Source organism: Onychomys torridus, chromosome 3 (assembly GCF_903995425.1).
Source record: "Onychomys torridus chromosome 3, mOncTor1.1, whole genome shotgun sequence".
Classification (NCBI taxonomy): domain Eukaryota; kingdom Metazoa; phylum Chordata; class Mammalia; order Rodentia; family Cricetidae; genus Onychomys; species Onychomys torridus.
The window spans coordinates 109,230,599-109,300,644 of NC_050445.1; the positions used below are offsets into that span (position 1 = coordinate 109,230,599).

The 70,046-nt window shown below is 54.2% G+C and overlaps 1 protein-coding gene across 1 annotated transcript; it reads left to right on the top strand.

The window, feature by feature from the left end:
* Nucleotides 1-401: 401 nt before the first annotated feature.
* Nucleotides 402-46,916, top strand: Plxna1 (plexin A1). Its single transcript, XM_036180471.1, has 32 exons — nucleotides 402-613; nucleotides 5,375-6,635; nucleotides 8,295-8,477; nucleotides 18,882-19,022; nucleotides 19,912-20,012; nucleotides 20,268-20,391; nucleotides 20,484-20,637; nucleotides 21,036-21,135; nucleotides 22,328-22,442; nucleotides 25,597-25,797; nucleotides 27,529-27,625; nucleotides 27,698-27,894; nucleotides 28,019-28,170; nucleotides 28,253-28,373; nucleotides 28,636-28,772; nucleotides 29,885-30,052; nucleotides 30,302-30,395; nucleotides 30,745-30,984; nucleotides 31,093-31,236; nucleotides 31,623-31,857; nucleotides 32,181-32,323; nucleotides 32,782-33,038; nucleotides 33,151-33,217; nucleotides 38,341-38,487; nucleotides 38,600-38,759; nucleotides 39,286-39,389; nucleotides 39,653-39,749; nucleotides 40,096-40,286; nucleotides 40,405-40,574; nucleotides 42,099-42,311; nucleotides 42,395-42,545; nucleotides 43,763-46,916. The coding sequence occupies exons 2-32, from the start codon at nucleotides 5,394-5,396 to the stop codon at nucleotides 43,856-43,858; spliced, it is 5,742 nt and encodes a 1,913-aa protein (XP_036036364.1). The 5' UTR covers nucleotides 402-613; nucleotides 5,375-5,393; the 3' UTR covers nucleotides 43,859-46,916.
* Nucleotides 46,917-70,046: the final 23,130 nt, after the last annotated feature.

The window sequence follows — 70,046 nt, forward strand, 5'->3', positions numbered from 1 at the left end:
CGGAGTTTGGGCATTTTGGCACGCACCACCGCCTGTGGCCTGCGAGGTGCAGTGCCTGTCCCACCTTAGAGATTGGGAGCGCAGGCGGAGATGAGCAATAAGACCAGGGCAAGTGCTTCCTCCAGCCTCAGTTTACCCTTCCATGGACGAAAGCTCGGCTTTCAGCCCGTGCTCGTTATACAGTGCACCGACTCCTGGGACCACCCCGACCACCTCACCCACCCCTACACCAGCCCAGAGTTTTAAGGCTGAGGTGGCATCGCCCTTTGAAGACAAGCGGTGGGGCCCGGAGCGCGCGTTCTCGGCGCGGGGTCGAGCGCCCCCTGCAGGCCATCGAGGGTCCCTCCCCGCCCCCCGGCCCCGCCCCCGGCTTCGGCCGGCGCATGCGCGCGGCACAGCGCTCGGCGGGGCGGCGAGAGCGAGGCCGGTCCGCAGCCGCGCGGCGCTCAGCGCCCCATTCATGCTGGGCAGCGGCGACGCAGCCACGCAGCGGAGCGGAGCCCGGGCGCGGCGGCCTCGGCCTGGGCGGCCTGCGCGGCGTGGGCGGCCCCGCGGAGGGGCAAGCAGCAGGGCGCGGCGATGGCCGGCGGCGGGGCGCGCCCGGGGTTGTCGGGTGAGTCGGGGCGCAACTTTCCCCGCGGGCGGCGGGAGGCTCATCGCGGCCCGGGGTCCCGAGTGGCCGGGGGGCGCTGGCGGTGGCCAGGGGGTGTGCGCGGGGACTGCGGCGCGCGTGTCCGCGGCTGGCGTGTCCTGCGGCTCCGGCCGGGCGCCCGCGTGTGTCCGGGCGCGGTCTCTGCGAAAGGCTGCTGCGTCCCGGCGGGTCACAGCGCGTCCGGGGCCCTGCGATCCGGGCGGCGCAACGTCTGTGGTCGCAGTCGCGGCCCCCTCCTCCAGGCAGAAGAGAAAGTTTGCAGTGGCCCCGCGGGGAGGGCCCTGCGGATGCCCATGTCGGCCGGTGTCGCGCCGGGTCGGACCGGGCCGCGGGCGGGGACGTGGGCCGCAGGCGAGCGCCGCGCTGGGCAGGCCCGGGCAGGGCCGCGGGATTTGGGGAGGTCCCGGGCTGCGCCTTGGGCCGGCCTCGGGCCATGGGGGTGGAAGTTGCAAGGCTTCGTGGGGACCCCCGCCCCCTCCGGCCCCAGCGCGCGAGTGAGCTCCGCGGCCAGCCCGGGCCCGCAGGCCCTCTACCCGGCGGCTGCAAGGGGCGGTGCGGTGCCACCGGAGAGGCCGCCGGCTCGGGCCTCCTCGGCCTCCCCCTGCGCAGGGCCTCCACGGGGTCATTCCTTCCCTGGTGGTTTCCCCCTCTTGCTTCCTGGACGGTCCCAGGCCTGGGGTGCGGCGAGGACCGTGGCGGTGGTGGGCTTACTCTGGTTGCTGCGGGGAAGGGCGAGCGTAGACTCCAGGGAGGCCCCTCTGTGCAGAGACCCCAGGTGCAGCTCTGGAAGGAGATGAGAAGGCTTCTGAGGGGTTACTTGGTGCCAGGAGCTGTCTCAGGCTCATCTGTGGGGTGCTGGGGCCACGCCCCTTGAAAGAAAGGGGTGTGTTGGGGGGGATGGGAAGGAACTGAGCCTCTGCCCCTCAGCCAGGCTCCTACCTCTGGCCCTCTGGCCCCTGGTACTGCCTACCCCCTCCAGCAGGTGCTGCCGGTCTTCAGTCCTGTGGGGGTGGTGCTATCCCTGTGTGTCTCCAACCCTCCAGGAGCACCCCTAATTTTCCCAAGTTCCTTGCTTTTGGGGGGTGAGCAGGAGGAAGGGGAGTTGCTGCATTAGGCTGGCCAAGAGTCTGCTGGGTCTGGGAAGCACTCACTCATCTAGTGCCCTAGGCAGAGGTGCAAAGCAGGGATTCTGCTTCAGGGCTAAGCTGTCAGGCAGTGGGGAGGTGGCAGCTTGGAGTCCACCAAAGGTGTCTTCAGACACAGAGGACAGCATGGGTGGAGGCTGGGGGTCTGTGTACAAGGTTGGCTGAGATATGTGTTCTTGGGTTTGGGGCCAGACAAGATGTCGTGGACAAAGCCACATCCCATGGAGCATCTGGCCAAGGGTATGGGACCCCAGGGAAGGCCAGAAACTGACACCTTTTCTAGAGAGCAGGACTCCAAGGCCTCCAGGTAGAGAGTAGGCCACTGGAGACCATCTCCTGTGACCTCCCACAGGGTGGGGCAGGGTGACAAGGCAATCCTCTGGCTGCTGAGGGGGAACCACTAGGTGAGATGACAAGACCAGCCTGTCCACACCCATTAGGCTCCAGAGCAACAGGACACAGGGAGTGAGCTTTCCCCATGTGAGGGCTCTGAGGTCTTTGTTTCTGAGCAAGAACCATGGTGTCATCCAGGGTTAGGAGAGGGCAGGGTACCGGCTCTGCGCCTCACTGGAGGCCTGTTCCAGAGTGGCCCCTGGCTGAGGCCCCCACCTACCAGCCTGGCCTCTCCTTCTGGGTCCCTACTGCACACACCCAGCCGCATCACTATGGTCTTCCTATTCAGCTTCTCGCTTGTCCATTTTGGGGAGCTCTGGCCATTCCTGCTGCCCCATCTGCATATCCAGCAGGAGTGTTCTCCATGCCATCCTCCTAGAACACCTCCACCCCACCAGTATCCACTGGACCTGGTTCTAGAGCAGGTGGAAAGGCCCCTCTGGGAGCTTCTGTAGGCCGTCCAGGAAGCTCACAGAATCCAGAGCCGTCTGTTCCCCTCCCCCAGCCTGGCCTGGCACCCAGTGTCAGACCCTCCTTTTCACACACACACTGTTTTCTGAGTAGAACCTGGCTGCTTTCCTGCCTGGGGTGTCTACAGGAACTCTCTAGCTTTAGTTCCTTTCTATCGGGGCTGGGCTGTGTGACCTTGGGTCTGTCTGAGCCCTGAGTCTCATCTCTCCAAACTAGAGAAAGTAGCCCAGGCATCCTTGCTAGTCTTTGTGCGTAGTAGGTGTGGGCTTGGGATCCCCTCCGTCCTGGCCGGCAGCCCTGTGCCCCCCCCAAGCCAATCCCTTCCCAGCAGCTTCTGTTAGGAGGCGGGGGAGTGGGCCCAGGGCCAGCCTGGAGTTTGGATGGTGGCTTCTTCAGCCAGGGCCCTCCTGTTTAATATAAAAAGTAGGGCCCGTAATTGCATTAAGACGTGTATAATTATCCCGGAGGAGGGGAGAGCCCAGCCCCTGGTAATTGCAGGCCTGCTTTGAACTGATAAACCGTGAGTGATTCATGTTTTCTTTGGAGTTCACATGGACTCAGTGCTCAGCCCAGGCCCGTTTTGTCTACAAGCAACCTGCTCTCTAGTCTGCTTTGGTTTGGGGGGTAGGAGACTGGTGGGGGGTGTTCTCCCCTCTGGCTGCCTGTGGAGGCCCCTGGTGGCTGTTCTTGGGGCACAAGGCGGCTGACAGCCTGCTGGGAGGTTTCCTGCAAAAGTGTACCACCCTGCATCAGCTCTGGGATTTAGGCCAACACTTGTTGCTGCCCTGAGCCTCAGTTTCCCCACCTGGATTCATGTTGAGGACAGCTTTGTCCAGGCCTGGCCGGCCACTCCTAGTGTCTTGACTCACTTGCTCACTCAGTCACAAGTGTTTGCTGAATCGGCTTGGGCCCGGTGGCTCTAGAGAGAAAGTGTGACCTATTTGCACCCGGCTTCTGTCCTTTGGGGAGAACATTTGAGCAATAAGTAGCCAGAGCCACTAACCAGGCCTGTGCCACAGATGAAGGCAGACAACTGAATGCTAGCAGCTACTGCCTGCATGAGCAGGTCAGAAGAGGCATCTCAGGCTTACCTGAGCAGCTGTGGGGGCGGAGCAGAACAAGACATGGAAGAAATGGGCTGAGCACCTGTAACTCGCTTCCTGCCTCTGGCTAGCTCCATACCTGGACTTGGAGAGGGTGCCATTTTTAAGCCTCAGTGTCCCCGGCTATGAATGGGGGTGTGGGTGAGGGCAGTGTGTGGGAGTATAGAGAAGCTGTGTGTACTGGCTGACTGCCCACTTGCCACACTAAACACTTCCATGGTCAGACATCAGCCAAGGAGTGGGATGAGAGGACCCCCACCCCAAGCCCACAGGGCAGGCTCTGTGACCCTGCCGTCCTCAAGAGTATGGCACCTGTCAATCAGGAAATGGACTTTAAACTGTTTGAGCCACCAGGAAAGAAGTGTTGCTATCCATTTAGTGGCTAGGGAAACTGAGGTCAAGGGATTGTCTCCATTAGGGCTGTTACATTTGACCAACACTACTCGATCCTGGAAGGTGGCACTTTCCAGGGGCAGTGGGCACAAAGCTGGGTTGGAGGTGTTGTGTTAGGGTTTGGGAGGCAGTGCCATTCCAAAAAGTGGCCCAAACTGCCTCATGAGGTCCTGGCTGTGGGTAGCCAGTGGTGGAGGGGCCAGGAGTGGGCAGAGGACACTGTTGAGGGTTGGGATGTAGGGAGCCCTCCCTCTCTCTGGAAGTTGTCTTTGCTTAGAGTGCAGAATGAGACGGAAGACCTGGAAGGGGCCATTGTGGGCAGTGCCCTCTGCCCAGGGATGTAGGGTTTCTAGTGGGAGGTACTGCTTCTAGATTCTTCCTTAGAGTGCCGACCTTGAAGTTTGTAACATGCTGGGCCAAGGTCAACCATGGAGGAATGCCAGAGTCAAGATCCCACAGAAAGTTGGGCAGACTAATCTAACCCAAGCTGGGAACTATTGCCATGGGGCTGTAGAACTGTGGGGGAGGGGCTCTTTCTGGTGGGCCTTGTGGGTATGGATGCTGTGCTGGGGGTTGCTTTAGAGTCTCAGGGGAGCAGTCCACACATCAGAGAGTGGGGCATGGCTGCCCTGAGCCAAATGGTACTGGGAATCACCAAGACAGCTAGATGACCTGTGTGAAGGAGGATATGTGTACGACGGTCTATCTGCTCAGCTTTGGTGAGGGGACATTGATGCAGGGAACATGACACTCATCTGAGACTAAGGATCCTGAGAGATCTTGATCCTCAAGGCATGGGCAGGCTCTGGGTCTAGGTCATGTGACCCCAGACCCTTGAAAGATGTCCTGTGTTCCTGGACCCATCCCTATCTTGTCAGGAGTGGCAGGGCACAGGCTGTAGTGGAGCACCCTGCTGTCAGACTGCTATCCTATTCTGCTGCTGCTAGCTACAGTGTGTTCCCTGTGACACTTGGCTCACCCTTGCTGCCTGCATGCCTCAGGACACGGAAGTGCCTTCTTTGCTCTGTTCTGTTGGGGGAATCGTAGAGGGTCTTTTCGGAGGTATTTACATAACGCGCGTGTGTGCACGTGCGCGCGCGCGCGCACACACACACACACAAACACACAACTCATAGAATGAGGGAGGCCATGCGTGAATGCACTGTGCATAAGTGGGCAACACCACACTCACACCCTCTCTTGCCTGTTTTTTCCAGGGCCAAGAAACCCAGTCCCATGATGCTCACCCCTACAGGACCTGAATACCTTGACTTGAGGCCCCAGCCCACCATGCCACTGCCAACCCTGAGCCCTCGGACACTGCTGCTGCTTCTGCTGCTGCTGCTGAGGGGTGTGTGGATGGCCATCAGCTTACCCCCAGCTGGTGTGGGTCCACAACCCGCCTTCCGCACCTTTGTGGCCAATGACTGGGGCCTCACCCACCTGGTGGTTCACGAGCAGACGGGAGAGGTATATGTCGGCGCAGTGAACCGCATCTACAAGCTGTCAGGGAACCTGACCCTGCTTCGGGCCCATGTGACGGGCCCTGTAGAAGACAACGAGAAATGCTATCCGCCCCCCAGTGTACAGTCATGCCCACATGGCCTGGGCAGCACAGACAACGTCAACAAGCTTCTGCTGCTGGACTATGCTGCCAACCGCCTGTTGGCCTGTGGCAGTGCCTCACAGGGCATCTGCCAGTTCCTGAGGTTGGATGATCTCTTCAAGCTGGGTGAGCCACACCACCGCAAGGAGCACTACCTGTCTAGTGTCCGAGAAGCCAGCAGCATGGCAGGAGTACTCATTGCCGGACCACCTGGCCAGGGCCAGGCCAAGCTCTTTGTAGGCACGCCCATCGACGGCAAATCAGAGTATTTCCCCACGTTGTCCAGTCGCCGGCTCATGGCTAACGAGGAAGATGCTGACATGTTTGGCTTTGTGTACCAGGACGAGTTTGTGTCATCTCAGCTCAAGATCCCATCAGACACATTGTCCAAGTTCCCAGCCTTTGACATCTACTATGTGTACAGTTTCCGCAGCGAGCAGTTCGTATACTACCTCACCCTGCAGCTGGACACGCAGCTTACCTCGCCTGATGCCGCTGGTGAGCACTTCTTCACCTCCAAGATTGTGCGGCTGTGTGTGAATGACCCCAAGTTCTACTCTTACGTGGAGTTCCCCATTGGCTGTGAGCAGGCTGGAGTGGAGTACCGCCTGGTGCAGGATGCCTACCTGAGCCGGCCAGGCAAGGCCCTGGCCAAGCAGCTGGGCCTTGCTGAGGATGAAGACGTGTTGTTCACCGTGTTCGCACAGGGCCAGAAGAACCGTGTGAAGCCGCCCAAGGAGTCAGCGCTGTGCCTGTTCACACTGCGGGCCATCAAGGAGAAAATCAAAGAGCGTATCCAGTCATGCTACCGTGGTGAGGGCAAGCTATCCCTGCCTTGGCTGCTCAACAAGGAGCTGGGCTGCATCAACTCGGTGAGTGGGGGTAGGGGAGTATAGGTAGGGGCTCCTGCCACCCTTCCTGGGGTCACATCTTATCTACACCTTGGTGTCCCTGCTCTATGCTGGGCATGTTTTCTGCTTTCTCGCCAGCCTGGTCCCCAGCCCTGTGAGACCTGAACCCAGGATACCAGCCCCAAAGTCTGCTCCCAGCCATGACATCACCGTGTGCCCCAAAGTCTGCTCCCAACCATGACATCACCATGTGCCCCAAAGTCTGCTCCCAGCCAAGACATCACTGTGTACCCCAAAGTCTGCTCCCAGCCATGACATCACCATGTACCCCAAAGTTTGCTCCCAGCCATGACATCACCATGTGCCCCAAAGTCTGCTCCCAGCCATGACATCACTGTGTGCCCCAAAGTCTGCTCCCAGCCATGACATCACCATGTGCCCCAAAGTCTGCTCCCAGCCATGACATCACCGTGTGCCTTAGGAAGTAGGTGATAGCACCTGTCCACACAGCTCCAAATCCCTTGGGGACATTGGATGGTGATGACCATTTTTAGATTGTTCCCCTTTTACAGATGAGGTTATGGAGGCTAAGAGGTAGATTGACTTACCCAGGGTCATACATCCAATCAAAGGACTCCAGATACTGTTTCTATGGAGCTTATCTCCCCCATATCCTCCTGGCAAGCTGCCTGCTTCCTGGAACCCCATCATGCCCAATGCTAGGTGCTGAATGCACCATGGGATATACTCTGAGAGAGGCCCTGACATAGGGGCCGCCCAGCTCCCCTGTGCTGGATGGTCTACAGCCAGTGTTCTCTGCCCCCAAAGCCAGCTATTCCTCCAGCAGGTTTCCCCCGTCTCAGACTGGAGCCGAGGCCGCTCCTAGGAGTAGAGTGGAGCAGAGAGACCCCTGCCTCCTCCAGGGGTGCCATAGGCGTGGCTGGGCCCTGGATGCAGCCAGAGATGAAGCCACCATTCTTCTCTTGGCTTCTCAGGAAAGGCATGTGTTCCCACATGTACTCTGGATGCCCTGCTCCTGGCCTCAGACCTGCTCATTACTCTATTTCCCAGGGATTCCCAGCCTGGCTGGCCTCCCTCTGCATCCATATCCGTGGCCTCTACCCCAACAAACCTCAGACCCCAGGAGAGCCAGCTGTCCTCTTCCTTCTTCCCAAACTCCTGTCCGTCTACCCCACCCCCACCCCTTCTGCCTCCACTGTCACCGTCTCCGGAACCTGGAGGTATTGATTGCTTCCTGCCGGCACAGCAGGGCCCTCTCTGTGCCTTCTGGGTGTGCCCACTCCCTCCTGCCTTATACATCGTCTTTGTCTACATGCAAGGTGCAAATGTAAGATTTGCGGCAGGAATACTTCTATTGGCTGTCCCCCAATTCTAGGCCATTACTTCCTTTGTCCATCATTCCCGTTACTGGAGTGGCTGGCCTGGTTCCACGTTGGGGGCTCTATAGCTCACCCGTCCTTCCTTCACGCATCACATTCACTGGACCTGGGCTGCTTCACAGGCCCTGTTTCTGCCCCAGAATTTTATGGGCCTTGTTTGGGTCTGGGTAGCTATATGGCACCCCCACCCCAACTCCCTCCCTGGGCCTCTCTTCCCCAACCTCATCCCCTGCTGTACTCAAGGTGAAGGTCTAAATGCTTACCTTGCCACTTCTTACAGCCCCTGCAGATCGATGACGACTTTTGTGGGCAAGACTTCAACCAGCCACTGGGGGGCACGGTCACCATCGAGGGCACACCCCTTTTTGTGGACAAGGATGATGGCCTGACTGCTGTAGCTGCCTATGACTACCAGGGCCGCACCGTGGTGTTTGCTGGCACTCGAAGCGGCCGCATCCGCAAGGTCAGGCCTGTGTGGGCTTGGAGGGGCCCCCCCTGGGGTGTGTGTGTGTGTGTGTGTGTGTGTGTGTGTGTGTACAGATCTCATCCAAGGGATAGAAGCCAGATTTTCTCTGACAGGAAGACTGGGTCTGTGCATGGGGTGGATGGGTGCGTGCCTCTGTGCCAGGCCCAGTGACCTTGAAGGGCCTCCTTCTTTCTGGGCTTCCCATGGCAAGGTTTCCTCTGTCCTGTTGTGTATCTGGGGCCCCGAGGGGCTCATGATAGGGCTTGTGATTGGCTTTGTTCTGCTGAACAAGACTTTCAGAGTCATTGTACAGAAGCCAGGGTCCTAGAGGACGGCTTGGGTGTCTAGAGGCTGGAGGGGAAACTTGTGTAGATGTTGGGCTGAGCAGGACTGTGTAGGCCCCCTCCCCATTGGGCCCTCCTTTCAGCCCTGGGAGATCTGGTGTCTGCTGAAGCAGCACTCTGTGTCAGCCAGCTCCATTCCCACCCACCATGCAGCAAAGCAATGCCAAGGCCAAGGGCAGGGCAAGGGGAGTGCCCCGCCCCCATCACACCATAGCCTGGTGCCCAGGGAGCGGGTGACTTGAATGATGGGGGCCCAGTTCAGGCCTTGGGGTGAGGCTGGTTCTGTGTACTGGCTTTTTTGATTTCTAGACTCTTCCTCTCCAGGACTGGTTGGACAGGGAGGGCTTCCAGAGGCTGTGGGTCTGCCCGTCACTGGGTGGGCAGTGGGCGGGGTCCCACCTCAGTGGAAGAAGGCTCTAGGAACACCAAAGGTGGAGTTGCCTGGGTGCCCAGAGGACCATCAAGCAGGGCCAGGAGATGAAATAACAGCTGAGAGAGCTCTTGCTGATACAGCCCTCCTCCCTCTGGCCTGCCTGCTCGTGTGCCCGTGGGTGAGCCTGGGCCCAGGGCCAGGAAGGCATGGCTGCTCTCAGCCCCTTAGCCTTGCATGTGGAAACCACGTCCCAGCCTTGCTTGTTCTGGGATCTCTGGGAAGTCCTCATTCTCAGTGTCACTATCCTGGAGTGCTGCTGGTGGTCTTGAGGCCTTGGGACCTGAGCTGGTAATTGAGGGGCCTCTGGGGTAGGTAGTTGAACGAACGGCTCAGACTAGGCCCCTGCTGCCCTTGCAGCCCTGTCCTGTTGGTTGTGACTCCTAGGTGGTGTAGGTGTGTCCTCGAGCTCCTTTTCTGTAACCTAAGAGTGTCTCACAGAGGCACATGGGACTGCGAGCCACTGAGAGAAGTGGGTGGATGTGAGTTAGGGTCGTGGAAGCTGGGTACAGTAAACCTAGAGACCCTCATGCCTCCCTCCCAGTGGGAGATGGGCTTCTGAGTGTCCCTTTTGATGTCTTGTGGACTGAGGGGTGGCAGACAGGCCCAAGTGAGCTGGGAGAACAGGTCCCTCCAGTCCTGCCTCCTCTTTGCCTCCTGGGCCCCAGGGCCCCTTGGGTTACTGGCTTTGACTGGTGAGCTCAGAGCATACCTCTTCCCCTGAGTCTTGGTTGGCAGTGCTCCCACAGAGAGGAAACTGAGTCCTGTAGTGTGGAACCTTGGAGGCTGTCCATGAGCAGCTGCATTGTGGGCTCTGTCTGTGGCAGAGGTTGAATTGCCAGCCCTACCTCATTCCTCTCCCCTGCCTCTCCTTTCCCCCATGCCCAAGAGGGCAGGTGGGTGGGCAAGGAGGAGTGGAGGCCCCTCTGCTGCCTAGACCAGGTTACCCCCTTGAGATTATGTTTGGACAGCCACTAGACAGTCCAGCTGAGGAGCTGGTTCTTTGTCCAGTGTCCTCATCAGGCCAAGGGCCTCTGTTCCTGCCCACCGGAGCCTCGCTTGTGACTTAGGCTCCTGGCATCCCTGGGTGCAGATGGCTAAGTGCAGCTCTTGAGTGGATGGGGCCTTTCTGGGGTGTATGGGATCAGCTGCAGGAGGGGGTGTGCAAACGACATTTCATTTAGATGTCTGTGGTTGAACTGGGTACATGCTGTGCCACTCAGAACGTGGATTTCATTATGTCATGGGACCCTGCTCGCTCTTTTCACCCAGCCCCCTGTGTAGGATTTCATGAAACAGTTCAACAGGTGTTCCTGTCTTAGCGATCATCTTTTATCGCCAGTGTTGTGCAGATGAGGTTTCTCTGAAGTTTTGTCAGCTCTCCTCCGGCTGTGTGAGCCTTTCTAAGCTCTCTTCTACTTCTCCAGAGCCTAACAAGCTCCCTACTGTGAGCATGTGCTGAGTACTCAGGTGACTGACTCACCCAAAGCCTCCCAACCATGCCAGCATCTGTTTTACAGATTGGGAAACTGAGGTACAGAGCAGTTGCGTCACTTGAGTCCAGGGCCCTAGCTCCCTCCCTCCCCTCTTCAGTGGGTCCTTGGAGGATGACTAGAACCCAGCAGGGCTCTGAGACAGGCTCTGCCTCAGTGACTCTGAGGAGCCCTTCTCCTGCTGTCCTTTTCTCAGTCCCCAGGACTACATCCAGGGCTGCTGCGGTGGCCTTTGGGATTGGGGTGGCCTCCATGCAGTACCTTTAGGTTGTTCCTGGGAGTAGAGTGGAGTCCCCTCTACCTGTCCTGGCTTGGAAATGCTTGTAGCTCCCACTGCTGGTCCTGGGGCTGGTCCACCTCCAGGCAATAAGATTCTCACAGGCTGTACCTCCCCAGATCATGGCTCTGACAGATGGCAACTTTCTGTGATCCCCTGTTCAAGCCAGTACTAGCCCCCCTACATCTGGGCTTTGGAGTGTCCTCCTGAGCCCTCTTGTTTTTATCCATGCTCCTCCCACCCCTGAGGCTTCTGGGCCTGGCTCTGCTGACTGACCAACTGTGCACAGGGGTGCTCATGGCCCCACCTCTTCCCCACTCAGCACTGTGTGTTGGAGTCTGGACTCTAGGGACCCCAGGCCATTGCCTGACCTAGGGCAGGCAGGCTGGGCTGGCCCCTCCCATCTTTCCCAGGCCTGGGACTTCCAGGGCTTTAAAAAGCATCTAGGGAGCTCCAGAGACTTGGCTGGCCCTAGGCCAGGCCCTGCCAAACGTGTTGTTGTGTAAAATTGTAGCGATTAATTTAAGACCTGCCAACTTCAGCTGCTCAAGGCTGGCTGGGGTGCCCCTACCTCCCCCTTCTTCCCCAGAGCCCTGCCTGCCAACATGACCCTCCCCCCAATAGAGGCCATCTCTCTGGAATGCCCCTCCCAGCATCCTCCTGGGCCCCAGAACATCAGCTCTGTGAATAGCTCCCCCTACAGCCTCCAAAGAGCCATTTCTGGCCATAGTTCCCAGTTGCAGCCCTTGTTTGGTCCTGCAGGATGACCCAGGTACCTCTGCAAAGATGGGCTCTGGACTCCTGCCAAGTACTTGCTCCAGGCTACTGCAGAGCTAGGAAGGAAGGGGTACCCCAGGCCAGTCACCTTGTCCGTTTATACTTCAGAGCTAAGGGACTGTGCATTCTGAGGTCCAGCCAGATCCTCTGGTAAGCGTGCCAGGTATTGCCTCGTCTGCCAGGGTACCTGCTCCCCACCCCCCAAGACAATCTGGATGTATGTATATTTTTTATGTGAGAGTTTGTTCAATGTTGGTAATTAACCCACAGTTTTCAGAAAGTTCTGTGAGCCACCTAGTGTGCTTTTGGACCACTAGTGTGTGGCCAAAGACCCACGCATTACAGGAAAGGCCTCACAGGCCAGTGGGGGTACCAAAGCTGAAGGAAAGGCCTGGGGGAACACTCATCTTCTTGGGCCAGTTTGGGACCCAGCCATTGAAGAGGTCTACCCTGGCTTTCCCAAAACTCCTTTCCTTTCCTGGACTTGGATGCACCTAAGTCTCCCTGTGAGCTGTCCATATGTGAGCTGTGCATAGGCGTGGAGAGGACAGGGACAGGACTGGGGTGTGGGTAAGGGCAGGGCTGATAGCAGTCCTTACAGTCCAAGACCACCATACCCTCTTGCCTTCTTGCTGCTGTGAGCCTCTGGAACAGAGGTGTGGCTAAGGTGTCCAGTGCCCTGCCAGACCCATGCTCACAGGCCTGGAAGGCCTCTCACCCTTAGCCTGCGCTGCCCATCTGTCCAGGCATAGATGTCTGGCTCTCTCAAGGGTGAGAATCAGTGTCTTTAGAGGATGTTCTGAGAGGTGGGCACAGCTCTGCTCAGCACAGCTGAAGCCTGGAGCAGAAGTGAAACCTCCAGCCGCTTGCTGTGCGCTTCCAGTGTGCCCGTGGCCGCCTTCATTTACAGCTGTTTCTGCTGCTAGCGGAGTCTGTGCTGCTGCAGTCTGGCTGCCGGGGGACAAACAGCCCCGCCTGCCACCACAGGCCCTTGACCTTGGATGCCTCCAGCTTGCCCTCTTTGCCTCTGCACCCAACCCTGCTAGAGACCCTGTGTCCTCAGAGGCACCCATAATGGTGCCCACAGCAAAGGCTCACTGGGGGACACATCACCTTCCCCAGATGCCCTCCCAAGGCTCTACCCATTCCAGGGATGCCCTGGCTGACCTCTTGCGGCTGTCGTGCTGGGAATGGGCTGAGTCATGTGCATTTCCTTTGTGTCCTTTGCTCAGCTGCTGTGTGTGAGGTTCATCCTGACCACAGTGCCAAGCTGTGGCCTGTTCCGGCTACACAGTGTGTGGACCACAGGCAGGTCAAGCATGCAACCCTCTGCTTGGCATGCAGTGTTTCATGCAACACTGCTCCAAGGACCCAGCCTTTGGCAGACAGCTTCTGACTGTGTTGGGAGGAGCTGTAGGCTCCCTTGATCTTTTCTTCCAACCTCTGATGTCCTGTTCTGAGCACTAGGTGGGAGACCCATGGCTCTGCTTGGCAGGAACTCTTTCTGCTTTCTCCCTCAGCTGGTTTTGAGTAGGGAATGGAGGGGCCCAGGCTGCCTGCCTTCTGTGGAGTAGATTTGCCTTTGTGGAATCCATGTACTCATGGTGCTGAGCAGACATCTGTGTCTCCTGGGAGCATTACACCCTCTTGCTGTTTCTAAAGGAGGCATGCAACCAGGGGCCAAGTCAAGACAGACTTGATAGTGCTAGCTAGCTCCTAGTGGCCAACAGGTGACCCAGATGCACACAGAAGTCACCCGTAGAACAGTCAGCTGACACTGTGTCCTGCTCTGAGTACCCACCCTGGGCAGCCCTTCTCCTGGTGGCAGTCATGGTCCATCTATGGCAGGGGAGGCCAGAATAGCCCCAGCCTAGGGCTTTCCTAGGAAAAGTGTTTCATGAGTATACAACAGTGGGGTCAGAGCTCAAAGTCTCCCAGCAACCTTCAGTAAGATGCTCTCTCCTGTAGAACTGTGAACCCCTGAATTCTCACAGTCCTAAGAAGTGAGTCTTGGCTAGAGTGACCCATTGTGTGGAAGAGGTCAGTGCAGGAGCAGGCTGCAACTAGTCCTCACAGCCCTGGCTGTCCTCTGCTGGAGTTCTAGCCTCCTTGCCCCCTACTTTTATGTGTGGCGAAGGTAGAGGTTTGAGAGATGTGACTCCTGGAACCCCTGCCTAAAGCTGGCCCAATTACAGCTATTAGGCACCTTCAAACCGTGTTTTGTCATCCAGTTGTGGGCAACAGAAGTGTCAGCTACACTTACACTGTCAGGCTGCCTGGCCTTTGAGAGTGGTGGGGACCCAGGGTGGGGCTAGAGGACAGGCCTTGATGAGAATGGAGACTGCCTTATGTAGCCCTCCTCTGACAACTCTCATGGCAGACAGGCTTGGCAGTTGTGTCTACAGAAGCTAATATGCTCACGGGCTACCCCTGGTCTGTTCTCCATGTCCTGGAGAGTGAGATCAGCTCACCCAGTATACTGAAACAAGCAGGGAGGTCAGGACTGAGTAGTTTGTAGGGTCAGCCCAGGCTGCTGTCTTGGGGTGAGCACAGCAAGGGACCTCTCCTCTCTTGGGTTAGGCAAAACTGGGCAGCCCCCTGCCTCCGGGCAGCTAGGGCGCGTGCCGGCCTTGGCATACAGCCTGGATGGCCCAGACATCCTCTTCAGCAACCCCGCCTGCCCTCAGTCTGGATAATGGCTCTATTGTTGGCTCTGGACTGGACGGACAGCTGACCTGGCCAGGCTGTCAGCTGCCTGCCCACCCGCCTGCAGCAGTTGGCCAGGGTCTTAGAGGTGATTGGAGCCCAGCAGACAGGCTGGCCAGCCTGGGACTCCGGCCTTCCCCACTAGTGACAGCCTCCTCTCCAGCCTGACAAGGCTCTCTGGCCTCCCCTAAGGTGTCCTGGGAGCCATGGATAGGGTCCTCTCTGGCACGCTGGATCGTGGCTGGTGCTCTATCCATTGGGGACATCAGAGTCTGACCTGACTTCTCTCCTTAGTCAGCTCAGATTCCAGGGCTCACTCCCAACAGAGAGGACAGAGACCTGGGGCTTGAAAGGCACAGGCATGGGGTGGGGGAAGCCTTGCTACCATGCTGGGGTAAATAGATGCTGGAGCAGTTTGGGACTATGTCCAAGGAGGCTAGGTGGCCCCACTACAGCCTCTGGGGACAGTGAGCAGTTGAAGACAGTTATGGAAGATTTAGTGTCTGGGGGAAAATGTGAGTAGCAAGAAATCAACAGCTGGAGGTGGTAAGGATGCCCGGAATGCCCCAGCCTATGCCTTCCCGTGCTCTGCCAGCTGCCCAGTTGGTTTTCAAGGGGCTGTTGGACCAGCTGTCTCAAGGTGGGTGGCCCTGCAGTGGACAGCTGAGGCATCGGCACGTGGGCTCTGCTGGCCCTGTGCACACTCCACCTGCTGAAGCTCTTGCTCTTGCCCTCCTGGGATGCCCTCCTGGCTGACTCCCCAGTACTTGAGGGTAGACTATATTCCCAGTGCCAGTCAGAGGTCTAAGGCTTGGTTCCTCTCACAGGTTCTGTGTGAGTCTCAGTTTACCTCTTCTCTGTGTGGTCTGATGAAGCTAGCTATACTGTAGTGACTGCAGTGTACTGGGATACAGCATGACCTGGGGACCATCATTCCAGTCAGATGTTCCCTAATGTTTGCACACATGGGCCTCATTGTACATATGTAAATGTGCACACAGGGACTCCAGTAATGCATATATACGTACACAGGGACCCCCATTATATAGGTATATACATGGGGGCTCCATCACACACATGTATAGACAGGGTGCCCATTACACACATGTATACCAGGGGACTCCATCATTTGCAGATGCACATGGGGACTCCATCAAATGTGTATACACAGGAACTTCATCATATGTGTGTATATAGGAGTCCCACTATATGTGTACACAAAGGTCCTATCAAACACATATACACGGGGACCTCATCATAGATGTGTGCACATGGACCACATCCTAAATGTACACAGTTTTTCTATCACACATATACACCCTTAGGATTCTGTTATATACAGATCCAGGGACTACATATACATGTACACAGGGACCTATCCACATACATATCCATTAAGACCCCATCAAATGTGTACACAGGCCTTTTACACATGTATACAGGGCCTCCCTCCATGTGCTCACATAGGGATCCATCTTATACAAAGGGACATCACACATACTTAGATTCAGAGACTAGAATGTGCCTGTGCACACAAATACCCCATTATACCTGTGTGTACAGAGGTCACATGTGTGTACACAGGGACCCCATCAACTGGTATGTATACAAGGACCTGTCATAGATACACCCATTGCACATATGGTCACAGGGATACCATATGTGTACATATAGAAACCTGTTCTATATGTAGACACAGGGACCCCATCATGTGTATGCAAAGGGACCTCATCATCCACATGTGCACAGAGACTCCATTATGCATGTGCTTAGGGAACTATATCACACACTGTACGCACAGGGACCCCATCATACATGCACCTCGGGAACTCCATCACACACATGTTCTCAAAGGATCTTGTATTTTCTTTTCTGATTCTGATAAAATACCCTGACAAAAACAGGTTAAGGGAGAAAGAGTTTGTTTTAGCTCACTGTCCTGGAGGGATAGAGTCCATCATAGCAGAGGAGGAAGGGACAAGGCACATGGGGCCAGACTGTAACCTCAAGGCCTCCCCAGTAATGCACTTCTTTTATTAAGACACCCCCCTCCAACAGGTCTTACAACCTCCCCACACAGTGCGGCAGCTGGGAATTAAGTAAACACATGTGCCTATGGGGGACATTTCATATTCAAAACATAAGCCCCATTATCACACATGCACTCAGGGACACTGTAACACATTATATATAGGGCCCCATCACACTGGTATGCACAGAGGTCCTGTCAGGCCTGAGCATGGCTTGGCTCAGAGCATGGTGCTACTACTCAGTCATGACCATAACCTCCCTGATGCCCCCACTTCCTCTAGCCTAGGAATGGTTTCCACACTCTTCCAGTGGTCTCTCTCCAGAGTTAGCCTCTACTGGGGAGCTGGTTGTGGATGTTGTCCATTACTGGGCAGGTGGATGGACAGCTGGACTAACATGCCCCTAACTGCAGCTGTCTGTGGAGACCACCTGTTCCTGTCAATTAAGCCAGCAGGCTGGGGGAGGGCCTCCTGAGCCTGGGTGGCCCACAGTCCTTGCCTTACTGACTGCTCAGAGAGAGGCCTGCCCTTCCCTGCATGCCTGGAGCTAGTGTGTCTACCCAAACTGGGAAGCGTGGTGGCAGGTGGTGGCAGGCAGGATAGGGCTGGGGTCATGTCCCCAGCCTTACCTGCTGATGGTGGTCAGTGTGGCAGGAGGAAACTCCCTGGGTCCCTGTCTAGAGCACCCTACATGCTGGGTGCAGAGCTGTCAACTGGAAGTGAAGAGAATGGGATCTTCCTGGGATGTGAGGTGGGTGAAGCCCAGAGTGCGGGAGAAGTAGAGTCCTGGCTACGGTCTTAGAGGCTCAGAGGACATTGGTCTGGAGCTCTCAGTCCCCTGCACACTGGACAGGCTGTTTCCTGGTCCCCGCCTCAGGTTCGCCTTCCTGTCTGTCGGTGGTGGTGCTAGTGTTTCCCATTTCATTGATAGAGAAACTATGGTGGAGAGCTTCAGCACCCCATATGGGTCCTTTCAGCTGAGAGACATCCAAGCCAAGTTTGGGCCTACGCAGTGAGTCCAGCCTTGTCCAGGACTGCTGTGCTACCCACTCAGTGTAGCAGTGGGAGGAGCTCTGGCACAGTCATCAAGGACCTGGCCCCTCCCCTGCTCTGACATAGCTGGGCAGTATAGGTTTAGGTTAGGGTTAATGTCCTTGCCAGCTCCTGGGGCACTGGGCTGCTGTGGCCCCTTAACCACCGAAGCTAGCGGCTGTTTGTTGCCCATCCAGAGGCCCAGGAAGAAAGTTTGGGCAGCTATAGGCCCAGCCCCAGCAGGAGACCTCCCAGGACCTCCTCCCTTACCCTGCTCTTCCAGGCCTGGTTTGACTTAAGCCTGTCTTGGTGGAGAGGCAGCTGAGCGGATGTGGGGGGTGGCCCAGGCTCTCAGGAATGTGACCCTCCCCCTCTCTCTCAGCCAGCAGCCTCTTGGCCCAGAGACACAAGGCCCCACCCTGGCTGGCCCCTCGCCCAGCTCCTGACATAGCTGGCCTCCACAGGGTGCTGCTTTTGCCTGACCCTGCTGCCCCCAGGTCTGCTCTGTCCCCTCTGTACTGTGGGTACAGAGAAGACCAAGCCCACTCCAGCCCCCTATCCTGAGGTAGAAAAGGATGGACGTGGGTGTTAGGCAGCCCTAACTGTGCAGTGGGCAGAAGAAAGCTGCAGGTCCTGTGCCCAGGAGACTGTGCCTGGGCCCAGCTGAGCTGGGCAGATGCGCCCCATGAGTCCCATCCTGAAAGCCCCCATGGGTCTCTCCGTTAATTAAATACATTTGTTTGGTGAAAGCAACTAAAAATACTTGGAGCACCAAGGCTGCAGGAGAGGAGCTGGCTAATTAGCGCCTGGCTTGTTTGGGATCTGAACTATATTTCCATGCTGATGAGACACCCTTCTCCCTAACACCTTCTTCCTGGGGTGTCCTTCACCCCAAGACACCCCCTAAGATACCCAGGACAGCCTTGACCTCCCTATGTGTGAGCCCCTGGTCTTGTTCCTCAGCTACAGTGATCACCAGGTCTCTGTGTGTCCCTTCACCTCAAACCTGAAACCTGCTTTCCTTCACAGGCCTTGACCCATGAAAGAATCCAGAGTCCCTGCAGCTTGGTGATAGGCACTGTAGCCCACGTGTACCCTACCACTGAGTTTTGGTGTCTGACTAGTAGAGGAACCAAGACACACCCACCTGCCCTGTCTCCCTGTCCTTGGGCTGAGCTGGATCAGCCTTGGCTCCATCTGAACCAACCCTGGTTCTTGCAGGGCTTTGGTGGGGAGGTGCTTGTTAGCAGGTGAAGTGGGTCTAGGATAGAGTATTATTGGCCTGCCTCACTGAGCACTCTTGCTGCAACAGATTCTGGTGGACCTCGCAAACCCCAGCGGCAGGCCAGCCTTGGCTTATGAGAGTGTGGTGGCCCAGGAGGGCAGCCCTGTCCTGCGTGACCTCGTCCTCAGCCCCAACCGCCAGTACCTCTATGCCATGACGGAAAAGCAGGTAGGTGATGCTGGCTGCTCAGCCATGGACTGCCAGGGTGGCTGGGATGGGATCCCCAGCCAGAGAACCCCATCATAAGGAAACTGAGGAATAGCTTGCCTGGAGTCATGAGGCTGCTTCTCCCCTGGAGGTACCCTATTGGCTATAAAACCTAACATGTCACTCACAGACAGATGAGCAGTGGAGGTGTGTATGTAAGGGCTGTGTGCCGTCCATGTAGCCTCGGACTCCCTAGGACCTGCTCAGGGGGGCCTTCTTCTCTCCCTGTGATCTCGAACCATTGGCGTGGCTTGAGTGACGGCACAGCCCAAGCACAGGTGCCATTGGAGGGTTGAGCTGGGATGACGGGCTGGGCTACCTGGCTCAGGCTCTGACTGTCTGGAGTGGGTTGTGGTTGTGTTCTTTTGGGGCTATGGCCAGCCTGGCCTGCCTGGTTTTCAAGGCTGTTTTCTTATGTGCCCAGCCTTACCAGATTGGTGCCTGTTCCAATCCTTCCGTGCAAACTGGTGCCCCTGTGACAGATGCAAAGGCAGTAGTCGGAGGGGAGCAGGCAGGATCCTAGGCTTTCTGACCGGCTCTTGCTTCTCTCTGCTTCTGGAGTCCCGAGAGCTGGGGAGAACCAGAGTCTGCCTGCCCCCCTGAGCACCGCTGGCCCCAGTTTTCCTTCACTGATGAGTCTCTTTATCCCTCAGAAGCCACGGCTGAAGGCCTCAGCTGGCTACCTGTCTTGGAACTCTTGCCCCTATTGGGTCCACTTGGCTGAGGCAGGGTGACCCACCCTGGATTTTGAGTCCACACTGAGCTCAGGGGACTGAGGATGGGGACTACAGGGACGGGCTGGGAGCCTGGGATGGGCCTACATAGGCCTCACACTATGATCCCTCCCCAGGTGACGCGGGTACCTGTGGAAAGCTGTGTGCAGTATACTTCCTGTGAGCTGTGCCTGGGGTCTCGGGACCCCCACTGTGGCTGGTGTGTCCTGCACAGTGTGTGAGTCTGGAAGGTCTGGTTTGAAGGGGTGGGGTGACATTTGGCCTGGTGGCCCCTGGAAGCCTGCTGTGTATATCTCAGATAGTCATAGCTGCCCAGGGCTCCCTGAGGTCTCATTTGACCCCACTGACCAGTGATGGGAATGTTACAAGGTGGGGGCAGAGGAAGCCATGTCCTTAGCTCAGGGACCCCTCTCTGGTGGCCCTGGAGACTCTGGACCCCTATGGGCCCAACCTGAGCACATTCTACCTACAGCTGCTCTAGGCAGGATGCCTGTGAGCGGGCAGATGAGCCCCAGCGGTTCGCCTCTGACCTGCTGCAGTGTGTGCAGCTAACCGTCCAGCCACGCAATGTGTCAGTCACCATGTCCCAGGTGCCGGTGAGTATGGCTGCTGGAGGTGGCTGGGAAGAGCAGTGGGTGGAGCAAGCAGGACAGGCAACCACTCACCCAGGCCTTCTGCCATGGGACAGCTTGTGCTGCAGGCTTGGAATGTGCCTGATCTCTCAGCTGGTGTCAACTGCTCCTTTGAGGACTTCACAGAAACCGAGAGCATCCTGGAAGATGGCCGCATCCATTGCCGTTCACCCTCTGCCCGGGAAGTGGCACCCATCACGCAGGGCCAGGGTGAGTGGGTACCCTTCCCGCTCAGCACTAGCAGACCCAGAAGGAGAGTCAAAAGCAGGAGGTGTGGAGGGCTGGACAGAGCTTCAGGAGAGGTCAGAGTGGAGGTGGGGACATTTGCTCTGTGTGTGATGAAAGCCTGGTGGGGGTTTGAACACAGCATCTTTCTGCCTGCTGTGGTCCATTTAGTTGCTCAACACTTGGCAAGTAGCCCAGTGAGTCCCCTTAGCCTAGCCTTCATGAGGAAGCTGTATTCTGACTCCTTACTGGCCAGCTGCGGAAGGGGCATCCACCACCTCAGGCCTAGGCTAGAGGTCTAATGGGCTGGCTTCCATCTGGGCTCTCTGAGTGCCAGCCTCTGTGGTCTGTGGCCCTGGTGCCTTAGCCTTTGTATTCTGCAGGGGACCAGCGGGTGGTGAAACTCTACCTCAAGTCCAAGGAGACGGGGAAGAAGTTTGCATCTGTGGACTTTGTCTTCTATAACTGCAGTGTTCACCAGTCGTGAGTGTCCCTAGGTCATGCCCTTGCTACAGCTGCATCCCTGTGGTCTTGCTGCAGACACTTTGCAGGCCTGCCTTCCTGCGGCTGACATCCAGTCAAGCAAGCAGGAAAAGAGGCCCCCACAAAAGCAGCCTGCCAGTTGAAGAGCTGGCTGGGCAAGGCCCTGAGGACAGCATGGAGGGAAGCTGTGGCTCTGGGGAGCTGTTTTAGAAACTGGAGGAAGAGTGGGGTGTGACCTATGAAAAGCCTCACTGCCCACCAGAGTGGGGCCAGGACCTCTGAGGGAGACAATGATCTGGGCCATTGTGGAACCCAGACATGGCACCTCAGTGCCAACTCTGGACCTGGCTATAGGTGCTGCACAGTAGGACAGCCAGGCATTGGCTTCTGCCTAGTTCCTGGGGCTTCTGGCTGTTAGGTGGGGGTCAGCTCTGTTTGCTGCCTCCCACCTTGGCTTCAGCTATAAGGGAGCGGGGGCAAACTGTAGTCCCTTTGCTACCCAAGGTACCGGTCAAGAGAGGGTCCTTAGAAGGCCAAGGCAAGGGTGGGGATTTCAGAGAGAACTCTAACAGGTTTGGCCTGGGAGATGGGGTTGGCTAGCTTTTCAGTCATGCTTTTGTTGGTTGGTAAACTCCCAGGGCCTTCTCTTGTCCAGGCAAGGTAGGTTATCTTCAGAGCAGGAGACTGTTGTATCCAGGGGCCCTTGGGGTTGTCTTCAGGAGCTAGGTGACCAGAACTGAAAGGGCAGTCCTGGAGGGCAGGGAAAAGGTGTGTTCTAGAGTCCATGAGACTGTCTTTATACACCCCCAGGATTAGGAGATGCGGAATGAGCAGCGCCTGCCCAGGTGGAGCTGATTTGGATAGGACAGGCAGAGGTGGACTGAGGCTCTGAGTAGTTGAAGAACCATTTGATGCCTGCACCAGCCTGAGCCCATTGAAGTGGGATGGCAGCACTTCTAGTATACTATAAACACATTCTGCTTCTCAGTCATGATGACCAATGGTCACTGCAGTGACCAGTGCTGGAATGAAGAGGAAGAGAGGCAGAGGTGGCGAGACCTGTGCAGCAGGCAGAGCAGGAGCAGCCTTTGCAAAGGGCCAGAGGTGGCACTCCAAGGAGCAAGCAGCACAGTGGGTCCCCATGGTGGAAATACAAGCTGCTCCCCCTAACTGTCCTATTTCCCCCCCACAGCTGCCTGGCATGTGTCAACGGCTCCTTCCCCTGCCACTGGTGCAAATACCGTCACGTTTGCACCAACAATGCGGCCGACTGTGCCTTTCTGGAAGGCCGTGTCAATGTGTCTGAGGTAAGGCTGGATAAGTGGCCTTAAAACTTCAGAAGAACCAATAACCAATAACTAGTTAGAAAGCCAGTTGCACACTATGAGGTGTGACCAAGGTGGGGCAACTTCCTTAATGTCATTTGCTGGTGTCCTTTGTAATCCTTGGGAGACAGAGACTGGAGACTCCTATGGAAACCTGGGCCGGAGCAGCCTGACAGGCGGATCTCATGACAGTCCTCTTCCAGGCACAGCAGAGCTGAGGGGCTTTTTGAAGCGCCACATGGTAATTGCTGCTGAGTCTGACTGAGTGGCAGGCCACTCCTCCTGGAGTCTATGACACTCTGGGTATGCAGGCCTGCATGGATGGGAGACTGGGACAGGATCCTAAGGTCCATGTTGGTGTGGAGGCAGGACTTGAAGCAGGACCCATCCATCTCACTGTGAATACTGTTCTGGGCTTGGGAAGGAAGAGGCCATGAATTCTCCTGCTTGGGTCTGTAGGGGCTGCAGTCTGGCTGGACTTGTCTAGAAACCTTGGCAGAAGATCCTGTGTATGAGTGGGGCCCCATGAGCCTGCCCTCCTCTGTCTCTCCTTCCAGTCCCTCCCCATCACCCCCCTGCTTGCTAGCCTAGCATCGACTAGGACAAGGTGGTAGTAGAAGGCAAGCTCCTGGACCCAATGGTGACAGGGCTGTGACAGTGGGTGAGAGCCAGGGACACAGAGCTGGGGTGGGTAGAAGCCGGGGAACTGGATCACTGGAGCCAGGACAGGCAGCAGGAACCAGACCAGGGGCCTTGGGAGCTGGCCAGGGTTGGCCTAAGACCACTTCCAGAGGCCTATGCAGTGCCCTAGAGAAAGCAAAGTGCTAGAGAAGGCAGATGAGACCCTTGTTGCTGATTCTTGAGGTTGGCTAAGGTGTCCTAGCTTTCTTCTCTGGTCTCCCTCTGATCCTGCCCTGACTAACCCATCACCTCCAGGAAGTTTCATTAAGCAGAGGAAACTGTCCTGCTGGTAGTGGCAGCCCACTCGGGTCTTCAGCAAAGCCATGATGTGCTGAGTGGGACGGGAAGCATAGAGCTCTGGTTCGTCTGCACAGGGCTGGGTCAGGGAGGGCTCTTTTGGGGAACTGGTTGATCCCACGGGTGCTCACTCTTGGTTAGTTGCAGCTTGTCAGGATGGCTTGTTAGTATGGCTTGTCAGGAGTGTTATATAGCCACAGACTTAGCAAATGAAACTTTGGAAAACCTGGAATACACAGTGGCAAGCAACGGACCCCATCTCCCTGCCTCTGGCTCTGGGGAACCTCATGCAGGCTCCCATAATCCTGTGGTTTTCTAACCCAAGGTGCTTTGTTGCACCCAGATACTGGCTTGGAGATGGAGACTGACCTGTAGGCACCCGCTCTCCCTGCATTCATTTGTTGCTGAGCAGGTAGTGAATGGGATGCTAGGCCCTAGAAGGAACCTCATGGAGACCAGTCAGCAAAGCTTATGCTGACAGTCACAGGGACCTGGGATGTCCTCTTAGCACCACATTCTGACCTTACTGTAGGAGTAGAGAGGTGCAACTGGCCTTCCACAAGAAACCCATCATGTGACCTCCCCAGTGGCCTGGTAGGCCTCACTCTTGGCTTCTCTCCTTTGCCAGGCCCTGGGATGATCTCTGAGTTCCCAACAGAGAAGTAGACTTGTCTGCATGAGGGAGAGGGCTGTGAGTCAGATGTCTAGGAACCTAACCTGAGTCCTAAAACATCCCCTTCTCTTGGCTCCTATGGGTTGATCCTGGGGTGAAGGTGGAATCAGGAGCCCTTAGGCAGGGACCCTGGCTCCACTCCACAGGTACCTGCCAGTCTCTTCTTGGACTGCTGAGAAATAAAGAATTGGTTAGACCTTTCAGGGCTGCTGGTTCCTGAATCAGTAGATCCTAAGGGATCTAGGCCCTATCAGCAGGGCCTGAGATGCAGGTGGCTGGTGGGGTTAACTCAGCTATACTCTGTGCCCCAGAGGGCCCCACTTAGCCTAGCCTGTGAGTCCTGGAATTCATAATTAGAAGATACGCTGCTGGGCGTAGAATACCAAAGTCTAGGTGAAGTAGAAGTTATACCAGGGAGGCCTAGGCAGGGCTTCCATCCAAAGTGTGGCCAGCAGATTGATAGCAGGGAGGGTGATGTTGGGGTAATGGGGCAGGCAGGAGGATCTGGCCAGGCTCCTGGGAGCCATGTCTGCCCTCTGAATGCTGTACTCACACAAGGATATTTCAGGGGGCAGTGGGCAATGCTGGACTCTGAACCTGGTATGTTCTAGTAGGTAAACCCAGCTCAGCATGGCTGTTCGGGGCTCTAGGACGGGCTGAGCAGAAGTTAGTGCTGTTCTCTCAGCCGGGTCCCATCACAGCCTGAGTCCTGGGGCTATAATAACCGGCTGCTCCTCAGATAGTAGGGGAAGCAGTCGTGTGGATGTGGCCCTGCATACCGGTGTCTTCACCAGGGCTGCCACCTAAGTTGGGGCTAGTGCCCAATGGCTACAGGGACATCCCACAGGTTTACCTTACTCAGCCTATTCAGATCTACTGGGGTCAAACTGTGAGAGGCTGGGTCAGAGCTCAGGCCCTTCTGGGCCCTACAGAGCAGATCCTGGGCCTATATCCACCTTGGGAGCCAAGGCAGCCCCCAGGGATCAGCCTGTTTTCAGCATCCCTATTTAAAGCTGCTTCACAGGCTCCACAGGGCACCTCCTCCTGAGGCTGCTGCCAGCCATGCTGTAAGCAAGCCAGCCATTGCATCAGTTATTGTTGCTGAGACCTGGCCCTGGGGGGCCTGGCTGTTTTTCTACAGGGCCCAGGCTATTTTTACATGCTCCAGGCCCCCAGCTGAGAGCCTGCCACCCCAGTGCTCTGTTCTCAGCTCGCGCTTGGGATCTGTGCAGCTGTGGGCCAGATGGGGTACCTGTGGCCTCAGAATGGTGGGGTCCTAGGTTATGGCCAGGGTGAGTAAGTTGGCCTCTGTGCAGCTACAACCTGGTGGGAGCAGTACCTGAAGACTGCTGCCCCTGTAATGCCCAGATACAAAGTGACACAAGGAGCCTGGGCTCTGTGAGCCACCACAGCCTGGGACACAGTGGAACTTGCACTTCTTGCTGGCCACCAGACCCAGCTCAGCCAGAGCTTTACTGTCCCCAGGAATGCCCACAGATCCTGCCTTCTACCCACATCTATGTGCCAGTGGGCGTGGTGAAGCCCATCACCCTGGCCGCACGGAACCTGCCACAGCCACAGTCAGGTCAGCGAGGGTACGAGTGCCTTTTCCACATCCCAGGCAACCCAGCCCGAGTCACTGCACTGCGCTTCAACAGCTCCAGCCTACAATGCCAGAACTCCTCGGTGAGGGAACAGCAGGAGGGTGGGCAAGGTGGGGTCCTCCATGCTCTGGAGTGGGCCATTGCCCACCTGGTCCCAGACCTGATTCATTAGTGCAAAAAGACCAAGATGGCTTATGTGACCAGGTGTGCCTTAGAAAGGCCAGAGGGCTCTGCTGACTCCATGGCCACCACCGAGCCCTTGGGTAATTATGGGTGGTGTGGTGTAAGTGAGTGGGCTGATGGTGGGTATGAGTTCCTGAGTGAAATAGCTAAGTACAATGACCACAGCCTGTATCCTTTGACCACCAGGTAACTGTCCACACCATGGCCATCTGAACATCAGCAGGTGGCCTTGCTGGGCAGGTCAGGGAAACCCTTTGGTGGAAGACTCATGCCTCATAGTGACATTCCCAAAGTTGTCACTGAGATCAGCCATTCTGGTGTTGAGACTTCTCTAGAGCAGAGTTCTTCATAGGATAGGCCCTTTCCAGATGTGCATGGGGTGGGGGTGGTAAGCTTAGGTTTCCGGCTTTCCTCTGGCTCACTGGTTACTGTAGCCTCACTTCCCTCTCTGCCCAGGAAGCAATGAGGAGGGCGATTGGCTTTGTAGAACAGGCTTATGATCAGATGGGCGGGGCATATGGACACAGGACTATTGGCAAGGCTTTAGTTGTCCCCATCCCCTGGTCCCAGCAGCCCTTGGCTGACAGGGGTTGGGGTCAAAGTTGGCTGCCAGGATAGCAGGGGCTGCAGGTGAGTAGAAGGACAGCTCTACCCACCAGGGAAGGCTTCACCTCCCATTTCCCATCCTATTAGTCACCTCCTATCCTTCTCTTCCTGGATCCTCACAAAGCCTGTGTGTACACACACACACACACACACACACACACACACACACACACTACTCTGACTCTTATCACCCCTCTTTTCTAGATTCTGCTTCCTGTGTCTCTCCACCCTCATCTCTGTTGTCCCCTTCTCTGCAGACCCCCATTTATCTTCCCTTCAGCAGTGTTTAAAGGGAAGAGAGAGTATCAGGGAATTTGATAGGATCCAATTAAATTCCTTCAGATAAAATAATGATGAATTGCTGAGCTGCCCCTTAGAGACGTCAAGCTGCCTGCCTCGGCCCAAACACAAGACCGAGTTGAGGTCATCAGCTGCAGAAAGTGGGAGGCAGCTAAGAGTAGGCTCAGCCCTTGAGGCTGTTATCCTAAGTGCAGGCCAGCCCAGGTGGAGGTGAGAGCAGCCCCCATTCCTCAGGACAGTGGTCTTTTGATCTATGCTCAGGCTGTGGGGTCACAAGTACCTCACACCTTGGAAGTCCTGGCCTGCTTAGCAGACAGAGACTGATGTTCACAGAGCTTTCCTGATGCTCTTGGGCCCAGCTAGCCCTGCTTTCCCAGGGCTTGACTACAGCTCTGAGCCGAGGCTGCCCTGGTGTTGGAAGGAGTGTCTGAGGCAGCATTGGGGGATAACACTGGAGGCTGGTGATGGTTGTGGTTTCTTCGTGGCTACAGGAGCTAGAACCTGGCTGGAGGGAGCAGGGCCATGGAGCCAGAAGAGAAGCCCTGTGTGGAGAGATAGGCTGAGGAGCTGAATGTGTTCTAGTCCAGCTTGCATGTAGGCAAGCCCATTCAGTAGTCAATTTCAGAGATGGTGAGGGGCCCCCATAGGGGTCCTTGACCCTCTATGTGGTATAGGGGTAACAGCCCAGTATCCCAAACATGACCGCCATGCCTGCTTCCAACAGTACTCCTATGAGGGGAATGATGTCAGCGACCTGCCTGTGAACCTGTCAGTTGTGTGGAATGGCAACTTTGTCATAGACAACCCCCAGAACATCCAGGGTGAGTGACAGGGCTGGCCCCTGGGTGGATGAATGGTGTATGGGTCTATGCTGACCAGCCTTCCTGTCACAGCCCACCTCTACAAGTGCCCAGCCTTGCGCCAGAGTTGCGGCCTCTGCCTCAAGGCAGACCCGCGCTTTGAGTGTGGCTGGTGTGTAGCTGAACGTCGCTGTTCCCTACGTCACCACTGCCCAGCTGACTCACCAGCCTCCTGGATGCATGCCCACCATGGCAGCACAGACCGCTGCACAGACCCCAAGATTCTCAAGGTAGGAGGAGCTGGAGACTCAGTCCAATACCTGCCTGGTTCACTCTTGTAAGCCCACCCACCACCTCCTCTCACCTGGCACGGTAGACCTTGCTGTGTCCGCCCCAGCCTCTGCCTTCCTGCAGCTGTCCCCAGAGACTGGCCCTCGGCAGGGAGGCACAAGACTCACCATCACTGGCGAGAATCTGGGCCTGCGGTTCGAGGATGTGCGGCTAGGAGTGCACGTGGGCAAGGTGCTATGCAGTCCTGTGGAGAGCGAGTACATCAGCGCAGAGCAGTAAGGCAGACTAGAGTGGGCGGTGAGGACTTGGGTGGCCTGGGGAGCGGTTCTGCAGTGCTGAGCCCCACCATGCCCACAGGATTGTCTGTGAGATTGGAGATGCCAGCACATTGCGAGCCCATGATGCCCTGGTGGAGGTGTGTGTGCGGGACTGCTCCCATCACTACCGAGCCCTGTCCCCCAAGCGCTTCACCTTTGTGGTAAGCCCCACCCCACTGCCCTCTACTTCTTGTTACCTCCAGAAAGGGGCGAGGGATACTGCAGAAGTAGGCCTGGATTCACATCTGATATAGGACACTGCTCCTGTTGCCCCATACCTAGGCTGAGCCCAGCCACAAGGGAGTGCTTACTCTTGCCCCCTGGGCTGTCTGACTATCTGGGGACACTATCTGGGGTGTGAGATCCAGATGCTAGGGTATGCACGCAAGAAGGACTTCCCTCTAACAAGTCCTCTTCCTGCAGACACCAACCTTCTACCGTGTGAGCCCCTCCCGCGGACCTCTGTCGGGAGGCACCTGGATCGGCATCGAAGGAAGCCATCTGAATGCAGGCAGTGATGTGGCTGTGTCCATTGGTGGCCGGCCCTGCTCCTTCTCCTGGTACGGGGTGAGAGGAGTCAGGGGCCACAGGTTTTCCCTCCTGGCTCTGCTGTCCCCTCCTGTTGCCTGGGCAACGGGTATGGAAAACCTGGTGGGGTGATCACTATGGAAACCTAGAGGCAGAAAAGGTTGCCATGGTGATAGGGGGCCAGCCTCCAGAGTGGGAAGGGGTGTGGCCTGGCCTCAGTGGGTATTCCCTATTGCCTCCACCCCAGGCCCTCCTAAGGAGAAGGGAGACATCTCTTGCAAGCAAAATAAAAAGTAAATTTTTTAAAAGTTTAATAGAGAAAACAGCTATCTTAACAAAAGCCTTGAGGCTTGAAGTGGATAATTTTAGATTAAAGATGATAATGGAACGGCCCTTTAAATATTTTCCCGTGGTAATTACCCGTTATCAGGCTAATCATTGGTGTTTGCAGCCTGGCGGCTGTGAGGCCTCCAGGCTGAGGTAATACAGCCAAGGGACAGGGCCTCAGAGCAGGTCTTGCCTTGCTGACTGCTGATGAAGGTGACCTGTGAGCCCATTCCCCAGGCCAGCTTCTCGTTGTATGTGTGAGGTAGGGAAAGGGGGGTTGTTTAATTCGAGGCACTTGGTAGGGGTCTCAGCTCAGAGGGCTGAGGAAGGCAGTGCTGGTAAGTGGGAAGGGTCAGGTGTGTGTGTGTGTGCTTTAGTATCCTGGCCTCGAGCAATAGCTGATCATCTGAAAGGTGTGTTTATCTCAAGCCTGGCAGGGTGGACTAGGATGGCTGCCTGGTACTTTGAGAAGACAGAGGCTTGGCCAGGGTCTCCTGAACAGCTAGCAGTAGGCAGGATCCACTCTACCCATCTGCATTACAGACTATGTCATTAGGAGAGGAGGGTGGAGTTCATGCCTAAGGGAGGTTGTAGAGCCAAGTGTAGGAGACCCAAGGTAGGGAGGACAGAGGGGCCAGCCCGGGGCCAGGGGAGGACCAGACACTGGTGGCCACTCAAGGGCCACAGCCGTCAGCCCAGTAACCACCCGAGGGAGCCTATGCCTTTCCTGGGAGCCAGTGCTCAGCTACTGTGGAGAACTGCTGGTGTGTTGACATGCTGCCTCACCGTGCCCTCACCCATCTTGACCCCATCTCAGGAGGAATTCTCGAGAGATCCGCTGTCTGACACCACCTGGGCAGACCCCTGGCAGCGCCCCTATTGTTATCAACATCAACCGTGCCCAGCTCTCCAACCCCGAAGTGAAGTACAACTACACCGAAGACCCCACTATCCTGAGGATTGACCCCGAATGGAGCATCAACAGGTGGGAGACCTGCTGGGGAGCCGGGAGCCCATCCCTGTTCGCAATTCCCCACTGTAGGCCAGGGAATACCTCCCCAGGTTGCTTCATGGTGGCTTGCTCTGGCAGCTTCCTAAGTCAGTGGTTAATCCTGGCCAGAAGTGCTCTGGCTGGGCTTTGAGCCACTTGCTCACACAAGGGAGAGGCTGGGTGTGTGTCTCTCTTGTACTTCTAGGCCTAGGGCATTATCTGACTCCTCACTCCTTCCTTTAGTGGTGGGACCCTCCTAACAGTCACAGGCACCAATCTGGCCACCGTCCGTGAACCTCGAATCCGGGCCAAGTATGGAGGTGTTGAGAGGGAGAATGTGAGTGAATGCCCTGTGCCTCTAATCCCCTACCTCACTCTGACCTGACCTGCCCTCCCCTTCTGGCCACATGGGTATTGCCTGGGCCAGTACTACTGCTGCTAACACTCCTGCTTCTGCCTCCCCATGCTTACCTGTCTGTTCTGAGGCCTTGAAGACGAAGTGGTCAGCTAGGGGTGAGCCTTGGGCTCTGGCCTATCTGGCCCTCAGCCTTCAGAGAATGGACATCTAAAACATTTGATGCCTAGAGCATCTTCACAGGGAGCCATTATTCCCAGGGTGGGGCTGTCATTGGGTAGCTGGCCCACAATGGGAGGGCTGGCCTGAGGTCCTGGTGCCTATGTCCCAGAGCTGCATGGTGTACAATGACACCACCATGGTGTGCCGGGCGCCGTCTATACACAACCCAACGCGCAGCCCACCAGAACTGGGAGAACGGCCAGATGAGCTTGGTTTCATCATGGACAATGTACGCACGCTGCTGGTACTCAACAGCTCCTCATTCGTCTACTATCCGGATCCTGTACTGGAGCCGCTCAGCCCTACTGGGCTCTTGGAGCTGAAGCCCAGCTCCCCACTCATCCTCAAGGTGGGTCTCAGCCACTGTGGTCTCCTACTGCAGAGATGGAGCTGGGATAGGCAGCTGGGGCCAGGGGAGAGGCCCCAGGACTGTCTTCACTTCCCCTGTTCCCTACAGGGACGGAATCTCCTGCCTCCTGCTCCTGGCAATTCCCGGCTCAACTACACGGTGCTCATCGGCTCCACACCCTGTATCCTCACCGTGTCTGAGACACAGCTGCTGTGTGAAGCACCCAATCTCACAGGGCAGCACAAAGTCACGGTGTGTTCCCCATCCTGTCTTTATGCAGAGAGCCAAGAAATCCCTGTCACAGCCTAGCTATGGTCTCCTGGAACCACCCTACTGACCTACTGACCCTGCCCCCACTAAAGCAATCCTACCTCTGAGCAAACACCCAAGGAACTGAGCCTCCCCATCATCACCACCATGAGTCTCTCACTATTGCTCCACTGCTGGTGCTTGTGTGCTAGCTACCTGGGTGTCTGCCCGTTCCCCAGCATCTTGCACCTGTTAGCAGCCACTTGGGCCACCTGCTGGAGAGCTGTTACCCACAGGCGGGTGCCACCAGTGGCTTAAGGGCCATTGGACAGAGGTCTCGAGCTCTTGAGGGGCCAATACCCTCTGAGCATGTCTATCCCATCTGGCAGGTGCGGGCCGGCGGTTTCGAGTTCTCACCTGGGATGCTGCAGGTGTACTCGGATAGCCTGCTTACGCTGCCAGCCATCGTGGGTATCGGTGGGGGTGGCGGCCTCTTGCTGCTGGTCATTGTGGCCGTGCTCATTGCCTACAAACGCAAGTCCCGGGATGCTGACCGCACCCTCAAGCGGCTGCAGCTCCAGATGGACAACCTGGAGTCACGTGTGGCCCTTGAGTGCAAGGAAGGTCAGCAGGGAGATGGGTTGGACCAGAGCTGGGGGGGTGAAGGACATTGCTGAGGCAGTCACCACCACTGAGCCCATCTTTTCCTGCTAACTGGCTCTGACTCAGTCTCAGGAAGGTGGCAGAGGGTGAGGTAGTCATGTTGAGAGAATTTTGTCCTAAACTAGGGAGACTGAGGCACAGAGAAGCACATTGGTTGGTTTCTTTAAGCTCAGGACCAGTGATCCTAACCAGACAGCAGCCAGGCTGGGACAGGGAAGAGGGAGGGGAGCCTCAGGCATGATGCCCTTACCCCACATTGCCCCTGCCTCCACATCTGGCCACAGCCTTTGCAGAGCTACAGACAGACATCCATGAGCTGACCAGCGACCTGGATGGTGCCGGCATCCCATTCCTCGACTACCGCACATACGCCATGCGAGTGCTGTTCCCTGGGATCGAGGACCATCCTGTGCTGAAAGAGATGGAGGTAGGACTACCTGGCATCCGTGGGCACGAGGGCTGCTATGGCCTTCCAGAGAAAGGTTGGAGCTTAGCCGAGGAGGGAATACGGGCTCAGACCCACACTGGTTGCAGCACAGGGTTAGGACTCTGAGGTCTGAGGCAGGGGCCTGATTTCTGGAGCAGGTGGCTTCCCTGGATGACAAGGTCTTAGGCATGGAACAGTGCCCCATGCCTCATCCAAGCTAACTGCCCATTAGCCTGGGACCCTTGTTCCTTTCCCTGTTCCTAGGCTGTGTGGGGCTTTCTGCCATTCACCGGTCTGAGTCACTTGGAGGATGTAGGTGCTGAGTTTCACTGTGTAGTGAGGGCAGCCTAGCCTGCCTGTGTGCTCCAGGCCCAGGTAGCCTCCGAATCTGGGCTTTCCCCCACTTAGTTGTTGGGGCCATGTGCCCCTGCGTTCTGAGCAGGCCTGTGTGCTCCCAGGTGCAGGCCAATGTGGAGAAGTCGCTGACCCTGTTCGGACAGCTGCTGACCAAGAAGCACTTCCTGTTGACCTTCATCCGTACTCTGGAGGCCCAGCGTAGCTTCTCCATGCGTGACCGTGGGAATGTGGCCTCACTCATCATGACGGCCCTGCAGGGTGAGATGGAGTATGCCACGGGCGTTCTTAAGCAGTTGCTTTCTGACCTCATCGAGAAGAACCTGGAAAGCAAGAATCACCCCAAGCTGCTGTTGCGGAGGTACAGTGAGGGAAGCCTGGCCTGTGGGTGAGGTCACCATGGGAGTTGTGGGGACCTGTGCCTGCTGGATAGTAGAAGTGACTCTACTCCCCATCTGCTGCTCTTCCCCCAGGACTGAATCAGTGGCCGAGAAGATGCTGACCAACTGGTTTACCTTCCTTTTGTATAAATTCCTCAAGGTAGGTGGCTCCATGTAGGGGCCAGCTAAGCCTCAGGGGTCCAGTGAATGGACGGCAGGGGGTGAGTTGGGTGGAGTGTCCAAGGAGGTACAAGGCCAGAGCACAGGTGTGAGTGTCCCAGCCCAGCAACCCAGACCCCTTGCTTCTGTTTCCCGTGCTGACCCTTGCCACCAGTAGGGCAGGTATTCACACTCTGAAGTTAGTGCCCAGGCTGGAGTTTGGATTAAGCTGGGGTCTCCACTTGATGCCTGGAGCTAGCTACTAGGCTCAGGATGGGGATTGCACCTGGCACTGACCCTCAAGAGCTCTGTGCACAGTCCATGGTAGGGTGTGAGTCCACACTGGGCTTCTGGCTCCCCAGAGCTCAGCAGGTGCCAGGGTGGGCTGGTTGGTTGAACTGGCTGCCTGCACTTAAGAGACTAGACAATCACACAGTCCCTTGCGGCTTTCTGGCTTCCCTTAACCTCATGGCCAATGGGATCTATGCCGCAAGTGGTGACAGTGGGTCCCCCCAGGTAGCATAACCTATGCATACAGCCCTGCCCAGTGCTCTGGATACAGTATCCAGCAGTGCAGCTGGGCAAAGATGGGGCTGGTGCTCTCTCTACCTCTGGACAGTTCTCCCCTAGTAGACTGCTGCTGAGCTCTGACTGGCTGGCCCAGAAGTGGTGGCACGTGAGTCTGCTCAGAGCAGATCCCTCCCTGGTGGGATGCCTTTGCTTGATGAGAGGAGAGCCAGTAGGTAGGAGATGGCAATAAGAGACAGCAGTGGTTGTGAGGAGCGTGTCAGGAGGGTTGGAGGACCAGAGATAGAGCCAAGTGACCTGGAGGCACAGGGACAGCTGGGGAGAAGGGAGTCTGTGCACAGCAGCCCCTATGATAGCTAATGGGCATATCTCCTATGAAACCGCTGCCCTGTGGACAGTTATTTACATGCTCATTAAAACAGGCTCTGTGAACCAGAAGAAGCAAGGCAGAGCAAAGGCTCAGGCATTCCAGCAGCTGTGCCCATGCTGGGTCTTGACACGTGCTGACCCCGTTTGATCCTCATTCTCCACACCCAGGAGCGGGTGCAGTTCACCACACTGGGTCTCAGATCCTGAGCCAGCTCTGGAGTGTCTACTGCTACATTGTGGGGAGGCCGGCTGCCTCTGGAAGCTGGTAGAGCTGGCCCTGCAGCTGTCACTGTGGGGCAGAGGGAGCGGAGCCTGTCAGACGTCTGGGACAGCCTCGTGGAGGGACATTGGCATCTCAGGGCACTCAGGGATGTGAGAATAAATGATGGGGGCGGAAGGCAAGACAGCTGAGGGGTAGCAAGAAGAGGGAAGCCGAGCTTAAGGGAAACAGCTGGCCCCCCTGCCCCAGGTCCACTCTTAGGCCCTGGCCAGGGAGCTTGGGGTCTCCTCTCAACTCTGGTTTTTTTGTGGCCTTTTTGCTGTGCAGTGGAAACTGAAACTCCACATACGCAAGGCCAGGCCACAGGAGGCCATGCTGGAGCCTTGCTGCCCCAGGAGTAGGCCCAGGTTGACCTAGGCCTGTTCCATCGCTGCCTGTGGCCACTGAACCACACATAGGCCTCTTCACAGGCTTTTGCCCTAAAGTGCTGAGAGAGGATACACTTGAGTGCCTCCCTTCCCTTCACCAGACCCTCCTCCTGGCCCAGAGTTCTGCCATCTCTGGAGTTGAAGGCTTGAGCCACATACTACATAGCTTTCCAGAGCAGTTGTCTTCAGTCATGAGACAAGTTCCTCCACCCTTTCGTGGCTCAGCAGCTGGTCTCTTTTTAATGTCCACAGACTTTAAGACTGTTGTACCGGATTAAGATATACAGAATGTAAAAATTCGCTACCTTTTAAACTTTAAGTTACACTTGTATTTCCTTATTTCGTGGGTATGTGCTGCAATGCATGGGGGTCAGAGGACCAACTTGCAGGAGTTGGTTCTCCTTCCTCCGTGAGGGTCCCAGGGATTGGACTACCACGGTTGTCAGGCTTGGCAGCAGGTTCCCTTACTCGCTGAGTCATCTCAACAACCCTCTTCTTATTATGTGAGACAAGGCCTCCCTAAATAGCCCAGGCTATCCTCAAACTCAAGCCCTTTGTGCCTCAGCCTCCTGAGTGTCTAGTGTACGGGTACCTGGAGTTAACGCATCTGTAAAGCGTAGCCCTTGCCGCCACCATCTGCACCGTTTGTCTTGTGAAACTGAAACTGTCTTCCTTGTCCCTCTCCCCACCCTCCATGCTGCCACCTTTCTCATTTCTGCTCTCAATTTCACTGCCGTGGGCTTGCATGGCTGGCTAATTCCACCCATGTGGCTGCAGACCTGAGTGTTGACAGGCGTGTGTGGTCGCTGTGGCCCTGCACAGCCACTGCTTTCCTTCGGGTCAGTTGCTTTGGTTAGCTACAGTCCACAGTGCGCAGTGGGAAGCTGTTACACAAGTGCAGATGTGTTGTCGTAAGCCACTCTGAGAAGCATGACCAGCGCCTTCCTAGAACTGGAACTTCCGCCTCTGGCTGCATGACTGTACTGCACAGTTCAGTTTGTGCTGGGGAGGATGGAAGGGGAAGCAGGGTGCATGGGGTTTGGGCGAAGGCTTCATGAGTTTGCACATGGACAGGGTCTGCGCCCATCCCCTGCCCCACAGATACTGGTGACTAAGAATGCGTGAGTGAGGCACTGTCAACCGCACCTGTGAGGTAAAGGGCCAGAGCCCCAGCTCCAGTGGTCACAGCCATCAGTATTCGGTGCATGCCATCCCAGGCAGGCTTCTGAATTGAAGCACATGTCTGCAGGTAGAGGAACAGGTTTTGTTAGATTTTGGTTCCGAGTTCTGGCTGTATTGTCACTCTGGTCTGCGGTTCTGCCTTAAGTGAACCCCCTGCCTCAGCCTCGCAAGCTACCGGCGGCCACGCCCATGCTTTTCACCCTAATCCTGGTGCTGCTGCACCTTGCTCCTCAGGCTTTCTTACCATGTGCTTTGCTTCATAATTCACTCCCTCCCGTCCCCTCTCCAGCTAGAGTTAGGCCCACGTCGTCAGGTAAGCTGGCACGCAGTGTGACACCACTGCCTTGTCAGTTCCACTGTCCTCTGTCACATCGGCAGAGGTGTTGGGGAATCTGAATTCTTTCCCAACACAGTCAGCTTCTGCTGTAGCTGTGTGCTGCAGTGGACTTCCCAAGTGACCGTAGGTGACCAGGCATACTCACTTGCAACATCCAGTGTGCTGACTCTAAGAATCTTTCCTGCCTGGGTGCCGCTGACTCCATCGCTATAGATGAGTGCGTGTGGATGGACATGCTTCGGCTGGCGTTTATTTAACAAGTTAAACTCTCTCTTGATCAGCCACTTTCGTCTTTGAAGCAACATTTGTGTGTTTCCTAGGGTGATTTTCCTTGGTATATGCAGGTTTGTTGTTGTGTTGTTGGTGTTGGTGTTGTTTTAAATGCCAGCACCCATCTTTGCTGCTCTGTGATGGAAGTGACGAGTGACATGAGGTAGGATTTTGCCTTCACTTCCTTGCACATGGGAAAGCTGCTGCTCTGCCTCCCTTACTGAGCTGTGCTCTTCCTCTGTTGCCTCTCTGTATGAAAGGGCCATTCTCTGCCCTTCTGCAGGGTTGAGAGGAATCAGAGGCCCTACCTTCTCCCTGTCATGGGACTGGGAAATGAGGCCCAGAGAGAGGAAGGCCTTGGGCCTACGACAGCTTCTTTCTGGGCCCGCCTCCTTCCTGGGTCTCATCTCTGATTGCTCTTGCACAGTCTTGGCAGGTGAAAGTGATGGTCTGGGCTGGCGGGGGGACTTCTGGGTTGTGAGGAGCTGCCTGGCTGAGTTGGAGCTTTCTCTGAGAAGCCCTGGCTTTTCCCAGGCAAATGCATTAGGGTTGGGTGGGTCTGCGTTCAAACTTTGGGCACCTTGCCTGCCTCCTCTGCTCCTTTTACTGTGCTTAGGAACCTCAGGGCAGACATCTAATCTGGGGAGACGTTATGAGGTAGTGTTTGCCGAAAGAGGCAGCTTTGATGGCTCCGAGTCTCAGCCTGCCCCCCTCCCTCCTCCTCCCTGGCTGACTTAATGAAGCCAAGTTTGCAAATGAAACATAATTTCAAAGACAGGAGTGTTGTCGGAAGGTCTCCGATGATCTATGCTCCTGGCCGTTCCTTAGCAGCTGTCTCTTTAATTACCTCAGATGCTAACAAGGGTCTAGAGCATCTGGGTCCAGGAGCAGAGTCACTGTGGGCTTGCCAAGGACCCATCTGAGCCAGCCTCATGCCTGGGCATTCTCAGCCACTGGCCACTGTGAAGAGTGACACCAGCGGTCAGGGGTGGGCCTTCAGGGCCATGGGACCAGCCTGAGTTCCAGCTAGCTGCTTCCTTCCCCTTGCCGAGTGATGCGAGCCTTTCCTGTGATCACTATTCCTTCATTCAGCTCACGGCAGTGGCTGCCTCCCCCACACTGTGCTGTGGCTCAGTCCAGGACCTGGGAGGACCTAAGGGGGATAAAGGGACAGGGCAAAGGCCCCACACCTTCAGTGAGGGGTGATAGGTAGCAGCTGGAGGTAGTGACTGTTCAGGTCCTCACCAAGTACACAGAGACACACACACACACACACACACACACACACACACACACACACACACACCCCGCACTGTCAGCTATTTCTTCTTGGCACCAGATTGTGGGTTCCTTTGCCCCTTGGTGGCGAGGAGCCTCAGAAGTCAGCATGTTTATGCTGATGCTCATGGTGAAAGCATGGTCTTAGTGATGCTGGGCTTGTGGCTAGGTGGGTCCCTAGACACCCATCAGATCGTGATCACACCTAGTGTGCGGTGAGGGCAGGGGTCCACCAAGGAGACTACAAGCTGGAATCCAACTGCCTTCTCCCTTGCAAGATCATGTTGTCCATGTGCACCTGCCCTTAACTTGTACCACCGTTCTTAACAAGGATTTCCGTATCTACGTTCACAAGGACACTGGGGTTGTTGCTCACTAGCTTTCCTCGATTGATGCTGGCTCCAGAGACAGGCTTGCCTCCTAAGAGGAGATGAAGCTGTTGGAAGCAACTAGATAGCCCTTAAAGGGCTGACTAGGTCCTGACCTAACCTCACACCCTGTCGTCTACACAGGAGTGTGCTGGGGAGCCGCTCTTCATGCTATACTGTGCCATCAAGCAGCAGATGGAGAAGGGCCCCATTGACGCCATCACGGGGGAGGCCCGCTACTCTCTGAGTGAGGACAAGCTCATTCGGCAGCAGATTGACTACAAGACCCTGGTGAGCCCCCAGTCCTGGGTCCTCCCCTTCCAGTGACACTGGATTAAGTGAGCAGGACTGTCAGAAGCAAGGAATGAGGCTAATGCTGCCATACCACCCTCCTCACACACAGACCCTGAACTGTGTGAACCCCGAGAACGAGAATGCGCCTGAGGTTCCTGTCAAGGGGCTGAACTGCGACACCGTGACACAGGTCAAGGAGAAGCTACTGGATGCTGTGTACAAGGGTGTGCCTTACTCACAGCGGCCCAAGGCTGGGGACATGGACCTGGGTGAGTGTGTTCTGGTCAGAGGCCAGTCCCCTAGTGTCAGCTGTCCTGATGGTAGGGCATGCCTGCCATCCAACAGGCTGCAAGGGAGGCGACAGGGTAAGCTAGGGTCTGTAGGCCAGGGTAAAGTGATGCAGAAAAGATGCAGGCCATGAATTTGATATTGAAGTCAGGGCTGAGGGGACAGGCCTTTGCATTGGGGGAAGTTGAAAGAGGTGGGATCCTGCGGCAGCTGGGGCTGGAAAGGCTGGGCCTGGAACCTGTGAAATAGGACCTACCTCTTAGGCTCATCCAGGCAGCAGATGAAGGGCTAGCCTATGACTGTACCACCTCTAAGCCAGTGAATGGAGCTATCAGGGGATGGAGGGGCCTCATCTCTACCCCAGGCTCTTCCCCAAGTGCAAAGCAAGACCCTCCCTGCCTTCATGTCTTCCCCCACTCCTCTGATCTGTGGGCCAATAGAATGAGGAGCTTGGGTAGAAGGGAAGGAAAGCGGGAAGGCCCGCCTCAAATACCCTCCTTCCTATAGAGTGGCGCCAGGGCCGCATGGCACGCATCATCCTTCAGGACGAGGACGTTACCACCAAAATTGACAACGATTGGAAGAGGCTGAACACTCTGGCTCACTATCAGGTGACCCTACCATTCCAGGCACCAGGCCACCCAACTATGGTCACTGTGTGGGCTTTCCTTCCCCTAACCTGGAGCATGCCCAGCCAGGTGCCATGGACTGTGCCATGCCCAAGGGATTGTCTGCCCTGAACCGTCCTGATGGAGACTCAAGAGTGGTGGCATGACTCCCTCCAGGGCTAGAATCAGGGGTGTCTTTAGGTGCCCCATGTTGGGCAGGACATCTTGGCATTCTGGGAACTCACATCCTTGACATCTGCCCACAGGTGACAGATGGCTCATCTGTGGCACTAGTACCCAAGCAGACATCTGCCTACAACATCTCCAACTCCTCCACCTTCACTAAGTCCCTCAGCAGATACGGTGAGGAGCCAGCAGGGTTGCAGCCAGGTAGTGGGTGGGCAGTAGACCTGGACTGGATGCCCTTCTTCCTATACTCTACCGTAGTGTGTTGAATGACAGGACTAAAGGGACATGGCTGTAGCCTGTCACTGGGCTCTTGGCCTTCCCTTCAGTTCTGAAGCAGTGTCTCTCCTCATAGCCTGTAACCAAGCAAAGTCATGCTGCTCATGTGGCCACAGTGGTCATTCCCAACATACCTAGAAGGAGCCTTAGTGCCCCAGATTCTGAGGGGAAACTGGCTGGGTGGGGCAGGATCTGGCCACGGGTCAGGGAAATGGCCCTGCCAGCTGACAGGCTATTCCTGCAGAGAGCATGCTGCGTACAGCCAGTAGCCCCGACAGCCTACGCTCACGAACACCCATGATCACGCCAGACCTGGAAAGTGGCACAAAGCTGTGGCACCTGGTAAAGAACCATGACCACCTGGACCAACGTGAGGGCGACCGTGGCAGCAAGATGGTCTCTGAGATCTACCTGACAAGGCTGCTGGCCACCAAGGTAGGTGTGTGGGGGTAGGCCCAAAACACAAGGCCATGAGAACTCCTGCAGACCTGTTGGGGTCACCTAAGAGGCTGGTGCCCTGGACAGTTCTGAAGCTCAGCACCTCACCCTGCAGGGAACACTGCAGAAGTTCGTGGATGACCTGTTTGAGACCATCTTCAGCACAGCACACCGTGGCTCTGCCCTGCCTCTGGCCATCAAGTACATGTTTGACTTCTTGGACGAGCAGGCCGACAAACACCAGATCCACGACTCTGATGTGCGCCATACCTGGAAGAGCAATTGGTGCGCCTGGTGGTGGGCAGGCACCACAAGGGTGGGACTGCCAGGGGCAAGGCAGAGTGGGCCAGGCCCTGCAGTGCCAGGGTCTCCCTGGGCCTTCCCAGCCCTGGATCCTGTCACAACACTATTACTCTGGCCTATAGAGTAGTATAGAACTCCTTGGGTGAGGGACTGCCGTGTGAAAAACAGCTTAGTAGACCAGAGCCAGTTGATAGCATAGAGGAAGTGTATTCATATTACAAACCTGTGCTCAGTGATGTGTAGTGCTGGCATCTGGGCATAGAGATGGCTCTAAAAGGCCACTCAGGTCACATGGCAGTAAGTGTGGAGCTCTGTATGGCAGCTGAAAGTTGAGTGCCGCCGCTGGTGAGAGTTAAGGCCACCCTAGACCCCAGTGGGTTCACTTCAGTGCTTCCCATGACTACTGATGTGCTCAGCCCTGACCTTCCTTTTCCCAGCATAAACTCCCTTTACTTGTGAGCCAGCCTTAGCTGCCTGCAGCCGAGCCCAGAGCTTCTCCTATGTGCAGCCCTGACCCAGCTGGCTCTGCCCCGTGTGTGGTCTTCCCACCCCCATAGTAACCCACAAGTTTAGAGGAAGGCCACTTGGACTGAAGACTGGGCAGTTGGCTTTCCTCCCCGGCAAGGTTGGACCCTGTGTCACCAGCTCCTTCCTTCCCCTCTCGGACCCCACTCTGCATTCCCACCAGGGCATACCCCTCGTGCCCACCCCTCGTTAGCTCCTTACTCCCTGGAGTTGTGCTCTGACCTCCAAGTCCAGTCGGTCACCAGCTTCCCTCGTCTCCCGTCCCTCGGCCTGGTGTGCTGGGTGGCCCTGGCCTCAGCACAGAGCCTGTGCCCTTCTCTCTGCTCACCCTGCTCTCCGCTCTCCCCATTCCTCTTGGCATTTATCTGTTGTCTCCCTCCAGGGTGGTGGGAGCCGAAGCCCCAGACCCATCTCTGCTGCCTGTTGGGGCCCAGCAAGGGAGGGACTGCTGTAGGTCAGCACTGGCCAGGATCACTGCTATGTGGAATCTTCTAGATTTACTCTAGAGCAGCTGCCTCAGCCATGTAGAGTTACCAGTCCAAGACGCCTATGGTCACTGACATCCTCAGTGTTCAGTTTCATTAGTTTCTGTTTGAACAGCACATGTGATCATTGGGTGCTTGGCCAAGGCTGTCTGAGGCATTGGAGGGCATAGAGGGTAGGTGTTAAGGCATACGTCCTCGGACTGGGGCAGAACACAGAAGCAGGGATATAAGCCAGTGTGCAGACGTCAGGAATGGCCCCTGTACATAAGCTGGACGTGTGGAATAATGCTCTGGGAGGTACCAGGTTGTGGGCAGCATGTCTTGTCTGGCCATTAGGGTGCGAGGCCTGCCCCACTTGAGCATGTGGACATCCACTCATTCTCTGGAGGAGAGCGTCAAGCCTGTGGGATGGTTGGCCATACTTGTAGCTGCTGTACAGAAGGAAAGGGGTACAGAAGAGGCCCTTCTAAGCAGTCTTGGGCCTGTTCGTCCACAGCCTGCCCTTGCGCTTCTGGGTGAATGTGATCAAGAACCCACAGTTTGTGTTTGACATCCACAAGAACAGCATCACAGATGCCTGCCTCTCGGTGGTGGCACAGACCTTCATGGACTCCTGCTCTACATCAGAGCACAAGCTGGGCAAAGACTCACCCTCCAACAAGTTGCTCTACGCTAAGGACATCCCCAACTACAAGAGCTGGGTTGAAAGGTGGGTGGCCAGCAGGAGACACAGGTTGGGGGGTGGATAGGCCCTGTAACCCCACTCATGCTGACCCTGCCACCTACTGTCAGGTACTATGCTGACATTGCCAAGATGCCTGCCATCAGTGACCAAGACATGAGCGCCTACCTAGCAGAGCAGTCCCGGCTGCATCTTAGCCAGTTCAACAGCATGAGTGCTCTGCATGAGATCTACTCCTACATCGCCAAGTACAAGGATGAGGTGTGCCCCCCAACCCCTGAGCCCAAACCCTGCCCCCCACACCTGCATCTCAGAGCTGGCCCAATACTTGTTTTTGCACCTGACCACCCAGCTATTTCTGGGACAATAAGGAAAGCAGAGATTCTGGGCATACAGAATGGTCTCTGGGGCAGGGTGAATAGCTGTGGGCCTATAACAGAGTTTATTGGGTTAGATGCTATCTCTAGGGCTAGGCACAAGCTGTCAGCATCTTCTGACTTGGGGTGGAACTGCCAGAAAGCTCCTTGTCCTTTGCCAAGGAACAGGTCCCTGGCTCATCTCTGGGGTGACTTGTCTCTACTCTGGGCTGGAGCATATGGGTGCAAATAGCCAGGGACTGGGCGTGTATGGACAGTGCCAATGCACTGAGGCAAAGTGGCCTGTCTGGCTAAGATCCCTAGATTCCACATGGCTGAGCTAGGGCCTACCTGGGGACAGACAGGAGATGTACACAGGCCAGGGCTACCTGGGTGTAGAGGCTTTGAACTTGGCTATGTCCCTAAGACAGATGGATTGTTATAGGTCTAGAAGCAGGGAGGTTGTGGTCTGCTGGCTGGGCTGAGCCAATGAGGCGGATAGCCTGGCAGCCTGTCTGGAGGTGGGAAGCCACAGACAGATGTAAGGCCATGGACCTGTGGGCTCAGAAGGGCTCTGGGCACCAAACAAGCCATGGAAGGGCTCACAGGCTGTAGTGATTGAGGGCATAGGATGGGACACTGAGTCTGGGCTCCCACACAGACTGAGGTATGGGGGAGCCAGATGACTGTAGGTAGAGGTGTAATCCTCAAGACAACCTAAGAGCATAAGAAACGCAGCAACAGGAGAGGTCAGGACCACGTCACAACAGATGGCAGGGAGTTGAGTGCTGCTATAGAACGTACACCCCAGAAGGGTGGGGTAGGAGACGTCAGAGCCAGGGGCCAGGGCCTGGTGGTATAAGGGATGATAGGAGAAGTGATGATCTTGGGGGCTCACCCTAGAGTGCTGTAGGGCTCTGGATCAGAACTGTTTTCACAGCTAGGAACTGGTAGAGTCACGTCTGACTGCTCCCCAAATCCCCCACTAGGCATGGCAGGTTCCTTGTAGTGCCCATGCAGGCTTCCCTGAGAGCTTTCAGCACGTCTGTGGGTAGCCAGCTCTAACCCTGACTCTTTCCCACCCTGCCTACCCCCTGCCCCCACCCCCTGTACCCCTTGCAGATTCTGGTAGCGCTGGAAAAAGATGAGCAGGCACGAAGGCAGCGGCTTCGGAGCAAGCTGGAGCAGGTGGTGGACACAATGGCCCTGAGCAGCTGAGCCCTGGAAGTGACCACCCAGCAGGAGGCAGAGCAGGAGGGCAGCAAGGGGGACCCAGGAGACAGCCCTTGGCTCACCTGTACTGAGTGCCAGGTGTGGGGGCTGCAGTTGGGTCCTGGCCCTCGCCTTCCTCTCCCTGCCATGCAGGGCCGATTTTTATCGCTGTGGATGTGAGGGTTCCTGCTGAGCCACCTCTGCACCTAGGGCTTACTGCCCTGGGGCAAGGATTGCAAAGCATGGCTGGTCCTGCCCAGGGATATTTGCTGCTTGGCAAGAGCTGCTGGTGGCCTTCCTGGGAGAGAGGTGGCCTCTGAGGGGCCGAGACAGAAGGCCAGGTCCTCCAGAGGGAGGGCACCAGGACAAGGAGCTGGACCAGTTTGCAGTTCCTGCTTCTCCAGCTGCTACCAGCAGGCAGAGTCTGAGGGAGAGGGGAGATACCCAGGGCTTGGCAAAATGAGCCGCAGCCTGGGGCTGTCCTACCAGCCTCTACTCCAGCACCCCACGCTTGCCACCACCCTCAGATTCACCGCGTGCTCTGCGCGGCCAAGGCTGGAGTGCCACATCCTTCTGCTGGGGAGAGGCCCTACCCCCCTCCTATGGAGGGGCTGCAGACCCCGCTCCAGAGTGACATGTGGACAGCGGCTAGGCGAACCCCTCTCTGTCCTCAGGGCTGTGCCTCTGGGAGCCTCCGGGCTTGGGGCTCCAGTCAGAGTGCATGTTCCCATTATTTATTCCCCACCTCCTGCTCCTGGCTCAGCCCACCATCCCACCACCCTCTGCCCTTCCTGCCTGACACTCCCCATGGCTTCCAGTCTGGCATCTCAGCAGTGTCCTGGCCCCCCGACAATGGGACATCTGGGTACTGCTTTTTAAGGGAACAAGAAATCCTGCTGCGTTCTGCCCTGGGGGAGTAGAGGCAGGGCACCTGCTGGCCGTGGACAGTGACCCAAGGGACCGGAGGTCAGCTGTGTCCGCCTTTGCCCACAACGAGCAACAGAACACATTTTTAATGGACCTTGTACATATATATATATATATATATGTATGTGTATATATATATATATATGTGGCCCCGGCCCCAGTGGGGTGCTGTACAGTTATTGAGGGAGGAGACACAGGAAGGCAATTCAGGAGGAACCCAGGTGGAAGAGAACAAAGCCAAGGGTCCTGGAGCTGCCATCTGATGGGGCCTCTGCTTCCCAAAGACAGAAGAAGCCGCTGCCCAAGCTACCAGGTACCCCAACTTCGGGTACAGAGGCTGTGGACCTGCATGACTGTGCTAGCGTTTAGTCTGAGTTGATCTTTTCAAACTGCAAGTGTTGAATACTAGAGGTGGTTAGACCCTTTTTTTTATGTTTTTTAAATTAATTAGTCATTGGGAAAGCAAGCGAGCGGCCTATCCCCTTTTCAAGTTCACTGTTTCGATGGTACTAAAGATTATAATGGATTTTAAGGGACAGCTAACTGTGGCCAGACCCAGCCTCAGTGCTGGGGAAAGCATACCCCACATCCATGGGCTACTAGCCTTGTGGTCCCTCACATTCCAAGCTGGGGAGCCAGATGGGACAGGGTGGGGGTCAGATTGGAGCTGCGCCTTTAGGTTGCTCTGGGGCAGGTGCAAGGACTCAGGGAGCTCCTCCTCCATGGTTGTCAAGGGGCCTGGGCACCCTAGGCCTTGAGCTCTGGTCAGGTGTCTGTGTGGCTCACTCTTTGGGCTGATACTGGGCTCAGAGCCAAGTCTAGCCAGCCTGGATATAGATAGCCGTTTCTCAGCCCCTGTTGCCTGGGGTTTTACCCATGGATATACCCTTCTCTTCCTTCCAATGCCTCCGGGCTGTGCCTGGGTGGGAGCCTCAGTTTCCCCTAAAGTCTTCCCTGGATGTGGGCTTCAGATAGAAGCCCCCAGTTCTTCCAGCTCTGCCTGGACCACGCACAGCTTCTAGGCTCAATACCTTCACTATCCAGCCCCACCACCCTGCCCAAGGCCCCCAGCTCCCTTAGAATGGGCCAACCTTACTCTACCCTACCAGGCCACCTCACCCATGTGGGTGTCATAGGTGGGCGGTAAGGTAGCCTGGAGCAGCCTCCCCAGGGCATCTGTTCGCAAGCACTTTAGCGTATCTGTTTACATGCGAGCTGCCCTAGCTGGCCTCACCAGGCATCTTCTCGGCACAGCCATCAGGGCCAGGTCCCACCTCCCTGCCACTCCTGGACTGGGCTCTGACATCTGCTTGTCCTTGGTGTTCAAGAGTCATCCCATCTCCGTGGCACCCTGCAAAGGGCTCCACTCCAGCTTAGATACAGCTTGGGTTAGGGGCCCACTGTGCACGGAGTGGTAGCTGCTCAAGGCCACCCTCTACAGTCCTAGGCCCAAGGAGGTAGCCAAGCGCTATTCCAGCCAGCCTGGCCCTAACACTCTTGGTACTGCCGTCCTGCCGTAGGCTCTGTCCCCAAAAGCCCTAACCTCCTGCCTGGTTTTCCCCTTTGAACCCAGACTCAGGAGTACCTGGGCTGTTAAAAGCTGAGCCTGGGTGCCTGGCCTCCACATGCCTTGGGCTGGCCCTGTGCTCTCCAGCTGCCCCACCCTCTTATGGTCAGACAGCTAAACAGAGCAGCAGGGATAAGGGCCTTGATGTGTCCCCAAGAGGCACAGCATTGAGTCCCAGGCACAGGCCAATAACCTCTGTTGGTACAGAGGGGCCCAAACCGCCACCCCCTTCTCCAGTTCCCCCAGTTTGGATCTGGTGGCTCACATCGGTGCTACACAAGCTAGAGTAGATATATTTAGAGAGAGAAAGATATTTTTAAGGTGAAGCCCATGATTAGCTGTCCTTTAATGCCGCAGAACACTCCCTTTACACCCCCCCCCCAAAAAAAAACGATCATTTGGGTGGTCTGAGTAGACCAGGCCTCGGCCATTGCTTCTCTGGAAGCGGCAGAGCCGATACGCTCCGCCATCAGATGTGTAAATATACGGCTATTTCCTATTTTACGGTTCTTCAGATTTAGTACTTGTAAATAAACACACATTAAGGAGAGATTAAACATTTTTGCTAAAGCTGGTGGCTCTGGGTCTTATTCTAATGGGGTAAGGATCCAAGAGGTAGCCATAGAAATAAGGAGCTTATCACATCCTCAGGGCAGTAGTACCTCATAGATGGCAGCAGGTACCCTGAACCTCTGCCCTCCAGACTAGGGGCTTGGTGTGAACACACCGGGTCAATGTACCCGAAAACCTAATAGACCTATGTATCACATCAGCTTCATCTATGGCTGAAAACACGAACAGTGTACCTCTCATCTGAACTCAGGCAATGTCAAAGAGGGCACCTCATGGTAACCTGTGTGACAGAACTGTGCACAGCCTTCATTGGGAACATACCCATCTATAAGGCTGGACCCCTGAGGCCCTGTTAACTAAAAGCAGATTCCATCCCCAGGGTTCAGGGCAACCCAGAAGTGCATGCATGGCCTTTCACTAAGGAGCCTAGAGTGGGACAGCCCATGTGCACACTCATTCAGTTTCATGGGGTGAAAGGTTCTTTCAGTCAATGCTGTTGCATGATGGCTCAGGTGCCCGGTCTTGCCCTTCTTACCTGGGCAGAGTGTTGTGTGGAGCTGGGGGCAAGAGCACTGTGGTGATGCTCCACCTCCGTGGGAGCATCTCAGTGCCTAGGGCCCATGTCTGAAGATTGTGCTGTGTTGTTCACCCCCTGCACAAGGCCGGGGAGCAGAGGTTCCAGGCCACATTGGTTCCCATGGGCTCAGAAACACCCTACCTGCCTCTGTCTCATTCTGGTCCTTTCTGGACTCTGATGGCATTCCATAAATCACAATCAGTGCTCCTCCATTCTCAGCTGTTCTGTCCTGACAGCCGGCTCAGTTAAAAAGAAAAAAGAAAGAAAGAAAAAAAAAAAAAAAAGGCAACGTAATCACCATGAAATTGCATGGGAAACAGATTTAGCAAATGTGGTCCCGTTTGGGGTGTGACATGGCCCATTTCTGTCTCTTGAGCCTTTCTGACTTTGTGGCACAATCAGCCCTGCCTCAATTACCCTCGTTAGGCTGCCAAGGGCTCTGGCCCTGCCACCCAGGAGTGAGGCAACCTCTCAAAGCAGCAATCAGTGCCCCTGCATGGGGTGATCAAGCATGATTAGGGCAAGCAGGGTCTGATTACCACACAGCGCATAGAAGGCAGGGCTGTGGTGGCTCTGAGCAGGGCAGCCAAAGGGGCTGGGTAGCAGAGTTCAAGGCCAGTCCTCAACTCTGTGGATCAAGAGGGCGTTTTGCTGTATCTCTCCTGGGCCCCAGAGCAGCAATGGTTCCCGCAGAGGACAAAGCAGTGAGCTGGAATGATAACCAGGCCAGAGGTAGACTTGAGTACGCAGAGGAAGTCTAGTTGAGACTCAGAGGGCCATATCAGGAACTAAACCATCCAGGGGCAGGAGATGGCCTCTGGGGAAAGAATGGAGTCCCAGAGAAGGGAAGGACCATTTGCAGAGGCAGGAGTGACCTAGGTACCGGGGTCAATGTGAAGACCTAGGAGAATCCTATATGAGCCAGAAGCCAAGACAGGCTACCTACAGAGGAATGGGGATGCCAGCCCCTGGGGAGCCGGAAGCTGACTTGGTTTGCTCTTGGTGGCTAAAGGATTGGCCATTGGAGGCTGATGGGAGGCGCCTGCAGTAGCACAGCTCTACCCACTGGGGGTGCCGTGTGGCAGACATCTCTGGCAGGTCCATCCATGAGATGACAGGCCACACCTGGCTGTGTGTCTAGGTCTCTTGGAGTGAGGTTCTCAGAGACAACAGCTTCTTCAGGCTATGCTGGGCCCAAGATACAATACAGGGCAGATCTGGCCATGGCCCAGACCCTGGGGATGATTGTTTCTTCAGTGTGGCCCAGGCTGTTAGCAATTAGCCAATGTTGGCTAATTTTAGAGGAGGCCAGGGAGAAAGGTGAGATACCTCCTCCAAGAGACCCTGGGCTAGGTGGAGCCTGTATTCATTCTTTGCCTGCCCTGACTCCTGAAGCCTTTATCTGTGATGAGGCTTTGCAAGGATAGTGCCCAGGAACTCCCAAACACTGGGAAGGCAGAGGAAGCTTCCATACAGGAGCAGGTACCTACAGCTACCACCTGTCCCTGGGAGACTTGCCTAATGTTGTTCACCAGACGGGGTCTGCTGGGAATCAAGCCTTCTGGCCATGTTGGCTGTAGCCAGTTCATAATCCACCCTCAATAAACACCCAGGCATGTCCTTTAAAGATGCCCTTCTGTTTGTAATATGGTGGGGTAGGTGAGAGAGCTGGTTGACTTTAACAAAGGTCAAAGAGCATCTGACCTCATTCCTGGTTGGACCTAGGTGATTCTATGGGGTCAGAAAGACCCCCATCTTTCTCTTGTCTTCCACATCTTCCCAAATCAGGCCCCTGGTGACTGCTGCATAGTAGGGAAGTGGTCCCTTTGGTCAACAGGTGTCTAGGTGGGAATTTTATTAGCCACCCTTAGGGCATCTGCACCTGTTTGAACCAATTAACCTGGCCTCCAGGAGGAGATGCTCTGGTGGGCTGGACATAGGCACATGCCCAAGAGAATGGTCAATGCCCTTGAGCCTGAGTTTTCTAATTATTCAGAGCTGTGCCCATGCACAGGTCCTGGCCTGCACAATCCTAAACCCGACCTCTCTGGCATTGTGACATTACCTCTTGGAGAGAAAGGGGGAGGCTCCTAAGACTCCTGAAGCTGTAAGATCTCTGAGGCCCCTTCCCAAGATCAAGTAAGCAATGACAATTTCTGAGGAAGAGACTTTCCAGATGGCCGGAAAGTTTTGCAGGGAGCTAGCTCCAGGGATGCAAATTCTGAGGGCGGTCACCCACGCTAGGCCAGGCCTTTGCATGGGTCAGCTGACACCAAGTCACCTGTGCTCTTGCAAGTAACACCAATAAGTGCTTTGGCTCAGTAAGCGAGGTGTGGGTGGCATTGTTTCTTCGGTCAGTCATCCGTGCCCAATTGAGATGATCAGTTCTCTTATGTGGGTTTTTGTCCCACCTTACCTCCAAGAATGGAGCGAGCAGACAGAGGAGAGAGTGAGGGCACTTAGAGAAGATTCACATAATAGGAAAGTGGGAACCCTGAGACCCTCAGTGGCAGCAGAGTCCCAACCAAGAGAGGCTGTGGGCATTGTAATGTCCTTACAGCCTTGCCTGGAGAGTGTTGGCAAGCTTGCAGCTCCTGAGGGCTTCTGGTGCCCTCAGGCATGGAACCCTCTGACAGGACTCTCTTCTGAATCTTGAAGGCATTCTTCCTTCTCCACAGAGGACCCAGAAACTGGGCCAGAGCCAGGAGCTGGGCTCTGGAATCTTCCTGTCTTCTTTCTTTAAAACATGCTGCAAGAAGACTCTGTCCAGAGCTTGGTAACTCTCTTATATTGGACCAGGTGAACTATGGCTGAATGTGCATGAATGCAAATAAGATATAAAATGGGGCCAATCAGGGAAGAGCTATCAAACCCACAAGAGGAAAGAGAAGGCCCACCCAAACCTGAGGGATGCCCATCTCTTCTTGTTTCAAAGAATCTGGAAAGGTGGGAATGTCCCTGCAGCTTTTCACAGTTGGTACACTGCCAGCGCTTTGGCTTGTTCAAGGATACTGGGGGCTTGGAATCAGATCAAAAGCCCAGAACTGTTCAGTCTTCTCTGGGGACTGCCCAGCCTGCTGCATTCCAGGGTTCTTGTGTGGTTTGCACTAGCCAGGGTCTGTGTGTGTGTGTGTGTGTGTGTGTGTGTGTGTGTGTGTGTGTGTGTGTGTGTGTGTTTCATCCCCCTGCTACCTGAGCGGCTGAGAGCTAAGAAGGCACCTGACAGTCAGATGGTGGCAGAGGAGTCTCTTGTTTGTCCCTGGACTGCTCCAATCAGTTGTGGCTCCTAGCTGTCCAACATAGCCCACCTGGCTCCTCACCACGGGGCTCTCCATTCAGGAGGGACGCCTATCTCCAGTACTACCTGTAGTCCAGAGATGTTTGTTCACATCTTTGGACCGAAACTGGGCTCTCCTTGTCCATGTATCCTGGTTTCAGGGTCAATCCACCAGCATACCTGTGAAGCGGGTCTGGCCGCCATCCTTTGACAGAGCTGTCCCCAGTCACCATCCTTAGTCAGAGCTGCCCCCAGTCAGTCAAGCTCTCTTTCCTACTGTTTCTGTAACCCTGTGCTTCTCTTTCCAGATCCTCTCATTTTTGTCAGGCTGCCTGCTGTGGTTCTGTGTCATATGTGCATGATAGAGAACTCACCACACCCAGTGCCAGGCCCACACACTGAAGCCCAGAAGTCCAGGTAGAGCCCTAGGAGGCTCCACTGAAGAACTGAGACATTCTTCCCACTTTTTGCTCATTGGCCATGACTGAAAGACCACCAGAGGAAGGACACTCTGGTGGTTTAAATAGGAATGACCCCCCCATAGACTCATGTGTTTGAATGTTTGGCCTATAGGGAATGACACTATTAGGAGATGTGACCTTGTTGGAGTAGGTGTGGCCTTGTTGGAGATAATGTGTCACCATGGGGTCTCATATGCTCAAGCTATGCCCAGTGTGAGACACAGTTCACTTCCTGCTGCCTGCTGATCAAGATGTAGAATTCTCAGCTCCTTCTCCAGCACCATGTCTGCCTGAATGCTGCCATGCCCCCCTGCCATGATGATACTGAAATAAACCTCTGAAACTGTAGGCTAGCCCTGGTTAAATATTTTCCTTTATAAGAGTTGCCATGATCATGGTGTATCTTCACCACAATAGAAACCCTAACTAAGATAGACACATAGTTCTAGTTCAAGAATGAGCCAGAAGCTGGCAAGATGGGCTCATCTGGTGAAGTCATTTATTACCTAACCTGATGACCTGAGTTCCATCCCTGGAACCCATGTGTGTCCACCCCAACCTGCTCATAAAGAAGAAAAGAAAAGAAGAGAAGAGAAGAGAAGAGAAAAGAAAAAAGGGAGGGAGGGAGGGAGGGAAGAAGGAAGGAAGGAAGGAAGGAAGGACGACCAATGTATCCCACTTCTCTAATAAATAGCTTAGATGCACTCATGGCCACTAATGTGGTGGGGAGAGTAGCAGCCAAGCCTGGTGAGAACACACAGGTATCTCTTACTGCCCTTTGGCACTGGCCTCTGTCACATGGTAAAATGGATGGACTTGAGCCCCACCCAAGGTTAGGGTGAGAGTGGGGGGAAAGCTTATGAAAAAAAAATCCAACAGGCTGACTTCCTGTTTGAAGCGTCCTAGTGACAGGTGCGAGGGAAGAGTTTCTAACCCTTTATGCTGCCTTGAGTGCCATGGGCAGAGTTCATGGAGAGAGCTCAAGGGGGAGGGGCAGAAGTCAGGCAAGAGGGACTGAGGAGAGGAAAGGGGGCTGCTAGGGGCTAAACAACAGGTAACTGACAGGGAGGGCCATTCAGAGCTGAGGGACAGAAGAAAGTCACGGCCCTACAGTGCAGAGAGCAGAGCCAAAGAAGCCCTGAGTGAGTGATGTCCTGAGTGAATGTCTATTGTTGACATGAGCATGGCTATGCAAAGGACTCTCAAGCTCAGACCCATGGGGTATCAGCAAAGCCATTACCTGTGTGGGCCAGGCCCCAGAGGAAAGCAAAGCTTTCCCCAGCAGGCCGAGTAGGAGTGTTTATGAATAATTATCAGTGTATGCAGACTAGAAATATAGTTCCTTCTCCAGGATGTTTACAGCCTGAGACTGCTCCCTACAGACACCTAGAGAGACTAGCAAAACCCTGCTCTCCTGCTCCACCTAATAAATAGGTAAGCTAGCAGGATCCCACTTGACCTCAGTTTTACCATGCATATGTCTGTGTGTCTATCCTCTTTTCATTCTCTCTCTGCTCCTAGTTGGGGCTCCAGGACCCAGGCTGCATGAGACATGGCACCCAAGAGAACAGTCTATGCTCACATCACTCACGGTGATGTGCAGTGCTCAGCCTGCCCAGCTGTACAAGGTGACATTTCCTCTGGAGCTGACAGGGGACCTGGGCTCTCTTTTCTAGTGTCAGGAGACCATGCTTCGCCATGACCTTAAGCCATCTGGGGGAAGAAGAAGAGGAAGGGAGCACTCATTCCTCTTGGGAAACTGATCTGGAACCAACACATTTTCAAAACAGAAACCATTAAAGGGGCTTCTTTAGTAGCATGGGATTGAGGCACTTTTAAATCTGGTGTTTGATCCTGCCTCCCTGTGGGGCAATATCAGAGAAGTCACAGCCAATTAGAAAGCCACATTGGCAAACCCATCTGAGCAGGGTGTGTACATATTTAACCCCACATGCCACAGGCTGAGGGCAGTAGAGGGGTACAGACCCAGGGGTCCCAATCTTCCCTCCTCTGAGGACCGCCTACATGTCTGGCAGACTTGTGACATCTGGCAGATCAGAACTTGCTCCATGATGTGGGGCTTGCCAGGGTCACCCACAGAGCCAGTTTTCTTCCCTGAAAGAGAGGTGACAGGTTTGGTTTGGTTTGCTTTGTAACAAGGGGCAGAGTTTGCGAAGAAAGAGTTTGGGGGCCTCTTTGGGCTGTCCAGACATGAAGCTGACTCTAAGGTTTGGGACCCAAGACATGAGGCATCTCCAATGTGCCATGTAATGACCAGCACCCATCTGCTTCTCACCCTCAGTCACCTCAGCCTGAGAAGCCTGGTGGTGCTGGTGAAGCTGGTCTGCAGAGTATGGCTGTCCCTCCTGAGAGGCAAATGGCCCTCTATCTGCAGTCAGACATGGCACCTGGGCCTAAATGTCTGCTCAGAGCTGATATGGCCAACCTAGAGACTTCAGCATGCTCAGACACACAGACATACAGGCACACAGGCACACACACACACACACACACACACACACACACACACACAAAATCACACAACACAACACCTGAGACTGTCCCCTCAGGCCTCTGCCCACAAGTCAGGGACCACTGAGACTCACTTGTGGACATTAACACAAAGGGTAAAGCCATGGCTATATCCCATGGTGGGCTAATCCTGGATTAGGAAGCTGCCAGCCCAGAGCCACTCGGTTCCAGCATGCTCTCAGCATGTTGCTAAAGGCCCATTAGATCTTGAAGGCAGAGGCTCTCAAAGCTCGGGCGGGTGGTCAAGACTTTGGAGTTCCTGCCAACTTTCAAGCTCCCATTTCCCACAGTCACTGGCTCACAGCATCTCCCATAGTGGGGAGTGGGCATCCCCTCACTCAATGCAGGATCTTCACTGACCCACTGGGATTGGCGGGTGGCTGAGGACTGGCAAAATTCTCCAGTCCTCGGCCTTGTCCCTGGCTTCTAGAAAGGACATCAGGTTTAGTTACTCCGAAAAGCCATGGTTCTTCTTTCTCCCTCCAGGTACATCAGGGTTACCTTCTTGGTAGCCACTGTATTCCCAATTGCCACATCATAGAGCAGTCTTCCCCCGTCACAGTACATTGCTGGTGTTTTATATTGCTGGCATGTGGGGACAGGGACTGGTCTGTCTCCATCCCAGATGTCTTCTGCTCTTAAGGTGATACCTGGCATACAGTAGGCGATCAGTACATGCTTGTTGAGTGGATGAATGATGAATTACCACATGCAGTCTATACATCTTTGTGGACAGTGTCCCATTTGTGACTAGGCAAATGCACCAAGCTGTTGCCCATCTCCCTCAAGCTTGGCCTTTCCAATGAGGCCCAGGGTTTGCAGGACCCTACTATTTATGGACTGTCAGTGTTATGTATTGGTCAGTGTTTTTGTCACTGTGACCAAATATCTGAGGAAAACTATTAAACGTTATTTTGGTTACAGTCTTGGCAATTTTGATCCAGTTGTTCCTGCTGTGGGGCTGGGATGGAGCTGAGCATCATGGAGGGAGAGCAGAGCACAACTCCTCACCTCATATTGGTCAAGAAGCAAAGATAGAGAATGGAGAGGCAGGGCACAAAGTATCCCCTGCATAGGTGTGACCCTAGCAACCAACCTCTTCCATCCGGGCCTCACCTCTTAATTCTGTCACTTGTCAACTCTACTATGATGTTAAGGAGGTCATCAGTGGAGTCATCGAAGTGGTCACCTCCCCAAAGACACAGCTCAACTCTGTTGTACTAGAGACCCGGCCACCACTCAGTCTCTCTCTCTCTCTCTCTCTCTCTCTCTCTCTCTCTCTCTCTCTCTCTCTCTCTCTCTGTGTGTGTGTGTGTGTGTGTGTGTGTGTGTGTGTGTGTGTGTGTGTGTTATTCCCAATCCAAACCCTTTTTCCATCCCAAAACAGAACTTCAGTGCTTTGGAGAAATCACACACCTTTCACAAGGCTGGCTTCTCCCCTGGGACACCAGCTGCCAACTCTGCCTTGCTGGCAGCTCTGGGTACAAACTCCGTGTGGTCCTCCTATGAAGAAATCACCATGGGCTTCAGGGGGTTGTTCCCTGAGGTGTATAAATGGCCAACTGCAGAAGGGCTTCTCTCTGTCTTTTTGCCCCACCTTGTCCTGTACTGCTCCTCTCATGGATACTCCGAGTCCTCATAAGCACCTCTGGTCCCGTGGACTTGACCCCTGAGGTGTGGTAGAGATGCTGCCTCAGTCTGTCTTGGGTCACTAGGAGGCTCTAACTTGATAGAGGACGTGAGACCTTACAAAGAGAGATCTACCACCCGGCCGCCCAAGATATGCTGTGACCAGCTGTCCCTAAACACACACGGGAGAACCAGAGAGCCAAAAGGCCAGTCGGGGACCCTGTGAGAGCTGTGAACCATCCATCCAGGCTTGCAGGAAGCTTGCTGAGCATTGAGCCATTTGATGGGTGTCTGACTACAGGAAGCGAGGATTGGGGGCTTCTTGGGTTTGTTTCTTATTTTTGCTTGAATTCACTTTTATCTGGATAGTGTTTTTTGTTAACCCTGCAGTGCCTGTCAAACAGCCCCGGCCGACAGTGCACAGGGTGAGGCTTCCTGAGGGAGAGGAGTGCCACCATGCTGCCCCACTTATGGGAATCAGCCCGAGTGGTCTCCAGGAATCACATACCCTGGATTTGTAAGCTTCAGGGGCCCTACAGAGCTAGGCATCTCCATTATCTCTTCCAGGCTCCAATGAAGGGGCTGTTCTTCCCTTCCTTTCCTTCCTTCCTTCCTTCCTTCCTTCCTTCCTTCCTTCTTTCCTTCCTTCCTTCCTTCCTTCCTTCCTTTACTTCCTTTCTTTCCTTTCCTTTCTTCCTTCCTTCCTCCTGCCCTTCCTTCCTTCTTTCTTTCCTTTCCCCTTCCTTCCTTCCTTTCCTTCCTTCCTTCTTTCTTTCCTTCCTTTCCTTCCTTCCTTTTCTTACTTCCCTTCCCTTCCCTTCCTTTCCTTCCTTCCTTCCTTTCCTTCCTTCCTTCCTCCCTCCCTCCCTTCTTTCTTTCCTTCCTTTCCTTCCTTCCTTCCTTCCTTTTCTTACTTCCCTTCCCTTTCCTTCCTTCCTTCCTTCCTTCCTTCCTTCCTTCCTTCCTTCCTTCCTTCCTTCCTTCCTTCCTCCCTCCCTCCCTCCCTCCCTCCCTCCCTCCCTCTTGTCCCTCCTCATCATTTATTTATTTATTTGTTTATTTATTTACTTCCTTTCTTTGCTTGTGTTTAGAAGTTTATCCCAATGTCTCTCTTTCCAGGCCAGCATGAGGTTAGTCTTCCGGGCCTGAGTGATCCCCCAGGATCCCAAATGCTCCTAGCCCTGGCTTTCAAGCCTTGACACTGAGGAAGGCAGCCTGAAGGCCCCAGACTGAAGGCCTCCAGCCTGGCAGGGCTTGTGCATCAGGTACTGGGATGAACATCTTTGCTCTGAGGATTACTTTGGAGCTAGTGAGGCCTGGAGTGCCCGGATTCTTCCTATGTGGCTGCCAATCTCAACTCTCTCTGGTGTAGCTTGCCAGCTATCTGCCTAAGTGCCACCTGTGCAGCCAGGCCACTATGACCTGCACAGAGTCAGCTCACTGAGACCCTCAGGCCTTCAGGAACTGTTTGCTAGGACACAGCTGAGCAAGGATGCCCCACTCTGGGAGCCCCTGGCTCCTCTCAGTAGTTGTGTGGCATGACATTGGCTATGGTCCTGGAAGTGTCTTTTCCTGTCTTGTTCCAGTTTTCCCGGCCTCCTTGGAGAGCTGTGAGTGTCCGTCACTTTGAAGGGACTCTATGGCTTGCATTTAGATCCCTTTTGACTTCCAGGTCTGGGTGCCTGCTGGGCCCTGGAGTGAAACTGAGACATTGGCCAGCAGGATAGGAAGCCTCCCATGAGCAATCGATGGCTGTCCTCTGTAGGGAGCAATCAATGCAAGGTCAGGGAGCAGGGATCTGTGACCACACCCAGACAGAAAACAATGAGTCCCCATATGTCCCCAGGGCAGCAGAATGGGTCCCTGTCTGTTGGCTGGACCCTCCCTATGCAAGGTATTTTGGTACCTGTAGCTTGCTTTTCTTGCCTGCAAAGGCTCGAGAACCCAGCATCCCATCCCAAACTGCCACTTCCCTCCATCTGCACCTCAGACATTCCCTCCATTTGCACCCTACCTACCTACATAGGGTTCCAGAAACATCCCAACAGGCAAAACTGAATGTCCCACTACCAGACTCTGTTCTGAAATACACAAACTTTGCACATCATACCTGTGGGCCTCTGTTCTCCTCCCCTCCCCCCACCAGCCCAGTGTGTGCTGAGCCCCCAGGGGCCCACATGAACTCTTTGTTTGGCTTGAAGATTCCTCCTGCTTCACTGGGGCTGGGTGTGCCCACACTGCAAGGCTAAAATGATGTCATCAGCTGTGTCTTGCTTTGGAACACCCAGTGATTTACTAACGGTGGGTAAGTCCTTAGCCATCTTCTCAGGGGCCAGTGGCCTGTCACTCTCCCAGGCCCACTTCTCTTATGTGGCCTTTGGGAGGGTCTAAGCCACGCACTCGGTTCCCTTGTGCTATCTTTGGTATGTGACCCCCTCAGGAGGTCAGTATACATTACACGTGATGGCACTGCTCAGCTGTGTTGGCCAAACATAGCCAGAGTCAGCCAGCTGCAGAGGCCACAGCTTCCTGTGGCCAGGAGGGTGAGCTCTGATTTAGATGGTGCAGAGTTTGCAGAAGGGAGCTATGGGGACACCCCAGCCCCCCAGGGGACTACAGAGCTAGGCTGCCATCCCTACTGACATGTCCAGCTAGGTCTTATTCTATCTGGGTTCTCCTGGGGCCACTGTGATTACTGCCACGATTCTTGATTGTCCATGTCACCAGCTTTCCCCTTGAAGTCTAGCTCCTCACTCCGCTGCACTTGATGCCTAGGACACTGGCACACCTGTTACCGTTGTCGGGCAATCCCCTCAGGAGCTACTCTGGCATCCTTAGTACATAGCAACTGCCTTCTCCAGGGCAGGTCTCCATGAGGAGGCTCCAGTGCCTGCTGTGGTCTAGCCTTGGAAGTCACCTGTGTCATTGCACAGGTTAGCCCCACTTAACCTGGGAAGACCATCTGGACTCATTTTGATTTGCAGAAACACAAGCCTAAGCATGGGCTGCCACGGCAGAGGGCTGCTCTTCTGGGGGCTCTGCTCCCAGAAAGTGTTCACACCCAGGAGGGCACGAAGAACAGTCAGGATTGTGCTGTTCTCCTAACGGTTGAGTTGGAAGTGGGATCAAATTATCTCCAGGGCTGTAAATTTTCCTCTGAGGAGCATGAGCATCTGTTGTTTTACGTAAAAATGATAAGCGGCGCTGGTTATTGTGCAGAAAGGTCATGAGCCACGACAAAACCCAGTATCAGAGCTTTATTGGGGGGGAGGGGGGAACACAAAAGAACCAGGCCTGGGGAAGAAGCTCGTGCAGACAGCAGAGAGAAAGAGGAGGGGGCAGAAGAGAACAGAGAGGGAGAGGAGTCTGTGTCTAACTTTTTAAGGATTCCTGTGAACATGTGCAGGTGGGCTTACGGAGCTACGCCACGCATGTGCTGATTGCGTGACCACACCGCGTGCATGTAATCACCAGTGTACACAGATGATGTAAGACCCCTTGCTTAGCTGCTGAACTGAGCATGTGTGGCTATGCAGTTGGAGTGGCGGCAGAATCCTAACAGCATCAGGACTGGCTAGACAGCTCAGCAGGTAAAGGAGTTTGCTGCCAAGCTTGATGACCTCAGTTTAATCACTGGCCCTATGTGAAGTAAGGAGAGAACCGGCTTTTTGTAAGTTGGCCTTTGACCTATATACATTCATGTATACACATAATAGGTAAAAAAAACATACACAATTAAAAAATAAAGCTTTAGGGGCTAGACAGATGGCTCAGTGGTTAGGAGCACTGGCTGCTCTTTCAAAGGACCACGATTTGATTCCCAGTACCCACATGGTGGCTTACAACTGTGTGTAACTCCAATCCCAAGGTGTCTGTTGGCCCTATTCTGTTATAGGGGGTGGCATTTTATAATTTATATTGTGTGCAGGTGTGTGGTGGGCACCCAAGTCGAGGCACTTGTGAAGGTCAGAGGACAGCTTACAGCATGTGGGTACTGGGGACAGAACTCAGGTCGTCAGGCTTAATTGGCAAGCCCCTGTACCCGAGTCATCCCGATGGCCCTGCAGCTACCTTTATTGCTTCAGCACTAGAGAAAAGTGTCTGTACTCAGCTTTCAACCCTTTCTTTTACCACAATAAAGTATATATTATTTAAACATTCAGCATGTATGCCTATCACCCCTATAACAAAAATCTGTCCTGGGTTGGCATGTAGCTCAGTAGTAGAGCATTTGTCTAACAAGCATGAGGCCCCAGGTCCCAAGCCCATCACTGCCACAACAAACAGAAACTCCTGTCTTGCCCCATATACCCATTTGACCCCAAGGCAGCCTTTTTATTTTTATTTTATTTCAGCTTTTTGTTTGTTGTTTGTTGTTTGAGAAAGGGTCTATCTCACTCTATAGACCATATTGGCCTCAGACTCACTGCAATCCTCCTGTCTCAGCTTCCAGAAGGTTGGGGTTCTAGGTATGAGCCTCCACACCCAACTTTAGCCCTTTTACCTGTGCACAAGTCTCTGGCAACTCTGTTTGTTTATTTTGGCTGTATGGTTCCAGAGGTATGAGTCCATTGTGAAGGGAAGCAGAACAGCCAGCACGGGGCGTGGTGGCCAGGGCAAGAAGCCAAGAGCTCACATCCTCGGGCGCAAGTGCAAAGCAGAGAAAGTAAACAGGAAGTAGGGAGAGGCTATGTATTCTCAAACCCCACCCAAGGGACACATTTCCTCCAGCAAGGCCACACCTCCTGAACCTCCCTAAGCAATGCTACCTTCTGGGGACCAAGTGCTTGAGTATCTGAGCCTCTGGGGGCGTTTCTCATCCAAACCACCTCCTTTCCCTACAAGGCTCCCCCTTTGGATTGGCCTCTCCTGGAGGACTGGGTTTGCTTTACTGCTACTCAACACAAGTTTAACTTGTTCTTGTCCACATCCTTCCTGGAGCCTGTATGTCTTAGGTGACTGTGCTATGGTCCTGGGTCTTCCTCAGCATCCTAGGGAGGATGATAACCTCATTCCTCTGTTTTGGCCTCAGGGCCTGGGGTCGCCATGCCTCTACTGCTGTGGGATGCCTTTCTGTATGCTGGGAATATGTGTAGTTCCCATTGGTTAATAAAGAAGCTGCTCTGGCCTGTGGCAGGTTAGGTCACAGCCAGGCAGGAAATCCAAAAAAGAGAGACAGGAAGAAGAAAAGAGAGATGGAGAGACGCCAGGCTGCCGCCAAAGGTGCAACAAGATGCCAGCAGACCAGTAATGACACAGCCACATGGTAACATATAGACTAATAGGAATGGGTTAAGTTGAAAGAGCTAGCTAATATAAGCTAAAGCCATAGGCCATACAGTTTATAATTAATGTAAGCCTCTGAGTGATTATTTTATAAGCAGCTGTAGGACAGCAAGTGGGAGAAATTTGTCCCAACTGCAGGGCTGGGTGGGACCAGAGAAACTTTTGGCTACATTCTGCTTCCTGGATGGCCTGTGTGGGCCAGGCACATTTCCTAGGAGCCTCCTTCATGAGTGTGCATGGTGGTTGGGGGTAGCATTTGTGAGGCCTTAAGTGCCTCAAAGTATTTTATCTTACATTTACATTTTAGGATATTTATTTTTCACTGATACAGTTGTTCTCCAGATTGGCCTCAGACTCACTGCAATCCTCCTGCCTCAGTCTCAGCCTTTCTGTATTAGTTACTTTTTTCCTTGCTGCAACCAAATATGTGACAAGAAGCAATTTAAGGGGAAAGGGTTTGTTTTTGCTCACAGTCTAAGAGCACAGTTCATGATGGGTGGGAAGACATGGTCACAGGAGCCCGAGGCTACTCACTCACATCTGGATGAACTAGGAAACAGAGACAGGCTGATGAATAAGGTGGATAGACACCTCAAGACTCACCCCCAAACAACCCCCTCCTCCAGTCAGGGCCCGGCCTCCTAAACATTTTACACCTCCTCAAACAGTACTACCTGCAAGGAACAATGCAGCCTAACACAATTCCACAGCATTAGGTTCTACCCAGCAGTAACATAGTATACTACATGCCATTTTAAGTACTCCATATATGAGCTATTTTACATCTCATGAAAGTTATTGGAACCTTCCCAGGGGCCTGCCCTGAGAAAATCCTTTTCAGAGTCCTGAGGAAGACGCTATGTCTGTTGGGGGGTGGGGGAGGTGTATCTGAGGGAAAAGAATCTAAGTACACCATGCTCTTTTGTCTGTTTATTTCTGTAAGACAAAATTCTATCTATTCAGCTTCAGTTTCGTCCTGACATCCTGTTCCTCTCTGTCCCTTTTTCTGTCCTCTCACAGCCTTGTAATAACTAAGCTCTTTTGCTTTTGATCTCATCTTCATCCTCTGTTCCTTCATCCTCCATCTTTCCTTCCTATTCTCCTCTCCTGACCTGATTCAAATCCACCTATGGTCCACAAAACTTTTCCTTGCTCCTTACTCCTTGGCCCAAGCCAGTCTGCCTTACCATCTACAGACACTCTGCCATATTCTCTTCTCTCTGGACATGCAACTCTGCCTGGACCAGGAATTCTGCTCCAGTCTTTACTGCACCTGGTTGTGCTAAAAACCTTTTGTTCTAAGAAACAGTTGTAGGGCTATAAGAGGAGGGAGAGATCTGAGCTTGATTTGCACAAGAAGCAAAGCTATGCACCAAGGAGCCAGGCACTTGCCCTAGGAGCCAGGCTATCTCTGAAAGGATGTTTTACCTTAGTTCAGGGGCTTCAGGTGCCTCACAGGTGGTCTGCCCAGCTATTCTGTTGTCCCTTGTCCTTGGATGCTTTTGACTAGAGCTGCCCTGTATTTGGATGTAGCTAAAAGAGATATTTGCAAAAGGCAGATACCCAATACAAATGCTAAAAAGGGAGCAGGGAGCCCGAAGGCAGAAAGTCTTGTCTATGTGAACTTATCCAAGTACTTTGAGTCTATATGTCCATAGACACTGTTCTTGGGGAAATTATGAGCACAAGAAATTCAAAGCAAGAAGCAGCTGAATATTAAAAGCTGAATAACACCAAATATTCCCTGAAAAATGGCTTTCCTCTAGAAAAGATTCCTTGACCTTTCTAGGTATAGCTTTATTATATACAGATGAATCTCTACACTATATTCTTGTGGCTTGCAGCAGTAAGTAAATGCATATGACAGTATTATAAGTGGCCTTGAGGTGATTTGAAATATAAAGGAGGTTTGCCTGGGTTGTATATAAATATGGCACTATTTACTATAAGGGACTTAAGCATTTGAGGGTCTTGGTGTGAATAACATGCAGGGGACAGTTTGGCTGGGTATATAATTCTATCTGGGAATGTGCATTTCTTCAGGATTTGGTACCATTGCTTAATTGTCTTCTTCCTTGAGTCATATACCATGGTGCTCTAGTTTCATTTCTATGCCTGTGCCAACATACCCTGATAAAAAGCAGCTGAGAGGAAGACAGACTTCTCATCGTCTCCCCTCATAGCCTTTGGAAGCAAGCCATCGGACAGTTTTCCTTGCACAAAGACAATTATAGTGTGCTATGCTTATCTGTGTCTGTGTTTCCCTTGTGTGGCTCTGGTCATGTGGTCACGGAAGCCACAGGGATGTGTTCCTCTAGAAGGGACTCCTTGCTATGGCTGGTGGCTCCCTAGTGAGGTTTGTCTCACGTCTTTGTCTTTCTTTTCAGAGTTTGGACTCACCACACAACACAGACTGGCCACTATCTTGCAGAAATTCTCCTGCCTCAGCCTCTCCAGTGCTGAGTAATGAGATTACACGCATGAGCTACCATGCTTGGTGTGCATCAGATTCAAAGACCGGGTCATGGTCAGTCTGGAAAGCCCTGTCAGGAACCAAGCCAGCGTCCCTTCCCTTCACACAGCCCTCCTCTCCAGATTCTGGGCTCTGGAGCTCCTGTCTAGCCTCCTTAGGGACAGGGGCTTCATCCCAGAGTGTTCCCTCCCATCTCTGTCACAGGAGCTCCCCCTGCCAGCCAGCTCCACCCAGCCCAGTCCTGCTAGTCCCTCCTGCCATCCCATCATAAGGCAGCTGCAGCCTCCTGAATGTTGATTGTTGCAGTTAGTCCTGACTAGGGACGTCTTTCTAGCAGGCACAGCCACACCTGCTCTGTCCTTTGGCCAGCTGTGTGGTCTTTCCTAGCAAGCATGGATTAGAAGTCACCTCAATTCTCTTGCAGAACCTTAAGCATTCTTTAGTTATTGTTACCTGTGCCCTTTGCCCTTTGCCCTTTGCCCTAGATACCCAAGGTTTGTTTTCTTTCCTCCTTTTGGTGTCACTCAAAGCTCTCAATTACAAAAGACCTTCCCTGACTACTTAATTCAGAAACTTTAAAAGACCTTGGGTTTTTTGTTTGTTTTTGTTTTTGTTATTTTGTGAGTGTTTTCCCTCAGTGTACCACATGTGTGCCCGGTGCTTGTGGAGGCCAGAAGAGGGTGTCAGATGCCCTGGAGTTACAGGTGGTTGTGAGCCAGCTGCTTGGTGAGTGATGAAGACTGAACCCAGGTCCTCTGCAAGAGCAGCCAGTGCTATTAACTGCCGAGCCGGCTCTCCAGCCCCACCTGCTTGATTTAAAATCATGCTCTGGATAGCTCCATCTCTGTTCTGGTCCATCTCCACTTGTCCTCACCATCTTCCTTGTGCTGTGATAGCTCATGTATTTGGCTCCTCCCACTGGTGGCTGACACACCAATGAGTGAGTGACTTGGGAACAAGTGAAGGATCACGGGGTGCTGGCCGGGATGGGCCCAAGGCAGTTACAGAGAGCCCTGAATGAGGAGGAAGTGGGATTGCTCCAGCCAAGCTGGTCTCCTGATGCAATTCCAAGTTCCCTCCTGTGGTGGCCATAGCATTCCAGGGCCCAGGAGTCTCCCACTCCCTCACTCTCACCTGTTCTTCCTACGCAGACACCATCTATCCCCACAACAGGTGGAGCCTGATGTTCCAGTGGGGTCATGTGACTTTGTCAGGGTCCCATAGCAGAGGATGGTCTGACACCCTGGACAGAAGAATTCATGTGGACTCTGAGCCCAGCACCCACTGACCTATATATTTCCTCATTCCAACCTTGAGCATATGCTGAGTTCTCTGGCCTCTCTTTCTGAAGGTTGTTGCTTGGCAACAGTTGCTAGGCAAATTTGCAACGAGTGAAGAGTCAAGGCTCTCTCATAGAGCCCCTCAGGAATGCCAAGGTATATCAGGCTATGGTGACCTGTGTTTGACAGGGCCCAGAGTTTCCTGCCTAAGGCATGCTGTGAGTGTGGAATGCAGCATACCTGTCAGGCTCCCCCTGTGGCCGGGGTGGTGAATGGCAGCCACAGGGGATTCCCCTGTTGGTATGCCTTGCTCTTTCTTCCAAAGTCCCTAGAGAGCATAATTGCCAGGGTCTGATCAGGGTGCTTCCTCCTTGCCACCAAGACCATGGGACATTTGGTACTGGCCCTCCAAGGAGCCAAATTCTGTCAACAACCCATGGGCTGTTGGGGAACTGGGAAGCCAGGCTTGGCTAAGAGCATAGCCCAGCTGGCAGACATAGAGCCAGTCTATGGAACCCAGGAGGAGCCAGCTCACAGCGATGGACTCTGAGTCCTGTGGACACCACCAGGTCTTCAGAGGTGATGTCACTGAGTGAATGGTTACATGCTATGCAGCTGTGGTGGCTAATGCTGACCTTGTCAGACTTTAGGATCTAAGAGATGAATCTCTGGGCATGTGTGTGAGTGGAGTTCCTAGTTTGAATTAATTGATGTGGGAAGACCCTCCCTAAATGCAGGCAGCACCATCCCACAGGCAGAGGTTCGGGGCTCATTAGGAAGGAGAAAGCTGGCTGAGCACGAGCATTCATCTCTCTCTCTCTGCTTCCTGACTGCAGATGCAATGTGGCCAGCCGCCTCACGCTCCTGCTGTGACTTCCCAGCCACAATGGGCTGGCCCCGTGGCTGGGAGCCAAAATAAGTCCACCTTTCCTTAGGTTGCTCTTGTCAGCTGTTTGATCACAGCAAGGAGAAAAAATAATTAATAGATCAGCACAGAAAACAGACACAGGTCAGAGCAGGATGGGGACAGTGGTGGTGCTGAGGTTGGCTGCTGGACTGAGCAGGAGGATGAAGGGACCAGAGTCACCACCCTGACTTGTGGCTATGACACTGTGGATGGATGCCAGATGGAGTGAGGTTCTTTGACTTCTGGTGCTGCTCTGTGCCCTCAGGCCGGCCCTGCTCCTACTGGGTACGCGTCTCTATCAGAGGGTCCTCTGCAGCCGCAACGGCTGTGTCCCTCAGCCACAAGAAGGTGTTGGGTATCACTTGTGGGGCCTGTGCCAGCACTGGATCCCTCAGAGAAATGCTGACTACACGGGTAATGCTGGAGAACTTTCCTTGTGCCCTGTGGCTCACACTGGACTTATCATCATCCTGTTTACCAAAAAAGGAAGCTGAGGCTGAGAACAGTTGAGTAACTTGCCCAAGGTCACACAGCCAGGAAGGAATAGAGGGACCAAGATTTGGGCCCAATGGCCTGCCTCTCAGCTCTTTCCTGTAGGCTACACTGGGCCTCTGCCCACAAAATATCTGTGACCTCTGGTCTCATGACCCATGGTTGTGTTTCATGCTCAGCTGAGTCCCAGCATCCCCTCTCCCACACCCCAGCTGAGTGGAGACCTCTGGTGAGGAATCCAGATGGTTCCCAAGCTTCCCAGTGGGGGCTGTGAGAACCCTGTATTGGAGACTCCTATGCTTTATTCTATTTTAATAAGACTGTTGCTAAGAACTAGGAAGATACATGCTCCTTGTACAGCAAAGAGGGGCACAGAATAAATGTGGAGATACACCTGGTCACCTTCCTGGGAACCAGGCTGGGGCTGATGCAGCTCTCTCCTGCCTCTTTCTATGTGTGTGGGCATGAGTTCTCTGATGTGCTCTGTCACATACACCCCCTCATCCACTTACACTCATACATTCCTCCATATACAACCTCACCCCCCCCACACACACATATCCCCACATATATATACTCTCATACATATACAACTCCATACTCATGCACACACCATATACACACCTTCTCCATATAAGCCCTCCATACACATCCATACACTCACACCTCTACACATACCCCTACAAACACACATCCATATATACCTCCATTATACCCTCACACACATATGAATTTCTACATACATACCCTCTGTGCTGGATTGTTTTATGTCAATTTGACACAAACTAAAGTCATTTGAGAGAGGGAACCTCAGTTAAGAAAACGCCTCCATAAGATCAGGCTGCAGGCAATCCTGTAGGACATTTTCTTAATCAGTGATTGATAGAGGAGGGCCCAGCCAGTTGTGTGTGGTGCCATCCCTGGTCTGGTGGTCCTGGATTCTATAAGAAAGCAGGCTGAACAAGTCACAAGGAGCAAGCCAGTAAGTAGCACCCTCCCTGGTCTCTGCATCAGCTCCTGCCTCCAGGTTCCTGACTGTTCTGAATTTCTGTCCTGACTTCCTTCACTGGCGAGCAGCAATATGAAAGTGTAAAACAAATAAACCCTTTCCTCCTCAACTTGCTTTTCAATCATGGTGTTTCATCACAGCTACAGTAGCCCTAACTAAAACACCCCACATACACGTACTCACATCCGTATCCTACCTATACATCTCTTTATACACACCCCTCCACATACACCCCTTCTCTGTATATACTGTCCATACACACCCTCACATTCACACTTTTATATACACCCCCTACACACACCACACACACACCCCTCCTCCAGACACACCTCCACATACACACCCCATTATGCATACCTCCTTTATAAACCCATCTACACCTCCACATACATACCCATGCACACACTTCCACATACAAATCCACAAACACACTTCTACATACACAGCCCACACCAATTTCTTCTCCTTAAAACAAAACCATAAAACAAAAAGAAAAGAAACAGAAATGGGCCACACTACCCATTAGGACCCATTAGAAAGAGGTCACACTCTGGGATTAGCCACTGTGCCACTGTGATAATGTCTGACAGAACATCTGAGGAGAAGAAAGGTTTACTTTGGCTCACAGTTCCAGGGCTTTCAGTCCATTGCATCGGGGAAGGCAGGGAGGAGTGGCTGCTTGGGTATGATGGAGGAGGGTATGGCCATGGCCGAGGCTGTTCACACAAATAACCAGGACACAGAGAGGACAGGATCAGGGTGGTGGCTAGGACCACCCAAGACCCACCCCTACAACTCACTTCCTCCACCTCCTAAAGACTCTTCCACCTCCCCCAAGCAGCTCCGTCAGTTAGGAACAAGTGTTCAGCATATGAGCTTCTGGGAGACACTTCAGAGTTGAACCACGACTCTGCAAACACTATGTGCAACTTGCCTGAAAGCCATGTTCTGGCCATGTCCTCACATCACAGCCAACGGACGGCTGGTTTCGTCTGGGTCTGGTTGTGTTGTTCTTTGGCAGTATGAAGCTGGAGGTGGAGTTAGGTCCCTCTTTCTTTCTATTTTATTTTCCCAAATACTTTGAAAGCAGAGCCCAGAACTGTTTCATTTGGAGTAGATTATGCTCCAAGGCTTTGAAGAAAGACCTCCAAGGAAGTCAGAGCCCGAACAGTGGTAGATAGGGTCCTCTGGGACTCCTGACACCTTCTGCAGTGTCAGAGGTACTCCAGTCTCCTGTCCATGGTGGCCTCTGAACTGCAGGGGGAGAGGCTGGGCCTTTGGCCAAGGACAGACAGTTCCTGCATGTGCACTGGGATCCATATGGTGATCTCGGGGTCCCATGGACTATATACAAGGCAGGACCAGAGGATGACAGTTCCAGAGAAGTTCCCTGAGTACTCTTCAAAGCTGCAGGCATTGTCTACCTGGGTTGGATCATCCAGTGCCAACATCCACCTTCAAAGTCCCTTGAGCCTCCCATTGTGAAAAGCAGCCCCCATGGGAGGATACAGTGAGGGGAATCATGGAGGACCCTGCAGAGACAGAAGTTAAGAACTTAGCAAGACCTAGGTATGGACGTTGTCATCTCTGACATGGATTTAGAAAGAAGAGATTCAAGATTTAAGAAAGGGGAAAGCATTCACATGTAGAAATGGGAAAAGATAGGAAGGTGGAGTTCAAGATGAAGCGATAGATGGGATGTGACCTATGGCTGCCCAGTGGAAGGCTGCAAGGCAGCAAGGATTAAGGATGAGCCTGCTTAAGGAGATGGAACAGGAAAATGAAAATGAGGATTGAGGGCTGAGACAGTAGGAATAAAAACAAGTTTGCAAACTAGAAAGAAAACACAAGAGTAGCAGATTTTGCTGCCCCCTCCTCCTGAAGAACATGGAGGCAGCCCAGCTGATTCAGGCTAAGCTGCCAAGGGAAGGAAAGTAGACCAATGGTCAACTGCAGCAAGACTACAAGAAAGATCGATGGGGTACCAATCAATAAGACAGCGCAGAGGCAATGAGCCAGAAAGCCACAGGCTGAATTCTTCCTTCCTGTGAAGGAGGAAAACTTCCTGAAATAATCAGACCTTTCTGGGCAGCTGGACCCTATGACCTGCATCCTGTACCACAAAGGGCTCATAGAACTGGCTGGCCGTGAGTCTGTTGATGGGCCAGTGTCCACTGCCCAGCATGGCTGCAAGCAACTTGAATTCCCTTGGACCTTAGTGACCTCCACTAGGGTGAAGTCAGGTCCTGGACTACACCCAAGCAAAGAATTTTGGGATAAGCCAGAGTGAAGTGAGTTAGTTTGTTAAGCAGGGAGAAAAGATGAGGCGAGAACACACTTCAGACTGCAGAGCAGCGTTCAGAGGGGCACACAGGAAAATCACAGTCCGCACCCGTGCAAGGCTGTAAGGCACACTTAGTGTCTTTAAAATGGTTTCATTTGATCCTGGGGTTTTCTCAGTCACTGCTCAAAGGATGTGATTTATAAGAAAGCTTTAAAGATTAACCAAGTTTAAAACTAAGCATAGAAATACACACGGGTTCACTTATTCCTCTTTCCTTAACAGGTGAAATTATAGGAGGCCTGTGTGCTTTGCTTTAGATGTAGGGATGAGAGAATGCTCAGAGTCAAACTCCAGGAGACAAACTTTCTGTCCCCAAGGAACCAGAACTTGTTTTTGAGTTGATTGAGTTGTCTCTAAGGAAAGCAGGCATTATCTCTACAGGCAATTTGATTTTATTGGTTATGTTGAAGTTTCTTGAACTTCAGTCAGCAGGAAGGCAACCTGGGTCCCAGGGCAAGGGGCTTCCTGCCTTCCTCAGGATCTTTAATTTTCTACCTTTCTGTCTTAGGTTAGGATTAGGATGGGCCCAGCAGGTGGTGGCTAGAAGCTGCCTCTCTCCTGTGCAGTTCAATGCAAGGTGGGGGGGGGGGGCGGGTGCAGGAGAGGCTTTGTCCTGACTAGGACAATGACAGGCAGGGGATGCAGGGCTCGACCCAGGGGGTCAGCTCATCCGGGTTCCTGGGCTCAAACCTCCTCAAATGGAAAGTGTCCAGAGAGCATTTTTTTTCCAGGCCGACTCCCCACCTCCATGCTGACTCCCCACTCCCACACTGACTTCCCACCCCCAAGCTGCTTCCCCACCCCCACACTGTCTCCCTGCCTCCCTGCTTCTGAAAGATGCATAGCTTCTGAAAATTTCA

Excerpts from the sequence above, each read along its gene's own strand:
- Plxna1 (XM_036180471.1), top strand. The coding sequence starts at position 5,394 with ATGATGCTCACCCCTACAGGACCTGAATACCTTGACTTGAGGCCCCAG. Across the intron at positions 30,396-30,744 it reads GAGGTGTTGAGAGGGAGAAT|AGCTGCATGGTGTACAATGA; the intron begins GTGAGTGAATGC and ends CCTATGTCCCAG. Across the intron at positions 33,218-38,340 it reads TTTTGTATAAATTCCTCAAG|GAGTGTGCTGGGGAGCCGCT; the intron begins GTAGGTGGCTCC and ends TCGTCTACACAG.